Here is a 71,039-nt window from a genome sequence, read left to right on the forward strand (position 1 = left end):
TAAAATACGAAAGCCTCAGTCTTATTTTTCTTTTTAACGCTAAACTTGTCAAATGCAAGGTTGAGGGACGAGGCGTATAATATCTTTACTGTTTTCTTAACCTTAAAACGTCAATGAAAACGTTCCTGTTTTATTCTTGAAGGATTCTAAAATCACCTTGGATCAGTTTAGAGCTCTTGGCTTTCCCGGAGCAGTGGAACTTGGAAATATGTTCGAGTATTATAAGCGAGGAAACCCGGACTGCGATATCGAGTTGACAAAGAAGCTGAATCCAGATCTTCAAGGGTTTGAGGCGTGGGTGAAGGCCAACAAGGAAATGCTTGAAAACAACTTTAACTCGTTGAACATAGAGTCTTAAATTTAAAGCATTTTGGAGGAGGTCGACAGTTCTATCATTTTTGAGTAGTGTATGATAGCAAACTGCTTAATTTCTAGTCAAGTGCTGTTATTGATACCCCTAAAAAGTTACAGTCAAACCTCGATAAATACGGGCACTAAGGGGGCCATAGAAAGTGTCCGTAATAAACGGGTTGAATTTAGAGGGAATGTAAGGGCCTCCTTTCCCCAGGGACAAAGCAAACTGTCCGAAATAAGGAGTGTCCCTATTAAGCGGGGTTTGACTGTACCACCAAGCGTTATGCGGTTCCGTGTGTAGGATTTTAGTTTTCAGTTACCATCAGATCTATGGTTTTTGTGATCTAAAAAATTTTTTGCTGGAAGAATTTTTTGTTGTTGTAATTCTACTAAAACTCTTCAAAGCAATTTCAACGGCGCATTATGACATTTTTTTTTTGTACAGGTTATATTAAGTTTAATTCCAAAAGTGCCCTTGACTTATCAATAGAAGAACCTGTCTCGTGAAATAATACAACCGAACTAAATGCTGGTATGCATGGTTTATATCAAGAGACTATAAAGGGGACAGAGAGGCCATCCCCCATATACACCCTATTCTATAGGTAATTCGTCTCGAGTTATTTTTAGAATTGGGATAAAGTTACCTCGCGCGAGGCGTGGATGTTTCGTGGAGGTTTCGCATGGTGCAAAACATGTCGGGCGAGGGGCAATGAAAGCGTAAAAAGATCGAGAGCATTCCTGAATATTGAAGCGAAATGAGTCGGCGCTCAGCTGGGAAAAAAGAATCGCTGGACTCTTTGACAACCCGTGAAATCAGTTTAACTCGAAGTTGTCGTAACCTCAGTGCTTTAATAGAATGAGAAATTTCGCCGGTCTATTGAAACCGGTGTTTGTACAATTTAGGGAGTTTAAGATCCAACGACGCGGACGACAAATAGAACGTCAAAAAAACAATAGGTTTAATTAGCAAAACAACAACTTCGCACGTGCAACACACTTTTTTGTTCATTTCTTTCCCGTTTTTGCACGACTACGACGTGAAAATGCCTAATTTCGCGTTTTATGGAGGACGTAAATAAGCAACGACGAGGGTTCGCCTACAGTTGACAAAGTAGGTAGGTAGGAATAATCGCTATAAAGACTGAAAAAAAATAAACATCAAACCAGAAATTGCTGTCTTCAAACTGTAAATTATAAATGATCCTGAGAGAATATTCAGTGTGTTAAGGATTTCCCTGCTCTACTGTTAGCTCTATACAAGAGAGGAAGGGCGATTCTTTTTTAATTTCGGTTTCCCTGACACAGCTTTCGCAGAAATCTCGCTGTAGTCGTTTTCGTCGACAAAAGGAATAGCAAAATCGCTCTCCGCGTCTTCCACCATTTCGTTCTGCGTCATTTCGTGAAGGACGCGTGGCTCTCACCGTGGGTCATCCACGCGGAACACATTCGCGCTATGTGATTGGCTGTTGTCTAATCCCCCTTGAGATCTGTGGTGTTAAAAATAACTCGAGACGAATTACCTATGGAATAGGGTGTATATGGGGGATGCCCTCCCTGTCCCCTTTATAGTCTCTTGTTTATATCTATTGTCATCACAGTCGTGCCTGTTAAAATGCCTTTACTAAAGCATCCTGATTCTTACAATTTGGCGGGCGACAAGAGGAGCCCACACTCATAATCCTCAGGTTGCTATTACGCATGCTTGGCACGTGTGTGACCTGCATTCCATTCTCGTCCCCAGAGCCACTCGTTTCAAGACCACGTGACCAAGGCAAAACATAGCGTTGGAGCAAGAGCATTTTGATTTTCGATCAGAAGCCTGAATCTCCTCTGCACTCCCAAATCTTTTGTTATTAGAAGTATCAGACATAATCAGTCTCTTCTTATTAAAACGTCTTCCAGCGAGACAATAACAATCAAAGTTTTGGAAAAAAAGGTTAATTTCATGCACTTGTCCGAAAACAGTAGAGAGAATAGATCATTTCTCTTGGAAAAACTTGCAATTGTTTGTATTGGGATGCCTCAGTGGTGAAATACGTTGCGTGTTAACTGTCACTATACATCAATGAGAAACATTTTGTCACGTCTTTTGGTACTAAAATTCACTGTAAATTGTTTTTTCTTTGTATTAAATTTCTTCGTAAATAAGCTTTACTCTTCTTAAAACAAATGATTAAAAAAAGGAATCAGTGCTGCCAAATGTTTCCTTAGCGACCACATTGGCAGGGAATTCATAAAATGGATCGCGACTAAAGGTGGTCGTTCTTTGCTAAAAGGCTCTTTGGCTCTTGTAAGCAACTTTGAAGTAAACATTAAGGGCAGTCGCTTACGAGAGCTTTTACCAAGACATTTTTGACATTGATAATCAGGGGTATCAAATGGATCTTTTCCTCAAAATGTCCGTTCTTCAGGCAAATTTTTTTCTGGCTGGGAGATTGCGAAAAAGTAATCTGTCCTTAGGAGGAAAATGTTGCTGGGAAATGGGCAAATAAGGATGTTTGAGGGGATTTTGAGCCGCGCACGTCAACTGGAAGTGGGATTTTTTCCTTTTTACATGTAACATCTCTAAACGCTGCCAAATTTGTATTGCTAGGTGTTTTTGCTCCAATAGAAACGATTTGCCAGAAATTTTTGTGAAACCACTGCCTAAAGGCCTGTTTACGTGGTGGAGGGAGACCCCAGACAGGTGAGGTAACATGTGGCGGTTAACCCCCCCCCCCGATCATGTAAACGTGATCAAATTAAAATGACAGATTTTATGGACAGGCGGATTACCCCCCCCCCCCCCCCCCCTGCCCCCACCTCCATGTAAACAGGCCCTAAGTATGCAAAACGTCCACTTGCTGTTGATACAGTCCTCTTGGGCTTTGTCACGTACGTGTCGTAAATCACGTGACCAATCTTGGGACGACAAGGTATTGAAATAACCCCACGAATTTTAAGCTGATTTTACTTGCAAATAAGTCCAATACACCACCAGCGTGTATCAATACAGGCATTGAGCTTCCATATCATTTATCAAAGTTTATAGCTACGTAAATTTTGCATTAACATGCCAAAGGTCATAACAGTATTTGGAGCGACTGGCGGACAGGGTGGTGGAGTTGTCTCAGCTCTCCTCAAAGCCATCAACGACGATGGAAAAGAGTACGCTGTTCGTGCAATTACGAGAAAACCAGAAGGAGCTAAGGGGCAGGAACTGAAGAGCAAGGGATGTGAAGTCGTCAAGTGTGATATGGATGACAAAGAGTCCGTGGAACAAGCAATCCGTGGCTCCTACGGAGTTTTCTTGGTCACGAATTACTGGGAGCATTTTAGCAAGGAGAAAGAAATTGAACAGGGCAAGCGAGTGATTGACGTGTGCGAGGCGCTGGGAGTGAATCACTTGATTTACAGCGGGTTGGAAAATGTAAAGAAGGCGATTGGAATTGAATGTGGTAAGTTTTAATTTTCGTGACCTAATTGCATTTAAGTGGAACGCGAACGCTGGTGCGATGGGTGCGATGATGACTCTGCAAATTCCATCTTCAGTGCGACATTGTCTAATATTATGAGACCAAAATTCTACTAAAGTTACCAAAGGAACCCCCCGCATACGTACAGGACAGTTTTTCTTATAGGTACCATTGCAACTTTTCAAGTCAATCGAGTGGCTTAAAAAATCGAATTCATCGAATTTAGTTGCATCCAATCAAACCTTTTGACCCTGAACAACCGTGACTGACTCATCAATAAATATTGTAGATTTTGAATTTTAATTAAATGAACAGGGCACGGAAGAAGGTCTGAAAATGGTGCAATTTACTGTGCTTTCGCACGGCAGTAATTCATTAAAATCATACGCGCTATTTTCATTATTTATTTTGTAAGTGGACATGAAATCTGCCAAAGTTTTCCTATGTAAACAGATTTGGGGCCAACATCAATCATCTGACATGTATACCTGCATAATGTACCGCCCTTTATCGTTTATGTGCGAGATTGACTGCATAAATTATGTGTTTGACTCAATTAACAAAAGCAGATTAAAAATATGCACGTTCGGTCCTCCTGTTCGTGACAGAAAAACTCGCACAGTTAACTTATCTACAGTACAGTCCAAGAGTTGAAAGCCAAATCTATTGTACAACTGTATTCTCGTTTTCTCAGCTAAAAAGAATACTTGAAGATGATAAAAATCACCTTGCGTCCGTTCAATTGTCTTTTCCATTCCTAAACCTCCTATTTTATTGTTTTACGCAAGCCAACGATGGGCTGTTTTCAAAAGAAGTAATCTCTTTAGCTCTGTGCTTATTGTTATTTTTTCGAGTAGGGTTTAGAATTTTTATTGTGAATTCTAGACGTGTTTTTACTACACAAATGACATGTGAAGTCCTTACAACATTAAACAAAGGATATAAGTCATTTTACAAACTCTTCGATTCTTTGTTAGCTTTTGTTCTTGCTATCAAACCACAGAAAAAACTGACGTCTACTTCTGGGTGCTGCCAAGAGCCACAAAGTTTGATTTGATTAAGGCTACGTTCCATTCCGATTAGAGGCCTTCCGTTCACGCACAAAAAAAGTGATTTCGGCGTGATTTCTGTACAGCTTTCCGTGTCGCCACGAAAGGTTTTCAGGGAGCTTGAGCAACAACGACAGCAACGGCTACAAAAACATCACTTAAGAAGTGAATTCGCTCTGTTTCAAACTCGATCGCGTTTCTCGTTCAATTTGACAAATGTTAGCGAATTTTTCTGTAGATGAGTTCCCAAGGACTGTATGGAAGCTCAGGGAAAGAAAACGATAGCCATTCTCTTAAGTTCATGCCCTCCACAAAACGTGAAGTTAGGCGGTTTCACGTCGTATTCCTGCAGTGACGACAAAGAAATGTACAAAAGACGGTGATCCACGCGCAAAGTTGTTGTTTTGCTAATCCAAACTTGTTGCTATTTTGTCTGTTGTCCTCACCGTCGGCGTTGCTTAAGCTCCCTGAGGATTGGCTGAGCGTCACAGGCGAGCTTTTTTGGCTCAGTCAATTCAAAGCGCGCCATTCTGTTTTCTGGGCATTTGTCTTCTTTTTCGTTAGAAACCTGCAAATTCCCAACGGTGGTGCCAGCAGATTTCTACAAAAAACCCCACCCCAGAGCCAAAGAAATTTTGTATAATTGCAACACCTCAAGGACAAAGCAAAGCTTGAGAAAAGCTAAATATCTCAAATCCGTGTAGCTTTTGGAACATTTATGGTGTGCAGCCTATGTTTTAAGTCTAACAACATTCCTTTTTTCCTCAGCACATTTTGACAGCAAGGGTATAGTAGAGGAATACCTTCACACGAAGAAACTCAAAGAGAAGCTGAATTTCACCATAGTTCGTTTCTCTTATTATTTCAATAACTTCACCTCGTTTTCCACGCCCCGAAGGTTAAACGAAAACGAGTTTGTCTTCGACATTCCCATGGAGGGGGCACCCATGGATGGGATTGATGTCACACAGGGCGGAGAATGTGTATATGGTATGTATTGCAGGTGAACCGCGCTACAATAAACGTCCAAGGCTTTGGGACCGAAGTAAATGTCCCAAGGAGGATCAAGGAGAGGGGATAAAACTAGAGTGATATATGTTTGTAGCCTGCGTGCCACCGTCCCCCTCCCATCAGAGAAAACATCAGATGCTTATTTACCGCAGCAGGACTAGCTCAGTAGCTAGAGCGCTCGACTGCAGAGTGGAAGATTATGGGTTCGATCCCCTGGACCGGGCCAACTCAGCGTCTTAAAAAAACTGAGAAATGAAGAAACTGCTCTTGTACTGGATGATCACGAAAAATAGCCGTCTCGTTTTCAGTAAGAGTCGTAAAAATAATGTCCTCAATTAGTATTTTTGTGCCAAGTACATTGACACTTAAATAGAGTGCGTTAATCTTTTTTCTTGAGAGGAGTGGAGGGCTTTGCGGCACACTGGTTATTTCTTTTCGCAACTGCAAAAGTTGCGTCTATAACTGAGATGATCTTCTTTCATATCATTCTTCACTCCGCAGATCACATATATGATTTTCATATATTCATAACTTCACACTGGCCATTATTACAGCTGACAGGACAAAGGAGGGTAGCAGTGTGTGGAGAAAGAATTTTTCTTTAGTTTCGAATAAGAATACCAAAGCTTCCTATCAACTCCTCCTCTAACCAAACGTTTTGGAAAGTTAAAGTACACGAGCCTTTTTGCAACAAAAAGAAATAAACTTCAGGACGCTTTCAACCCAATCAGACCTCAAAATGCATATATTGAAGTCAAACTCCAGAAACAGATTTAATATACTCCCAGAAGTACGTAGAAAAGGAAAAGGTTCGGCGAGTTTTTTTCAACGTTCGCCAAAACCATATTAACTCTTTAAAATATTTTTCAATTTTTCTGTTAATTTTTCAGGAATATCACAGAAATCGTGGAAACAATTAAGTGTTTATATGGTTTTGGGGGACTTTCTCACAAAATTACAGACGTTTCTACGGGTCTTTAACCGTGTCAGTTTTAAGAGTCATAACTTGATCCCTGTTCAACTTTAGAGCACCAAACTTGGTCAAATAACCAATCTCAACATGGCCTTTTATATGAGTTATATGGTGGTGTCAGTTTATCGATTAGTTTAAATTTGAAACTCGCCCCAGTTCCCTACGCAACTCCAAAAGTCGGAAAATTTGCTTCGACTAATCGGAAGCACTACCTAGATCTGTGTAGTGTTGCGTCATTAGCATGAAATTTCTGCGCTCGTTCCTCATACAAACCATTGTCAGATGTCATTGTCGGGGTGGGGGGGGGGGGGGGGGGGGAAATCCAGTGGTGGCTTCGCGAACTGCGGTTGTTTTCCCAGGCTAGTTTTTTACCCGGTTAAAAATAGATCTGTGCTTTCTTGACTTTATGATTAATTATTGAAGTCATCCACTTCTTCCTCTTTGATTCTGTAGGGATTTTAGAGTCACCTGATTGCTACCGCTACAAAACAGTTGGTTTGAGCGCCTCCAAGTTCACAATTCAGCAATACTGCGAAAAATTGTCCAAGCATCTTAGTCCATTGACGTTCAAGGTTCGTTGATGTAAATATAGTATAAAGTGCATAGTATTTAACAAATACAGGGTGTTTCAAAAGTTCGTTCCGATTTTAAATCGTATTTTGCGCAAAGCATTTAATGCTTCTTTAGGCAAATGTAAACTGATTCAGGTAAGAAATTTATCTAAATAACCGTTGAAAGCAATTTCAAACTAAAATTTGAAGAAATTATAATTATTTTTTAATTTTTGCCTCAACTGTACACGTCCGCGAGGTTTTTCCCGCCATACTTTTCCTGCCCATTTTGTAGGTTTTCTATTTTGTCTGTTTATCTTTGTCTTTCATTTTCTCTACTCGTTCATGAAAATGAAGGCCTACACTGTTTGGGCTAGAGCTCAGGCATCTATTTTTATGGTCTTCTGGCCATTCAGTCCAAAAAAATCGTCAAATTGTTGAAGAAGTCTGAACGATGACCGAACAAGTGGTCAAAAGTAAAGACCTTAGAAGACAAACCAAGGAGTGCATGGCCGTTTTTTCACAAACTGTGTGAGAAATATTATCGAAAAAGCTGTAAGTATACGCTTAATAATTCCACAAAACGGAGAGGTAAAAAAATTTCAACTTCACATTATCGATCAAAGTTTCGAGCACAACGGTAAGGGGATAAGTTACCAAAAATAGTTGGAGAGCCTTGAAGAGGGAAAGGCGGTGCACACTTCATGCAAGCATGGTGTCAGAAGGATTTGCCAACTTTATACCAAGGGAGGACCAGCCGGCAAACTCATGTAATGTGAACCCCCTAGAGACCATCTGGATTACCGTAGACGAGACAAAATACAAAGATCCAGCCCCCAAAACACTGGACGAGCTAAGACAGTGACTACGCTTCGCCTGGAAGAATGTGACTTTCGACACGCCTTGGGAACTCGTACATTCTATACCTCACCGCTTAGAAAATGTCAGAAAACATACAGGAAGACATCCTCGTTACTAATATTTTAGTTATTCAATGTTAAATAAATATTGAATAACATACTAAGTTTTACAAAAGGTTTTTTTTAAAATAATTAGTGAAATTTAAGGGAATAAAAAATCGGAACGAACTTTTGAAACACCCTGTAGATTCAATATTTCCATGCTCCTGTTCAATAGAGACATTACGATAGGACAACGGCGACGGCAACTGCGAAGTTAAGGGACTGGGTCAAGGTCGTCTGTTGCCGTCCGCGTTCCCGCCAAAAGTCATAGATCAAAAATAGGGACTTTAAGATCCAACGACGCGGACGACAACGAGAACGTCAAAAAAACAATTGGTTTATTTAGCAAAACAACAACTTCGCACGTGCATCACACTCTTTTTGTACATTTCTTTCCCGTTTTTGCCCGACTACGACGTGAAAATGCCTAATTTCGCGTTTTATGGAGGACGTAAACAAGCAACGACGAAATTTTATTTCTCTTTCTAAGCTTGAATTTGGTCCCTTGAAATTCAGCTTCAGGAGGGTTCGCCTACAATTGACAAAGTAAGTGGGTAGGAATAATCGCTATAAAGACTGAAAAAACTCAAATTCACTTTTTAAGCGACGTTCTTGTAGCCGTCGCGACGTTGCATCTTAAAGTCCCTAATGACGTCAAATTGTGGTAGGAACTAAAAGGAGGGGGGCCGGGGGAGGTAGTGTGTTACTGATGTCATGTAAAGCCAAGAGAGAATGATCATTCTCTCTTGGTAAAGCTTATATAAAGGGGGTAATCTTGTGGGCCAAATTTGTGGAAAACGCGTAAAAAAGACATTTTGCAATCTTCGGAAAGAGGCAAAGTGGCGCGATTTACATTTTTATCCAATGACGTACTTCTTAACTTTACGATAGAGATGTCTAATGCCTTATGAAAACTTTATGGTCGCTAAGAGGTCTGTCAATGCTTTTTGGTGGCGCTTATGTTAGCCAAGCCGCCCCGACGAACTCTTCTTGTTTGTTTGTTTTTTCTTCCTAAAGGACTCTCAGATCACCTTTGATCAGTACAGGGCTCTGGGATTTGACGGTGCAGTAGAAATTGGAAATATGTTCGAGTTTTACAAGCGTGGTAACCCAGACCGCAATATTGAATTGACAAGGAAGCTAAATCCAGGGCTTCAACGGTTTGATGTGTGGGTACAAGAGAACAAGGAAAAGCTTGTACAAAGCTTCAAATCCATTGAAATACAGTCTTCATGAGTTTTCACAAATTGTCGTTAGGCTTTCTTACGCCCGCAATGCGAAACGCTGGCCTTACGCATGTTTCTATCGTTTAAGATTTGTTTACATACTCCAAACAGACCTTGGACACATTATGATGTCCACACAAAGCAAATCCTTATAGAGGAGGGACCGCTTGTTTTCCGCTGCTTTCTCGAGTCCGTGGCTCGTTTCTCGAAAGGCCCGGTACTTTTCGGGACCAAAGGCAAATTCTAATATCAAAGCCTTTCGAATAGTAGCACAGTTCCTAGCTCACAAACCGGTCAATTTTGCTTGTTAACGGATGGTTTTATTGTATCATTTTTTCAATTATCGAAACTTTGATCTTGAATTCGAACACGGTAAACATAAGACAACGTTCCGGGCCCGAAAAGCTATCGGGCTTTCGAGAAACGGGCTCCTGGTCCGAGTTCCTGAGAAGGCGGGCTCATTTCCCAAAAAGCGGCTTGTAATCGAGGCTTAAAGCGTTGAAAAAAGTGATCACGGTTAAGCAATGAGAACAGTGATTGGGGTTAACCACTGACAAAACTTATTAGTGTTAAGCACTGTGAATAGTGATTAGGGTTAAGCACTGGCTCGAAATGTTTAGTTTTCATTTACTGTTAAGGATGTCACTATAAATCTGTAAATCAATGTTGAACTAGCCAGCAAACCCATCATGGTGTAGCACTATGGTCACTGGAATGGACTACAGTTTCTGCGCCTTTGGATCGATACTTTCTCTTTTGTTTTTCTTCTGAAGAGACGTAGAAAATTCTGATAAGTGTAAGTGAGATGAAGGTCAGTTTGGAGTCTGGAAACTTTGAACCGTTTTCATCTTATGTATTCTCTGTAAAGGTGTAGATGGTTAGTAAAGAAAACCAGTTAATGCAATAAAAAGCTCTTCTTGCAGGTACTGTGTATTTTTAGTTGTTACTTTTAATTTTGTGACTTGGAAAACAAGATTTAAAGCTACATTTAGTTTTACTAATTGTCATAGGGCGGTTTTCATTTGAGTGTCGAAAAGTAATTGGTTTTGCACTTTCTACACGATGCGATTGGCTTAAAAGATTCGCGCCACTTTTTCATCCAATCAGAAGTAAAACCAAAGCCAACTGTGACGCGCTCGCATGCATTTTCCCGCGCTTTGCGTCAGCCACATGTAATTACTTCGAGTTATGATTGGTTCAATGTATTGTCTGTGTCCTATGTGATTGGCCAGAGTAATTACTTTGGTTTTGGTTTTACGACACTCAAACGAAAACCACTCTATGCAGCAAAACTATGTTAATTCAAAACTATGTTAATTCGAAGCATTCGTATTCATAATTTTAGAGCACTTTTTCCCGCGAAAATAGACTCCCCACCATGTTTATGAGCGCATTTTAAGTATAAGATATCAGAAAGGAAAACTAAACGTTATTGAAAGGCAAAAAAATCACAATTTTAAGTCTGTAGGTTTTGCTGACTGGTTTTTGGAATTTAAAGATAATCAAAACTCGCGCCAAAACTGTTCTAAAAATAAACTGGTCCGTGAAAACGCCGTGAGACGAGCGCATGGAAGTTGCTCGCTTCGGGTTATGGGCTCCTGCATTACATTGTAAAAAAGAAAAAAAGAAATTGTCAAAAAAAGTAACACATATAAATTGTTAAATGCTATGATTTCATGCCCAAGTTATATGTGGGCGATCAGAATCAAAGCTCCTTATCTTATTCTTATATAAATAACATTGTCTTTTTTTCCACTAAACACGAACCATAGTAGTAAACTAGAACAAATTGGTAAGAACAAGGTTAGGTTGAATTAAATGGTTCGGGCACATGGCGAGAATGGCACCAACCTTCTGGCACTGCAAGCATACAGAACTATAATTTCAGGTTATAAAGCAAGAGGACGTCTCCGAACTCTTGGATTAAGGGCGTCAAAGGGATGCCTAAATTTACACAAAGTTCTCCTCGTCAAAGCCTCAAGGCTCGAGGCTGATCGAAAGCTTCAGCTCCCTGGTACACCTATGGTTTTAGCGGATGGACAAAATGTTTGGTAGGTAAGGTACCAGTCGACTGTCATCCCTGTTTAACGGTACAAGTCAGGGTACGATTGGTACTTATGGACCAAAACTGAGGCCAATGGTGCACTCATTATACCCCCCTCTCGCCATCAGTGCTCCGCTTTAAAAGTATTTTAAGGTAGTTAAATCTTAAAGGAAAGGAAAGAACTCGAAACAGGGGTGCGTTCGATCGGGAAATCTGGAGTTAGATTTTAAAATCTGCATTTCGGATTTGCAATCCAACGCGAAATCCGAAAACGGATTTCAACGCTGAGATATCTGTTCTTGGATTTCCTTTCTTTCCCTTTTTTTTGGGTAATCCGAAAAAGGATTTGAAAAACAGTTCTTAAGAAAAGCGATCTTGCACGCGCAAGCAAAATCAACAAAAAGAAGACCACTGTTCAAAAGAATAGTTTTGCAAATCCTTTTTCGGATTTCCCAATCGAACGGTAAAGATGGAAATCCATGAAATCGGATTTGAGTTTCTTAATTGAAATCCACACTGAAGACGGATTTCTCGAAAGTGAAATCCGTTTTCGGATTTCGCGTTCGATTGCAAAATCCAAAATCCGGATTTCAAAAATCAAAATCCGGATATCCCAATCGAATGCAGCCAGGGGTTTCTTGGGTTCACACCTTGGAATCAAAACCTTCCGCACAGAAGGCCGCGCACTAACTGACTGTGCTTATCCTTGCTTGTTTTTCATTTGTATCGATCAATCGTACCATTGGTACCAATGTACTTCCAGAATCCCCCTGTACCCATTTGTACTATTGGTAACTATCGTAAGAATTTTGACTCCCACTTCACTGCTTCGATACTCGGAAGTATATAAAAGAATACGGAAATCTGTGGTTTCGGTCTGTAAAAAGACCTTAAAGGGCTAGAAAACGCATTTTATGGCTGTGAAAAAAAAAACAAGAAAAATTCCCAGTTTAGTGATTGATTCCTATTTAAAAGACGGTGCATTTACAGCAGTTAAAAGGGATGCAACGTTCTATACTAGGTATGTGAAAGGGGTACCATTTGTCAATAGAAGGTATACGAGCGGAGTACCTTTTCCGTCAAAATAAAGGGTAAGGGGTTGAACCTCAGGGCGGAGCCTCCCCGTATAAAAGCCCCCCCCCGGGGCCCTTTGCTCTCCCCAACAACACAAATTATATAAGTATGTTTTAGAATTTTATTTTTGCACAGGATGACAACATACGTAAAGGTACTGTTTTGTGTCTATGACAGACAAAAGACATTGTCGACACTTCCTGTTTGGCCACTCACTTAGACTGTATTTCTATGGAATCGAAGCTTTTGGAAAGCATTTCTTTGTTCTCTTGCACCCACTCCTTAAACTCTTGAAGTCCTGGATTCAACTTCTTCGTCAGTGCAATATCGCGGTCTGGGTTTCCACGCTTGTAAAACTCGAACATATTTCCAAGTTCTACTGCACCGGGGAATCCTAGAGCCCTGTATTGATCCAAAGTGATCTGAGAATCCTTTAGGAATGAAACAAGAAGAGTTTTACGTATTGGCTTAAGATAGGTCAAGGAAAAAGTATTTTCGGAGCTCTTGGCTACCAAAGAGGCATCAGACATATCAGTTGCCTAGTTAAGCCTCAAAGCCACAATATCCATAGACAAATACTCCACATATACATTTCCTCACACAGTCATTTAAAGGAATTTCATTAAGGATCAAAGCGTTTTCCCTATGGAGATCTTGCTATTCATTCTCATAACCTTGACTTTTTTCTTGATTATGTATTGATATTATTAGGAGAAATTGATGTTGGTCAGGCTTGGGACTTAATGTTAAGCGCCACATTGCCACTTTGAAAAGGTGACGACGTCTTTTTATACGTGATTTCCGAAAATGTAAGGCTGCACGATATCCGGGGAGGTAATTCCTTACAAGAGCTGTATAAATATGTGCAGCCCAAAAGGGTGTAATTATTGATAACCTTTTTGGTAAAAAATAGGGTAAGGTTTTGTTTTATGTGGAACTGGAACTGGGATATGATTATCTTTTGGAAACAGCGGTAGCTGGTGATTCAGGTCCGAAACAGTAAAACAAATATCAGAGTTGTGATTGGAAATAGGTCACAGAACGCATGCGGCACATCCCAATCCCTATCCGAATTTTCAAGGAGAATCTCGCGAGAAATTTTCCCTTCCTCCTCGGCCTCCTCATATAAATTCTTTAAAAGGGCGTCCTTGATTTTCATGGCGACGTCCGATTCACTTCTATAGCAACGGCAATGACCTGCTGGTTCTGTGGAAAGGTGCATTCAATCGCGTAAGGCCTTCTCTCCTGGGCCAAAAAAATAATGAACTCGTACTACGCGCTAGGTCATTACTTTTGAGAAGGCCGAGGGGAGAAACGTTAGGAAGCTCAAGTAAAGACGTTTTTGAGCAACGCACGTCAACAAGAAGTGGACTTCTTGCATTCTCCGGCAGTGGTTTTGCTGTAATTTTTGGGCAAATTGTCTCTATAAGAGTAAAGACACTCATCAATACAAATTTGGTCGCGTCAAGGCGTATTAAAGGGGAATATTAAAAAGGCTCACTTTCGATTGACGAGCGTCTTTTTCAAATGCGTTTGCTTAAGTTGTCTTTTGTCCTATATCTAACCTTTCTCTTTTAAGAGAGGGAAAATTCCCATACTCTTGTAATGCGGACTGCTCAGCTGAATTCATTTGGCTTTCGTATTAACATATTTATGTCAAATAACCTTGAACGTCATTGGACTCAGCTGCTTGGTCAATTCTTCACAGTACTGTTCCATTGTAAACTTGTCGGCGCTCAGTCCAATTGTTTTATAGCGGTAGCTATCAGGTTCCTCCAGTATGCCTACAGAATCAAAGAAGAAAGACAAAAAAAGTAAAAAAAAAACGTCTAAAAAGATACATTCATTGTGGAAATTACCCAATGGAAAGAGATTTCATCATTAGATTTAAACTGAATGCAAGGGCGAATATTTTTTTTGCGAAAATTCTAGTCTTCTTGAATGCGGTTTCAATACTGTCTACGCATTCTTCAAAACATTTCCAAAATATCTAGGAAATCTAGAAAATGGTAGAAAATTTTAGTTTGCCAGAGATGTCGAAAGCCGAATATTCGAAATTCTTGCTGATCTAAACAGAAATTTACCGAAATCACTGTCCCCTCCCTGAATAGTCGCCCACTTTGGTCGCGAGCAAAGGCGAGCGCGAAACACGACAGACTGGTCGCGAAATGCAAGGGACCACGGGATTTGCGCGAGAATTTACATAGAGAGAGAGAGGTCTGGGAACGAGGCAGTATCGGCAGCGTTTTTCAAAAATCACCGGAACCTTTCATTACAGCCAATCTACAAACGAACACAAAAGGTGCATTCATCCTTGTTTTAACCCATTTATATATAGCCTCTAAGCCCAAGGTAGCCTTCGTCAAGTACGGCTCAATTGCAATACATACCATATACACATTCACCTCCCTGTTTGACTTCAACCCCATCCATTGGTGCCCCCTCCATTGGAATGTCAAAGATAAAAGTGTTCTTGTCCATCCTTCGAGGCTTAAAAAACCCGGCAAAATTATTGAAATAAGCAGAGAAGCGAACTATAGTGAAATTCAATTTCTCTTCCGGTTTCTTCGTGTGAAGGTATTCCTCTACTATACCCTTGCTGTCAAAATGTTCTAAAAAAGAAAAGGCGTGTGAGTATGTATAATGAAATGGTGACGAGTGAAATTGGGGAATAATTTAACGCGCTTTTTGTCCAAATCCTAATAATTGACGCAAGTGAAATTATTTCACGAGTATACCATTTGATGACCTATTAATTAGCCTCCCACGGAGACGTTCTTAGGGGTTCGTCACGCATGACGAACCCCTAAGAAGTATGCTACCTATTAATATATTATGGGTGACGAATTACTTTTGCAATCATGGATTTTTGACTTGTTCATCCTGGTTTCAACGTATCGATCGAGAACTCCACGCTCTCGAATATTTTGCACTTAAATTTTCAGAATTTTTTCGACTTGAATACAACAAAGGTCTGTCAGAATCCTTCTTGATGTGCTCTTTCGTGTGTTTAGTTTTTTAAAGCGTCTTTGAATGCCCTGACATCAATAAAATTTTAAAACTTCGTCGCCATCTTGGCACTAAGACGTACGGAAGGTTGCCATGGAAATTTCGTAATTTCACACGTGAAGTATTTATAAACTAACACTGAAATGTCGCGCCAACTTAAGTAATAAGTCGTCACCCATGATCAGTTATAAGTGTTTTTACTGTATTAGCGTGTTATCTGTTATACGGTTATTGTTCAAATTAACAACCAGTGCAGTTGTGCCCCAAAGCACTATGCGTGCCGTACTGTTTTCTTAGCTATCAAAGTAGCGTTATTTTCTTGGAGAAAGTTCACTTTTGCGTTGTTTTTTTCATGGCAAAATCTCCCTCAGGTTTCGTTCGAAATATCGGGAAAACTTCTCCGGTTTGCCGAGATTACACATTGTGGTTGACTACCATCAAGCACTCTGTTGCTGTTGAACATTTGTGAAGTTGATACTGTTCCGTCTTTTCGCTCGGAAATTGGGAGGGGCAGAAAAAAGTCCAGGGGGGAGGGGGTACTCCGGATTTCAAGTTACAGGGATGATCGAATGGGGGCAAAAATGAAAACCCCAAAAAATACCTTGGGTTTTAAACAAAACCCAAAAAAATCCCTCGACCAAAATTTAATCCCCCAAAAATCCCATGCCGAATTTCCGAGCCATAAAAATTTCCAGAGGAACTACGCAGCCGGGGTATGCGGGAACTATCACGAATCTTCAGATTGTTTTGAATACCCAAATAAATCCCTACTTAAATCAAGTTACCTAAACAATAATACAATACTATACTTGCCAAAGTTTTCCTACCACTTGAAATCCGGAGTGACCCCCCCCCCCCGGAGGGGAAAGGCCCCCTTCTTCTTTTGTCAGTTGCGTCAAACACATAACTTATGGTTTTGACTTCACAAAAAACGGAAAGGACAGTATAAATATAAGTACCTTTTAAATGTAAGATGCATCAATAATCATGGACAAGCTGTTGTTATGGCATATTAAAAGTTTCGTAGATTTTCAGGGCGCATGCGAAGTTCAAATAAAAATAACTCGTCTTATCGTAAAGATTTGTTAAGGAATACAGCTCTGTGGATTTTAAAATTTTAACCTTCTCGTGTGCTCTGTTCATTGATATCAATTTAAATGATGAGTCATGGTTTTTAGATGATCGGGCCAATATTGGTCCAGTTGTTTGCAACGTTGAATCCAAAACCATTGGGTTGACTTGAAAAGTTGCTGACCGAATATGACCTTTCCTTTTAGTTTTTAGTGTTTCCTTCTAAGACTTCAGCCGATCAGCCAATGTGGAATGTGGAATTAGCTAAGTCATCGCACCAGTGTTCGTGTTGCAGTTACGTAATTGCAATTACATAATCAGGTCACAAAAATAATTACTGGGGAATTATCGAGAAATAAAAACTTACCACATTCGATTCCAATCACCTTCTTTACATGTTCCAACCCGCTGTAAATCAAATGCTTCACTCCCAGTGCCTCGCACACGTCAATCACTCGTTTGCCCTGTTCGATTTCTTTCTCCTTGCTGAAATGCTCCCAGTAATTCGTGACCAAGAAAACTCCGTAGGAGCCACGGATTGCTTTCTCCACAGATTCTTTATCATCCAGATCACACTTGACAACTTCACATCCCTTGCTCTTCAGTTCTTGCCCCTTAGCTCCATCTGGGTTTCTAGTAATTGCACGAACAGCATAATCTTTTCTCTCGCTGTTGATGGCTTTAAGGAGAGCTGAGACTACTCCACCACCCTGTCCGCCAGTCGCTCCAAACACTGTTATGACCTTTGGCATTTTAATGAGAAATTTACGCAGTTTAAACCCCTTCGGTGCCGGTGAATGTTCTGGACGCACAACGCCTCTTCGCTGTGGAAATACAGTCAAGTATTGGTTAAATGTGGATGTTTTCAATTATGCAAATAAAACGTAGGGATTATCATATCTTACCTTCCCAAGCACGTGCCCGCTTCGTCACGCGATGCTTACGACACGACCCCTCCCCTTGGCCTCTCCTCCCCGCTCCTTCCCTATGGCCTTTCGACGTATGCATCGCAGGCTACCATGAACCCCATCAAATCCAGCGAAGATTGTCGAAAACTACGACAAACCAACCAGGCATCGAACAAATACCGATTCCAACTTCGCAAACCTCATTCCCAGAAGGCGAAGGGAAAGGCGCTTTAGTTTCATCAAGGCATCGCACTTGCTTATCGATGAAAGATCGTTGTAACCACGAATGTTTCCTGGCCTTTACAAATCTTTCGATAAATGAACTTACTCGTTCATTTACTCACACAACATGACGATACAGTTCGCATCAAAGCCTACCAAGCTGATGTCACAAAAAAGAAAATAGTACCTGGATTACAAAATGTCAAACCTCGCGTAGGGGCTCCACCGGCCTCGAGTGCTCCCTCTAGGGGCCCCTCAGGGGGAGCTCTATCTCCCATATAAGCCCTTGGAGTCAACCCGTTTCGAGTAGATTTTTAAAATAGGGCGGTTCCCGGGGAAGGCTTCGCACGCCCTCCTGACCCCTCCCATTTGGGTGTTTTCTTGAGGAGTACTATTTTCTTAGGTAACGTCAATTTATGGGGCAAGAAAACTTCATGAATATATTTCTGTTCAGTTGTTCGAGACTGGTACGTAGAAACCAACAGAACGTTAGAGCCGACTTGGTTGATATCTTGGGACAACCTTTTCAACGGTACTCGGACGTGGAAAATTCAATTTTCAAACGTTTGAAGACTGACAGTCACCGAAAGAAAAAAGACTGCTAGATCTGAGAATTTTCACGGTTAAAAAAAACTATTAGCAGTAATGATCATTGTATGTTTCTATCGTTAAACCCACATAAAGAGAAGAGACTCAAGAGACTCGGTCATTTGGGCGAATAGGAGAATTCCCAGCTTATTCCCCGACCTCCTGGCTTCCATAGACTGGATGATTTTGAAACTCCACTGTTCACAGGAGCACTTACTTTGTACAGAAGTTTATATTCATAGTGACATTTGCTCTGAGACTTTGCTAGAAACAGGACACGACGCCTCATGCAACTTAATGTGGCCTGAGTATGCAGCAGGTCTCCAGCAGGCGCTTGAAAGTAACATGAGCGGGACGCACGAGGGAGACACGAATCCCATATTCAACCTCGTTCCCAGGCCTTTTCCCAAATAAGCTTTGGGAACGAGGCTGTCCCATATTGCTTCCAAGCGTCAGGGCCCACTTGTTCGAAGGCCGATTAGTGCTAACCCGGAGTTAAATTTTCATCTTGTTTCCTTTTTCTTTTGTTTAAATGCATTTTCTGAGATAATTTTCTCTGTTCTTTCTAGAAAATCCAATTACCAATTATATTCAAAAGGAATGATACTGAATTTGCATTTTTAGCCTTCATGTCTGAAATCAAAATTCGCGCTAACCCTGGGTTATCTTAATCCTGTTTGAACAACCATCCCCTGAAGTCTAGTTAAGGCGTGTTCGATTGAGTGTAAGCTAGTGTATACCGGAATAGGAAAAAGTAGTATAAACTTTACAAATCACGTGTTTGTCATTCATTGCTTTGCAATATCTAAAAGCAGCTTGAAAATAAGATATCATGTTGGATGTATGTATCATTAAGTGGTCCAAACATTACGGTAGAAGAGATCTGTAACAAAACCGTTAGAATACAGTGTTCGTCTTCCGGAATACGATCAATGGAACGCACCCTTAAAGTGAACACTGGCTCACAAGTCACAGAAAAGCTAACATAATGCCAGTAAAGGATCTCAAGAGAATTGAAGGGAGCGACCTGCCCATGGAAACTATGGATTTATAATGTGCAACCAGAAACTGGTCAGCCGCTACTTAGATTGAAGATCATCAGTTTCATATTAAAATAACCATAAAATCATTGTGTAAAATAACCTATCGTAAAATTCCGAAAATAAGCCCAGGGGTTTATATTTTTCAAAGGCCCTTTTTGAGGGGCTTATATTCGGGGGGCTTATATATGGAGGGAAATTTGCGTTTTAAAATCGATTGGGCTAGCCTTATAGTTGGTAGTAAATTTACCCTTTTTTGTATTTGAGGGCAATTTCCAAGTACAAGCCCCTGGGGGGCTTATATTTGGAGGGGCTATACATGGAGGGGGTTATTTTCGGAATTTTGCGGTATTAGATCTAAGTCAGTTGTTGATCAGGAGTAAACACTCCATGTAGCGATCAGCAGCGTGAATCGACACCCACGGCTCATTGGAGAATGCAAGTACGCAAAGAAAGAAAGAAAAGGAAAAAATGAAGAAAGAAGTGGGTAAGAAGTGAAATTCACTACAAAACGTTCAGAAAGTTTTTAAGTACTGAAGAAACTATGATTTCTTTAAATGCTTAAAAGTATTTCTTTCAATGCATTTGATATGAATTTTCAAGCCAAGTAATTGATACGAAAAGAGCATCTTTTGAAGTCAAAAGTTGTATATAAAAGTGTAAGGGGTACAAAACGCTGTTTTAATAGTAGCCACCCATCCCCATACCAGCCTACCAGGTGTAAGCGTATCGTCAGATGAAGCTGTGCGGTGTTAAAACAAAGAAACTGATTGAGCTGAAACTTAGCTCTTACATTCTATGTTAACTTTTATGCAACCATCTCTATCTTCTCAATGAAGGAATGCTTGGCGGTTTTTCTTTCACTTATAAATTTCTTAACTACTAGACCACAGGATTCCCAGTCCTCCTCAATCCTCTTTCTGGTGTACGCTGTTTTTTTTTTCGCGAAAAAAAATAAAAAACTAAGAGTTACTAAGTATTTATCTGAACTGACTCTTTAATATCATTTTATTGGTTTTCAATGTTTTATTGCAAGAAATAAATGGTGTGTTTGTGCATTAAACATTGCTCTAACTGCTTTAATAAAGAAGTCATTCTTTTGATTCTGTTGGCTTCCGTTTTCAGCTTTGTTTAGCTAACTAGACTCAAATAGCACGGCGGAAACTTGAAGCGTCTGTATTCGGTCATTTCTGAGAATGAAACGTGCGTAAAGATTTCCAAAGATTGATAGATTCCACTTGAATGTCAATAGTTCATTGACGTTTGTTCTCGCACAATCATTTTTCAATCATCACTTTGCTAAAGGAGATGAATAATCCACCTTACTGTACACGTACACTGTGAATCTGATATTTTATCGGCAAAATGTTATGGTGATTGGCTCACTGTAGTAGGCTTTTGCCGTGAGCAAGAAAATTGTTTGACTTGTTTGACAAATATCGAATTTTTCCTTAAATTTTTCAGTACAAAACACTGTTGTCCAGGGTAGAGTGGAGGTTATTTTGTCAGGTTTAAAGCGAGGCTGGCGTCTCAAGTTTCGCCAGTGACCTCGGCTGTCACACAAAAATAAAATATGGCGGATATAAACAACGATCAAGAAAAGAAGACAACAGTCGCCTCTCCCACAAAGGAGCGAAAGCTCTCTTTAACAGCCATGGAAGCTATGGCAGAGGTTGACAAGCTTAAAGAGCGGGTCCGTTCGTTGTCTTTTAGCAGCACCGTTTCAGGAGAAAGTTCTTGCAGTGATAGTGGAAGTTCTGGCACACGACCGCTCGTGAAAAAACAAGACGATTTGATAAACTGCTTAAGTGTTATGCGGCGATTAATGGAACAGGCGGAAAGCGAGAGTAAAAGAATGAGAGAGGAAAAAGTCGTCATTGCTTCCAAAATTAATAGTTCTCTTAATGCTGTTAATCGGGAGGTGGAGTATCTAAAAGCCGAACTTCGCGATCAAGACAAGAGACTGTCAGATTTGGCCAACAGCAAACTTTCGGAACGTGAAACAAAATTGAACGAAGCTGGAGCGTCGAAGGGTAAGGTAGAAATTTACAAAGAAGATAATGAAAGATTGCGTTGCGAAAACGAATTTTTGACCAGAGAACTTAACGAATGGAGACATGGAAACACAGATTTGGATCAGCTTCGAGAGCGGCTTCATTCCTGTGAGCACGAAATCTCGAGAGCTAAAGAAACGATTTCTTGCATGAAAATAGAAAGAAAACGCTTAAAAACAGAGAAGATGAATTTACTTCATCAAATGAAGGAAGTTTATGGCATTTTGGAAGTCAAGGAAGCGGAATTAAGGGAATTTATTCAAAATTATGAACAACGGATGTTGGAAGGCGAAGAAAAGGTAAAACGCCTGGAGACCGAAAAGCGAGTTTGGGAACAAGAACGAAGTGGCTTGTCGAAGGAATCAGAAAGCTTAAAATCACAATTAGAAATAAAAGACGTACGGTTGAAAGAGCTGGAAAATGAGCTTTTCGACATTAAACAACGTTTCTCTTCGCTTGAATCTTCGTTTCGTGAAAACAACTCGCAACTGCTTTTCAAATCAAACAATTTAAATGTGGACTCGACAGGAGGGAAGCATATATCGAACGCGTGCAACAACAGGAGAACAAATTCTCTTCAAAATCTAGAAAATTCACCGAGATTGCCTCTTGAAAACGCTGGTAAGTTTGCGTGATTTCGCTCACATGTGTTGTAATGTGCATTTCACTGTTTGTTGACCCAGATAGGTTTCTATTTTGAGCGAGGAAAGCGGAAAAAAAATTTAATGTGTTTAATTTTTCATGAACCCGAACAACTGCTTATTCAGGAAATAACTCTTTGAGAATTAGAGCATAATCCGCCAACTATCTCATTTAGAATCAAAGGTAAATCCGATTGCGTTACAATTCTAGACAGACTATTGATTTCACCTCCGATCTTTTTCACAAGTGTTTTGACAAACACGCCTACTAGCTAAAGTTATTGCTTTCGCTGTCAAAACCTCGTTTATTTTACTACCAACTGTTCAGGTGTACGTTCCTTATTTAATTTAAGGGAAAATATTCTGTCTTTTTACGGATCGCAAATCATGAGAGGAGGATGTTTGTTTCTCCACACTCCCACGTTTACTTTAAGATATTGATCGACCGGAAACTGTACATCAAGGCGGCTTACAGCTGCTTTTTTCAGTTGAGTGACTCTAACTGACTTGAGTATACTTTCCGTTGATCGTATCTCCATTCACCTTTAGCGCACATCATCATTTGTCAATTCTTTTGTACTAATAATTATATCACTTGCACTTGTAGATTCTATAAATGTCTCTTGTCTTCTGTGCATTTCCATTGGGTCATTATTCTGCTCTCTTATGTCCGTTAAAACCGTTTGAAATGTCCTTAGTACACGATTTCACACACTGAGATCTTTGACTTTCATAGTGGGTTTGTAATCAGACAAACGGTTTGCAGACGTCTTTGTTATAACCAAACAAAGATCTTAATGTGACAAACTAACTAGTTCTCCCAAGGGGTGCACAAGTTAAACAATTGCTTTTTTGTTTCTGAGCATCTAGGTGAAACTAAACAGTTCCAAAGAAAATTGGTCCTTTTATCAGTTGTTAACTCCAATGAGCATCATTTGTCCTGCATGCGAGGGCCAGCTACATGTGTATATAGCTTTAGGGCAAAAAATCAAACCAAAGGAGGCCTTAAATTAATTTTGCAGTGAGCTTATTGCCTAGGGGTTGGGTGGGGGCATTTGTCTCCCTTATAGAAATTGTATTGTACTTGTACATTTTTTTTATAAGAATTATTTTATTAGCCTGTATGCAGAGGCCCCCTTCCCTTGAGGGGGCATGTGTACACACACAGGTTATATTTTGTAAGGATATTGAGGTTGAAATGTGTAAGAGTGTATTTGCTATTCTGGAGTTATTAAATAGGGGTATGTTATCCTAGGGTTTCAATATTAAGGTATATTGTGGAAACTCAGTACAACAAAACTCTTTGTAACAAAGTCCTTCTGTGTAATGGATATCACCTCAGCTTTACAAAAAATAATGTATGAAATAGGACCTCATTATGTTATGCTTGTTTCTTCTGTCCCTTGGCAAAATAGATTAGATTCCTTACTTACTCAGGACAGGATATCTGATTAAAAGTTTAAAGCAAATGAAAAACAGATACATAGTATACATGTCCTCAAATATCCTGGTTGACCCTAACCATACATGTATGTAACAGAGAAGTTTATAAGTATCTCCTCAATACATTTTATTCAATGCCTCACAGAGTGGGTAAAATCTTCCTTATTTGACAGTATGGCATGTGAGTTACTGACATTATTTATTTATTTATTTTTACACCCAGCTCTGTTATTAATTGGACTTAACATTTTACACCCCCATAATTGGGTGATCCCTATTTTCACTAAAAATACATAACCTGAGTCGTCTGATTGATAGCTTTGTAAGCTAATGCAATTTTGATAAGATAAGGAATCAGTCTGTGATATGTTATTTCCATGTGAATGGCTTGTTTCCAGCTCTGTTACTTGAACTCCTGAGTTTGGATCACACATGACCTTCAATGTCTAAACCATTTTAGATATTAAAAAACGTGATCAGATAACATGACTTCTCCATTTTCCGTTGGTAATAAAGGAAGTGTTTGTCATATTTGTTGTCACCTGATAAAAGTGCAGTCACACTTCATAGGTGCCATCTGTTAAGAAAGCACCCACCCACCTTAATAAGGTCACAGGTTGTACCTGGGGTTTATCAGTACGTGCATAAAATTTCAAGAAAAATTGGACAAAATACTCTTTTTATGTAACTTTGAGGAATCTTTAAACATTGATGTTGTTTACTTTGCGATTTGTCCATAAATTTATTAATAGCTTTTTCATTTTTTTTATTAGATAAGAATTGTGACCGTCTTCCTACCTTGCTAATCTCACCAGTTGGATCAGCTTCCTCTGGTTCCCAGTCAGATGTGAGTCAAGCTTGTTCACCCCCTGATGTAGAAGTGTTTGACTTTAGCGTTCATAACAACCTAGAAACACTTGACTCAGGAAAAAAGAAAAAGGAACGCCCCTCCTCGCTATCACGGTTCTTCACAAGAGGGAAACAAAGAAAAAGTCTTGTATTTTCACCAGTTGTTAGAGGTAAGTACATGTGAAAAAGAAAATCTTTTTGCCTAATGCACATGTCTGATATTTGCAATTGGTTGCCAAATAAGGAAGTGCCTCTTCCCAGGCTTTCTGTGCCACCCTTTCATGGGTAGGGAGGGGGAGGAAAGGTATGTACTGTATGTCTCTGGTCTGACATTTTAAAATGCTTAATTGTTTCACCTATCATCCTGTCAGTATTTTGCTATTGTATTTTGTATAATTTGTCATTGTAACAGTTTCTTTGCTCATTTAATTTGTTACCATTTCATCTGTCACAAGTCTCTTATTCTCCCATGAGGCTTGACAGAATTTACAAATTAATATCACTGCTGGCAATAGAGTACCAGTGTGATGTCACAAATGATATTGAATTTTTTAACTCATGGGATCATTTGTATGGATTTTTAGAAAGAGGAAGACTGATGAAGTTTTTGAATCTTTTTTATAACTGTCTAGAGTTACAGTTTCAGGTGGAAATCAGGCTGGAGTCGATTTTGTTTTGATACAACCCTTCCTGCTTTATTATGTTAATCCAAGTTGTTCTAATGCTAACTAGTGTTTGTAGAATAATTTTCATAAGAAAAGAAAAGAGTTTTGTATAAAAACAAGGTCAACCTCAGCATCACATTCACTCAGAGGCTAGCGTACTAAGCTCATAACTGTAAAATGGTCTATTGCAGAGTTACAGTTTCCCTTCCATTTTTAATATTGTTTTTTTTTTTCATTTTTTCAACATTCCAACACAACTATGTCAACCAGGCCAACAGTTCCTACAATGGCTGGTTGTTTTTGACCTTTTTGATTGTTTTCTAACTTGGAATTAATTTGAAATATTCTTTTAATTTGATCATTTTTTCTTAGTTTTTATTTTGTCCCTTGAAAGTGTCATGGTGACATTGAATCAGTGTTTTTTTAACTATTTTGGCTAATATTTATTCTTAAATGTTTTAATTCAATTTTATTGAAAAACCTTTAAGAATGTGACAGTGCGATTTGTTGCTAATGTAGCAAGAGACAAGCAGATTCAGAAACAAGCAACATATAGCCCATACTGAGCTTTAGGATCAATTGTCAAAAGCTCGCTGAAGTCCCTTATATAAAATATATTGTTTCTTAAAATGAAATTAAATTCTGTTATGTAAATAAAAGCAATCATCTATTTTATGAATGGCAATATAAGAAATGATTCTTGTGTCAGCCATTTCATATTTTGTCGATTCATCTCATTTCCATCATCGGGTACATACATTACAAACTCTCTATGGCCTGCTCTCCAGTTGGCTTGATTAGCTTTATGGATAGAGCTTTGAGTCTAGTCATGGCAAAGGTCAAAGTTCAATTCCCGGTCAAGCCTGAATTGTTTTCAGGTTCTTTTTCAACACTTGAATTGTTTATTTGACTGCAAGGATCATTTCCATGTTGACATCTATTTTATATCATTTTTGGTTTATAATGGAATATCCAGATGTTGATAATACAAGCACTAGCTTTGCTGAAAAGAAGCGAGTATGGGAATTGCACAAAGACATTCCTATGGTGTGTTGGAAAGCCAACATGGTTCTAGCATGGCTTGAGGTAGAATGTCAGATGTCTGTTTACTCACAAATGTGCTATGAGAACATCAAAAGTGGGAAAGTGCTTTTGGAACTCAGTGATTCTGAGCTTGAAGCTGGACTTGGGATCATGAATACAATGCACAGACGTAAACTTAGACTGGCCATTGAGGAATACAGGGATCCAGCTGCAAGGTACATTACTAGCTATACCCTTGAACCTCCCCTAAAGCAACCACCCAAAATGCATAGATTTAGCGGTCGCCTCCAGGAGCAGGTCGCTTATGAGAATCATCAGCGCATCTACCTTTTGGTGAAAGGTTTATTGCATGCAATAGTCCTTTTTACTGATACTGCGGCCATATTGAATTTATTAGATTTAAGGAGTATTATGGAATGCCCAGGGGGCATGAGCACCATCCGATATACTCGCTCAGGATATCTATGCGCGCTTTTCGGGCCAATTTTTCTTTAAGTTTTCCTACGAAAAAATTTTAATGGGTATTGGGAAGAAAGATCATTGTGCCATGTTTGGATGTAATAATGATAGCGTTTTTCCTGAGAAATATACAGTGAAGTTCTCTTTTCGCCAGAAAAGCAAGGGTAAACACTGGGCGAGTGCCCCCTGGACATCCTATAATACTCCTTAAATCTAATAAATTCAATATGGCCGCGGTATCAATAAAAAGGTCTATTTAAGTTATTTGTAAGTGTAGTTCCATGTTGTCATTATTGGTTCATCGTATACTCTGAGTGGTGCACTACATACAGTAAACACAAACCACATCAAGCTTGAATTGTGGAAAAACTAAGGAAAATAATACATTATTGGTATTTAATTTTGCGGGTCTTTAATTTCATGTTTTTTGCGATTGTGAAAAAAATTTCGAAATTAAAGACCTGCAAAAAGTGAAATTTAAGCACATGAAATTTAATACCCAAATAGAAAATTCACAACAGAATAAACTTGTATTATAGAAACAACATATTCAGGATGTATGGACAAACACCATATTGCTAACCGGTTTTACTGATAATAATGATAATAATTAATAATTTATGAACTAATTGTGAGTAACTTAACATAAGAATGATCAGCTGAATATTACAACTGCATTACTTTACAAGAAACAGATAAAAGATTATATGGTAATCTACATTTTAACATTAGTTTGGAAAGATTTTACACGTTTCTTGTTCCAGTTTATCTAAAATTTTTTAAAGGTTCATACTTTGAAAAAAAAAATAAAGTGAAGTTGAGATCGCTTAAAATCACAAAAATAAAACCCTGTGAAATACTGTCTCATCAAAATTGCAAAATTAAGTATCCACAAAATTAATAAGGTACAACCATTGTGTCCAAAAGTAGTCACTGTCGCTTATGAGAGGTTCTGATTGTGAGGATTTGAATGGGAAGATTTTAGTGTTTTGCTGGGATAGGTTGTCACTTATGTGAGGTGGCCGCTGACAAGAGGTGGTTGCATATGCAGGTTGGACTGTATAAAAAAACCTAACTATTTAGTATTATACCGAAAAACTATAATTAGCACCTATTTTCAGTTTTCAGTTTCATAAGGTTTATGACCATCATTGCAGCAAGAAAAAGTAATAATCTATTTTTCTTATTATTTCACAGGAAGTACCCAGAAATCTCCTCAGTAGATCATCTGTGGGTGGCCCGTGTCTGGATAAAGGACCTGGGACTGAACCAGTACTCCTCCACCTTTGAAGCACAGATGATTGACGGCAGGTTATTAAATGTCCTTACGAAGAAAGACATGGAGAAATATCTTAATGTCAATAAGAAATTTCATCAGGTGAGGAAACAAGAAAACACATGGTCAAATATCCGCATTGTCAAGAAGAGAATTTAAAGGCTTCCTACATTTTTGGCTACAGAAATGAAAATCAAAGCTTAAGTATGTGTATACGTCGCGATTTAAACGAACATTTTCAAGCTATCCCAAGCCTCTGTTTCAAAGCGAGGCTAAGTGAGAAGCCATTGATATGATTTTATTCTCATGCCAGTAAAACTCATTTTGACAAGAAAGGTTTTACACTTAGCCATGTTTGGAAAGTATGAGGTTGTGGAAATCGGAAATGGCCTATTTTATCTTTGATGTTAATTTTATTCCTGGCTTTTGTTTTTGGGTATGGCAACGTATGATAATGTGTTTAAAGCAGATGAAATTAAAATTTAAACCAAGAATAACAACATCCAACGACAACTTATTTATGGATTATGTATTACTTGTTTGCTATAAAAATCACTTTTAATATTTGGTTTCTCTTTATTTAGACAAGTGTCCTTCACGGTATAAAGTTACTTCGTATGATGGACTTCAGCAAGGAGGTACATCTCACACATTCCTCCATTTAACTTTGGAAAAAACTACATACCACTTATTAACTGAGAGGGAGGTTATTACAGGGAAATATCAGACCGAGGCCGTGGTGTCACGAAGCTAAGGCTGAGGCCTGAGATTTTCCTGTAGTGACCGAACGAATGAGTTTAATAAGTTTCAACTGATTTTCTCTCGAACTTTTAAAGTTATTGTCTCCCCGTATTAACAGTTAACGCTCAGTTGTTCGTCTGTCCCGCCTATATTAGCAGTTGCTCCCTGCGGGCCAGTGTAATTCTTTACTTAATTTAAATTCTTGGAATACAATTTTGTTGTTCTTCCTGCTTATTTTGTGACGAACACTGCAAACTGCAGTAGTCATGAGTAGTACTTTCTTAACTGCGCCTTTGGTAGATGCTCCATCTTTTAACGAGACGTTGTATCATTTTAAATTTAGCTGCTGATAGAACGAAGAACACAAAGTGAAGACAATGACTTGGATCCTGTTGTCTGGACTAATGACAGAGTGGCCAAATGGTGTCGATCCATTGACTTGGGAGTAAGTTGTTTGGCTCTACAAATTCTTTTAAGCTACCATAAAATTCCGAAAATAAGCCCTGGGGCTTATATTTTCAAAGGCCCTTTTGGAGGGGCTTATTTTTGGAGGGGCCTATATTTGGAGGGGTTTATCTACGGAGGGAAAGTTGCGTTTCAAAATCGATTGGGCTAGTCTTATAGTTGGAAGTAAATTTACCAGTTTTGCTTTGTTTTCTTTGTATTTGAGGGCAATTTTACAAGTATCCCCCGGGGGGCTTATATTTGGAGGAGCAATTTAACGGAGAGTTTTTTTGCATTACCGGTTTGAGGGGCTTATATTTGGAGGGGCTTATTTTCGGAATTTTACGGTATAAGTTTTTGGATCATTATAAGTTTCTGGGAAACTACTCACCTACCCCTCCCCTAAGACAACATTAACACTTACTTCTCACTGAGGCCAAAATGTTGGCTTAGCGGAGGGGTAGGTGAGGACATGTTTCCGGATTTATTTATGGTATTCAGATTTGCAGTAGTTAATCTACTTGAGACACTCACTCAGATACACAGGCTAACTATTCACTAGAGGAGACTGTTCTGGATTCATAACTGTTTCTGGATTTATAACTTTTATTGTATTTGGATTCGCAGGCATTTACACGCATCAGTAAATCTGACAACATTCTTTCAGAAACAAAGTCTCCACTTAGGGCCTGTTTACATGGAGGTGGGGGACCCCAGGTAGATGAGGTAAACTATGGCAGGTCACCCCACCTATCATGTAAACGTGATTAAATTAAAATGAGAGATTATAGGGACAAACGGGTTACCTCACCTAAGCGGGTTACCTCACCTACCTGGGATCCCCCACCTCCATGTAAACAGGCCCTTAGAATCCGGATTCAAAATGTCCGGACACGCGACTAAATTGACAAGTTCTATTTCAGATTCACTAAGCCGGTACCCAAATATTTGGATTCGGATTTCGTCACAAATTCGGAAATTCCGCCCCCAGTTTAAACCTTCAAGAACATCACGTTCACATTAATATCTTTATCCCTCGTTCGAAATATGATTCATTTTATTTACAGTATACACGCACTAATAAGAACCTACTGTTTTTGAAGGCTGGCAAAATAGGTTCTTGTATTTTAGGGTATATATTGGCAATTTGGGCTAAGTAAGTTCTTAATTAGGTTCTTAATTTTTTATGACGGAGCTAATGGATTGTAGCCTGCGAACAGCAGACGCATTTCCGGTCGTCGGTTCTCTCCCTCCGAAAAATAGTGGATTGACCATTACCAGAAAAATTTATAAACTTTTTATTTATCCACAATGTATTATTATAACCCTAACAAAACTGATTACCAAATTCATATACATGTACAGTTTAATACAGTACGTTCTTATTATACTTAAATTTACAACTCAAAGTTACACTCCTTTGTTAAATTGTCTATCATAATTTACCTGTAACCCACACATAAGAACCTCCTTGATCCTGACTGGCTTAACAGGTTCTTGCATTTTAGGGTGTTAAAGCGGCAAATTTCTGCCAGGAAGTTCTTAATCCACAGTTTCTTATTAGCGGGTGTTTACTGTATTTCAATTCATGTCATTTCCACCATCGAGTATATTACGAACTCACAATGGCCTGCTCTCCAGTTGGCGTGAAAGGTCGGGGTTTGACTCCCGGACAAGCGTGAATTTTTTTCAGGTTCTTTCGTTTTTCAATCGCTTAGGTTCATTCTTTTGCGAAGATCATTATATTCACATTCTTAAATTGAGAGCACCACTCCCCCCCCCCCTCCTCAAATCAAGGATGAATAGTATCGAGTTTTGGCTTTCGCTATGCTTCACCCTTGATTTGGGGGGATGGGGATTTGATATTCCATTTTATTTTGTCCAAGATTGTGGCTTTAATTGGTAAGAATCCTGCTTTTAAATGACAAGGGGCTTTATATTTTTTCTGTGGTCCTTTGAAATATAGAGCAGCTGTTTGAATATTTAAAAGCAATAACCTGGAAATTTTGTCTTCATTTTCCTTTGAAGATTACATGTTCTGTGCGAATCACGCATTGTTGACTTGAATTTGTTCGCATTTGTATATTATTTAGTGATGTTCAGGGGCGGATCCAGGAATTTTTTTGATTGGGGCAGGAGGCGGGGGGGGGGGGGGGGGGCGGTGTCTAAACTTTGGTTCAGAAAGGACTGTTGAACTTTTTTGTGGCAAATTACTTCTCACAGAGACGACCACGTGTTTCTCAATCTGTGAACGCCGGTCGCCGTTGGCGCGGGAAATACTGCTTTGTCAGCAGAGGCGAACAGATCATAGGAGGGTACCCAAAAACAATCACATTTTTGAATATCCCTGGAATTCAGTTTAGTGGAAAAATGCAACGCGCGTTTCATGAAGAAAAATCAGCCAGTTAAAAAGTGATATGCGATCCTGTCGATTTAAGGATTTCTGTCTCAAACAAGCGTCAGGTCTGATGGGGGTCCGGGCCCTCCGGACCCTCCCCCTGGATCTGCCACTGATGTCTCCTTTCTTATTCTTCTTCAATTTGGTTTCAAAGATGACCGTTTCTGATTTTTTTCCAATTCAATAAATTTGCTCGGAGACCCTGTTTACATTGGTCCGGACAAATTTTTAATCTGTGTGACCCGTTTACGCGAAAGCGTACAAGTTCTGCTACAGACAGCAGTACTGTTTAAAGGAGTGTTTAAAGGCGTGCTTTTGTAATGGTCGTGAGTTTTCAAACCTTTATACACTGTATTTCTGTTGACAGGAGTATGCTGATAACTTGAAAGACAGCGGTGTACATGGTGCTGTGTTAGTCTTGGATCCCATATTTGGTGCTGATGAACTGGCTCAAGCTCTTGGTATTCACGTATCCAAGAACATTATCAGGAGACACTTAACTTCTGAGTTGTTATCTGTGTTAGTTCCTGCGAGGTAATGAAAATACAGTCCACTTTTACATGTGTAGGCGTCATAGTGGCAGCTGGTTTATCGGTTATACGTCTCATTCTTTCCCTCCAAAGATAAAATTCACTCCCCAAATCATTTTTTTGTAAAAAACTTAGAAATGAAGAGTGTTGCGCGAACCTTCTGCAAACGAGGTTCATTTGATTGGTGTTCACTCACAGATATAAAACTACAGACTAAGTAACTAGTACCATGTGAGAGTACTGCTGAAGAGGTCTTATTTGAATGGTAACACCGTAGGATTTTGTCCACAGACTTCAAAGTAAGAACTACACACTAAATAGATAGTACCATGTGAATACTTCTGAAGAGGTTTCATTTGAATTGAATGGTCACAGCATAGGATTTTTTCAATAGACTCAAAAGTTGGATTGACGAATAATCTTACTACAGCGTGGTCTAGCTTTGTTAATAATCCCTTTTCTTTTCTTGACTGTTGATAGGGAACACATTGACTTTGATGACACGGACGTAAAAGGCAAACAAAAACAAAAGCGACATCGTTCTCTTAGTTTTAACTCTGGCAGCAGAACCAGCGTGCGCTCGGAAATCAAGAGACACAGCTTCAGGGTAAGTCAGTATATCCAACTAGCATTAATTATAACTATGATATGTTTTGCATGCCATTTATTGTACATCATCTTGTAGTGTGGTCCAATAGGCCATTTTAGAATTGTTTGCTTAGTGTCCTGGCTTTGAATAGAGGCGAGGCTGGAGGTGACATTGTTTTGTTACAGACCTTCAACATGTAGATGATCATGTTCAGGCGCAGGTTAGCTTGAGAATAACACGAGGAACTGGTTTGTTACATAACGAGGTCACCTCCAGCCGCGTTTCTATTCAAAGACATGGCACTGAGCAGCGCGTGGTGGCCTCCCAGAGCTGTAGATAGAACAATACAGAATGCTCAACGTATTTATTCGAAAAAGCACCTCCCTCGGATAAGTGACACACTAAACAGCCTGAAATACTAAACGCCCCGTAACTCTGGAACGCAGCTCAACAAGGCGCTGAGCCAAAACAGTCTGGAAATCAAAGAAGCGCTGCGCGATTATTCGAGTAAATACGTGAAAGAGCCGTTTTCAATTGAGTGTCGAATTCAACTTTATTATTTCTTTGGTTTTGAATGGCTGCGGTTTGTGATTGGCTAAAAACTTGCGCAATTTTCTTAGCCAATCAGAAGTGAAGTCAAAACCAATCCCGACCTGACTTGCGTTTTCCCGCGCTTGAAGCGGCTGCATGTAATTGCTTTGGAATCTATTTGGTTCATGTGATCGTCTGTCCATAGTGTGACTGGCCAGAGGTGTTAGTCGTGGTTACACACCCCGTGTTGCAAGAATTTCCTGTGGTGTGGTATTTATCCTTCCATACCAAGACAAAAGCGGTCACACTCAAGTTTTTTCCCGCGGTACCTGCCGCCTGCAGCCCGTCATTTTATGCGCGGGAAAGGAGCCGGCCCTCGACTAAACTCTTGATTGCTGGCATGGTCTCTTCTTTTGAACATTTTTCAGGGTTCGCACAGTCTTAAAAGGTCCTTCAAGGCAATAAATCATTGAAAAGTCCTTGAATTTGAGACGTTGATTCCTGTTTTTCAAAACATGTCTGTTTTCCTTCCGCAAAAGGTAGCACAAATATGCTCGCGTGCCATTCCACAAGTAGAGTGACCAGAAGCTGTAGGTAGATGATGATACGTTTACATATATACACTGTTTACAGATAGCCATTACGGCACCTGAAGGAGGATCATGAGGTTATCCCTCTGTTAAGATCTCTCCTTAATGATAACCCATCCAGCCCAGGAAAGGTTGGCCACACCACCAGTGTCTACGTCCCCTACACTTTTCCAACCGGGGTGGTGTGGGTTCTTTTACGTCCCACAAGAACCAGACAAGTGAAAGTGCTGTGAGACGGGACCTACGGTTTTTCGTCCTTATCCGAGAAAACTAGAAAGTCTATCCGTTTGCAGATATCATTACAAAGGCAGCACTTTCTTCTCAGTTATTTAAAGGCCCTGAGAATTGGTCCGGCCGGGGTTTGAACCCGCGAACTCCCTCCGAACAATCTCTTCTCGGGGAGGACCGAGAGAACGGCGGAAATCCAGCCTAAACCAAGGTTACCGTCAGTAATACGAGTTGGGATTGCACCGCGTCTTTTTCTGCGGAACAATACTCTGTTACAAAACTACGCGTGTGACCATAATTTGACGTAGGACGTAACCATGGAGACATAAAAAACAGGGTTCGCACGGAAAGTTAAGATCCAAGAACGTTCAAGGACTTTTCAAGGACTCTTACATGGACAACCGTTTGAAATTAAAGGCGCACTTTCCAGGCATGACCATAGCAAAAAGGGCTTTCCAAGACACCAGACACAATGCCATGAAATGTCAGCTCTGAGCGACAAAAATCCACGTGACATTCGCAAAGGCCTGGTTAGCTCAGTTGGGAGAGCGCCGGTCTGCTGAGCGGAAAAGTGAGGGGTGGATTCCCGAACAGCGGTTGGTAATCAAGCCAGCCTAACCTTGGTTTGGCATTTTCGACATTCAATTGAAAACCGTGTTTATTATTTTAGTAGGTGTCTTGTGATTGTTTTTGATGTTTGATGTGTGTAAAGTTTACTTTACGTTACTTCATGCCGACAAAACGTAACGTTATAAGAGTGTCCGTCATTTATAAGTTAAAATTAAAACTTTATGTTACCTTAAAAGCACCCACTCTGGTCTGTCGTTAATACCACATCATTTGTATTAAAAATACCTTTAAATTTATACTTATGTTAAGCTGAACGTCATCTGAGATAAAATCATGTAATAAGTTATATTAAAGGTAAGGTAAGAAGTTACTAAAGAAAATATTCACAAATTGATAAACCTTCAATTGTTACATGTAATTTAAGCTACCTTAAGGCATTCTTAATTTTATTTAGCGATAAATTACGTGACAATTAAATTTTAAAATTAGTCTCGTAATTAACAGCCATCTTTTCTTTCCTCATAATCCTTCTTTTCTTTTTAACTATATTTTATTGTTAGGCTTGATACTAATTCCACTTGTTTTTAACGTTTTCTTTTAATAGCTGTTTGTATGCGTTACTTCAAACTCTACTCAACAGTGCTATTCTGTTTTCAAACTCTTTTTTCTATAGAAGGTCAAACTCTGCGCTAAGTCGACAATGGAAACTCATCTTTGATGCTGGCTGTTCAGTGACTACATTTCAATGTAAATACTTGAAATTCCTCACAGCCTCATAAATGCTCTTGATTAAATGATCCTCAAAGCCTTGCCAACTTAAATTCAAGGACAATGTAGCTAGTAAACATGAACTTTAAATTGAAGTATAAACGTAGCGGACTCTATAGATTATATACAGAATGAGGAACAGTAACTTCTACTTTGTTTCCGGAGACAACAAATTTTAATTTTTTTGTAAAAAATAAGAACAAAACGGGTTCACAATCGGAAAATGCTCAATGTAACAGAATGCTAAATGTAACAGAACTTTCCACAAAGACTAAGAAACGTAATTAATTGCATTTAAAATAGTTTCTGAGATGCGATTGTTGACAGAGGAAGCCTTGATGTAAGAAAAAAAACAAACCTAAAACTGAATTTACTGAATGAATTTTTTTCTTCAATACGTACGGTTAAATTTAGGCTATCCGGATAAATTGTTAAACAGAAGCGTAAAATAAAAACGCGTTGCCTTGAAGAAAATTGAACCAGACACTAAAAATTCACGATTGCCTGCATGGCAAGCGTTTGAAAGGGAAGGAAAGGGAATTTCAGTGCTGAAATTGGTATTGAAAGGGAAGGTGAAGGAGATTAGGTGCGCGCGAGAAGGTTGAAAGGTGCGCGAGGGTCTTTCGCTCGGTCTCGCGTTCAAATTCCCTTGCCCTTCCCTTTCGAATGCCTGCCACGTGAGCTAAATCCACGGCCGCGTGCAGATGTCTCCTAGATAATGCCTTAAAACCAATGCCCTCCATCAGTAAGAAACATTTAACAGATCTCCTCAATGGGTAATATAAGTTGGTTTTACCATCTTCCACATAAACTTTTTCAAGTGCTTTAAGGAGAGATAGCATTTATTTGTCTGTGAGGAGGATGACACGGCTGTGCTTATTTTAGTGCATGCATGTTTAAAAAACTAGAGTTAACATAAAGCCAGAAACTCATAAGGGGTTGATTCAACCCCTTATGAGTTTCTGATTAAACTTAACACGCAGTCGTCCAATAACCATTTAAGACACTCCTTTTTTCCCATCACTTTTCAGTTTCTTGCTATTCAAATAGATCTATACCAATTGGTACTCAGCGCTGTCATTAAGGGACGTAACCCGTAACACCTGTTATGGCTGAGCACACTTGATGTTACGGGTGATCAATGTGGAAAGCTAAATTAAATTTTTGTGAGATGTTATGGGTGAATATTCAGTTGCTGCGCCTGCTTAAAAAAATAATGACAGCCCTGCGGTTGTACGCTTATCACGTTCTTCTGCGGCATGAGATCTTCCGATATGCATGCATTCTGCAAAGCCTACACATATACCTACTTTCCTTTTGAGATGGATCTTACGATCTGTTGACATTCATGTATTCTTTTGGTAGCAGCCTGCGCTCTTCGCAAATCTCTTACCACCTGCATTGTGTCTTGCATTCACCCTTTGTGGCCACCAATACTTCCTTCATACCCAAGTACAATTACATGTCTACCAGAGTTCAGTTGCAGTTGTTCAAAAGGTCAAAGGTCAATGGCACCAACCAGCTTCTTCTTCCCCCTTGGGCGATAGTCGTGACGCAATAGGTCGTGGGAAGGGGTCAGCAGGAAGAATCATGGGAAAGCTTCAAAAACACAAAGGCACATGGGTAGCGCTCAACTTGCAGAGCTAACCAATTGCGCCGCGACTACAGCCGAAACTCCAAAAAAAAAAAAAAAAACTCTTTGGTTAAAAGCGGAGCTTCTGCTCTGTGAATGATTCAAACTCAGGGGAAATGTCACAAGCAGATTGTGAAAAGGATCGTCTGTTGGGATGAATGCAGCCCCGGAAGAAACAGTATGTGTCAGTGACTTCCCTATGCGCGTTCAAATTAGAAGGAATGAAAGATTGTTTGGCGATGCAATTTGCAGTGGGCCGATAAGATTACATATTAGTCCCCTTTCTACCTTTTGAACGACTGAACTGATGGAACTACCTACCCTGATAACACTTGCGTTCACACTTGATTCCTACGTACTTGGCCTGCAAACCCAGAACAGTTTGCCTTGTTTCCATGACTACCCGTACGAAGTCTCTCTCATCTTGACTTGTTTTTTTTTCCTTGTGTCCTCAACGAAAAGTCAGTAGTTATTCTTACCAGATATCACACGTGTTAGTTTCGCAGATTACTTATTCGATCGTGTCCGCGATGAAGTAGAACGATACTCTTTGACCTTGAAGTGATTACGCATGAACAAAACTTAATCAACGAACGAGCAAAAATATAAGAATTTAATTGGTCTGGAGAAGACGCAACGCATTCCCAGCTGGAAAATGGTTTCTCTATAGAAATTTTCCGTAACTTAGGGAAACAAAAAGTGAGTTCCTAACGATGCTTTTTCCACCGTGGGGTTTTCTTGGACGGCGGAACGACGAGTTTATGTTGTAGTCGTTTCCATTATTAGAGTCATTTAGATTCTAAGAAAAGAACGAGACTGACCAGATTTTCTCAATACTAAGAAGTGGACGCGTGCGAACCAGCGTCATTTTGGCGAGAAAATGTGATTGGTTTTAGAGAAAAAGTCGGAGTGACGAAAACAAGTTATCAAATCTTACAAGTTTTATCATTTTGCAATCGGAAGAGGGCTATTTCAATAAAAATAACTGTGTTAACTTTTCTGGTGAAGAAAGTAAATTGAAGCTTTCCGTGGTCTATAATTTTTTTAGGAATACGCGACAAAACTTTAATGAAATCTCGTCCTCGAATCTAATAAAGGTCTCTATCGAATGAGAAAACAAATAGCGAACACTTATAGAAGACGCTTCTCGAGGTCAAGTGAAAATCCAACTATCACCCCAAATTTTGTCCATTTGTATGAAGTTCACGCACCGCTGTTGTTTTGCAGGCTCAGGTAAAACGTTGACCTTTTCGACCTTTTCATAAAACGAACCAAATTCCGCTTTGGTCGACCTAAATATTTGGGTTAAATTCGACCACTGTCGTGTTTGACGTCGAAGTTAACTCAATTTTGGATGGACAAACACGTTTTATCTGTCTCAGTGAAGCAGACCAAGTTTCGAAACTTATCATGAACTTAATCTTCTTAGTTTGTTTCGCCTCCTTGTTTGACTTGGGCATCAGTTTCGGTTAAAGTGACGAATAAAAATACCGCTCTAAACCTCCCCTTTGGTGAATAGTTGTTAACTACAGTAGTATTAACATGTAAGGCGATTATGATGTTGACATCAAAAAATATATATATATATACATATCCAGTAATCCATAAGAGTTTAATTGTTTAAAACCAGCTAAATTTTGCAGCATCGTGTGTACTATGAGGGTAAATACAAATACATTAAATTGATAAACTGACTTTATTTGTATCAATTCCTTTACGTTAAACCGTTATCGTGATTGATACCAAATATTTTGAAAAGATTTTCTAACCGATCTGGTTGTTTTTTTTAACTTAATGATTGTTCTATCCAATATTATAAGCCAATAGCTACAATCTGCAGTCTGCAGTTGAATTCACTTGGTTAGGCCGGTAGTGTTGCATATCTCATTTTTAGCCATTCCCATGATAATTCGCCGAAAACGGGTCTAAAAAAGTGGAGTTGGGAGAAAAATGCGGTATTTTCGCTACTCGCTGGCGATCGCCAAAGTTTCAACTTCCGATAACGTAATGCACCTGCCATCATCAAGAGTAGAAGAGTTGAGCAAGAGATGAGAAACCTTATTTTTTTCGTTGAGTACTATGACCAACAAACTTTCTTAAATCCAATACAGGGGGTGGGATTGGTGAGGGGGAGGGGGGGATAGGACCCTCCCATCGGTTCAATAAAGGCGGTCACTGAGGCAGTTCAGTTTTTAGAAACCTTCATGTCTATCAAACACCCCATCTAACAGTGCATTTATGTGTGCTCAATCTATCCACGTACTGTTTTCCTTTCTTTAGGATTCCTTTATGCTTCGATCCAGTTCCAAACGGAAACCTTACAGAGCCAGCAGCGATGATACTGATGTTTCCAATGTGCCTTATCCCGCCGTGTCACCAAGAAGTTCACTTAGAAGACCTCGCACGCGACCTAAATCATCCTTTCAGTAACTCGAATTAATACCCCTACTAGAGATGAGAACTCTTTATGTCACGTTCCCATGGTAGCAAAATTTGTGGATCCCAACAAACCGTGAACCTGCAAATACGGCAGAAAAAAACGTGTGTCCTGTGTCCTGTGTGATTCCACTCAGGAACAAAAACGGCGGTCCATACTTTTCTTCCATTGTTCGACAATAGAAATGGCCGTCTCTGTCAAGAACGATTGTTGAGATCCGGGAATCTTTCTACCATGGCAATGTGACGCTACACTTCTCCGGCTCCATATGGAGCTTAAGCAACCACAACGGTTACGGCAGCGAGAACGTTCCTGACAAATTGTCGTCGCACCGTTTCAGACTTTGCGTCGTGCAATTTGTCCAATGTTGCATCCTCAGGTACTGCATTCAAGTTCAGTGAAAAAAGTAAAATTAGTCGTCGTATGCCTTTATAAAACGTTCCATTGATATGTTTGACGTTTTAATCGTGCAGTAGCCTGCAGTACGGACGAATTTTGCAGCGCGAGTGATGAAATTAACGCTGGCTCGCCATCTTGGATGCTGAGACTGGCAGAGGGTTAGGGGGAGTCAAAAACTAATTCTTAAGGAGAGGACGACGGGTTGAAAATAGAGGAAGGGGAGGGGGAGGAGAGGTGTTCCCTTTCTCCTGCCCACCCCTCCCCTGCTGCCCGCTCCACCTTTCTTATTATTATGTTTTGTTTGCTTTCAAGATGGCGGCCTGACGCGATCAATATAATCTGCTTTTGTTGGAAAAATCGGCTGTTCCACAGGCTCACCGTGCTGAGCTTTCAGTAAGTAGTGCAAGTGGAGATATGCTGTTGAACCCATTCAGTGCTTTTCTAATGTTCGTGGTAACGTCGCCGTCGTTGTTGCTTAAGCCGCTCTTTAGTATTAAATCTGTAAAGGGGCGGTGTGCGACAAACGCAGACTGCAAACTTGCAGACTGACAGTTAAACATTGTTATAAAATGCGTCAACCCTAACCCTAACCCTAATTAACCCTAAAACAAGCCTTTTAGGGTTAGGGTTAGGGTTAGAGCATTTTAGAACAATGTTTATCTGCCAGTCTTCAAGTCTGCAGTCTGCGTTTGTCGTACACCGGTGAAGGGGTTATACTCCTCAGTTCCAAAGAGGTGCTAAACAAATAGCGATTGGCGTTCGTAAAATATTTTCACCTCAATGTATTCAGAATTCCAAAGAAAAATTACACCAAGAAACTGAAACTGTAAATACATACAAGGTTAAATTTGGTGAACATTTTTCTAGAAATTGTGTTTTAGTTGTATATTGTGTCAACGAGGTGAAGACAACATGAATTATAATTCAGGTAATACAAATTCGCCAACGAAGAAGGTTATTATTATTTACCTAGTTAGTTACCAACTAGGCCATCAAAGATTTTTTCGTTTATTGAAGCTCCTCTTGGCCCTTTAGCGTAATTAGATCGTTCTGAAACGTCCTCACAAAGTATTTTCACAATTTCTTTTTAAAACACAAAAGCCTTTTTGCTTTAACAGTGGGCGACAATTTCATATTTTTATTATTTCATGAACAAACAAAAGTTAAGTTTGTATGACGTGAGGCGTTAATGTGAGGCACTCTTCAACACACGTGACTGTTCACGTTTTGATCCCTCCCATTGTAACATATGTGACAAATTAGTAATCACCTTTAACTTTTAGATTTTAATATATGTGGTAAGTTTTTAATTTAAGACTTCCAAAGAATGATATTATTTAATGTAGCTTACTTTTAAGATTTTAATTTATTGAGTGATAATTTAATGTAGTTTTAAAGTGTACAAAATTATGGCTGCGTTGTTCAGTCTTAAAAAGATTCGTTTGACGAGTTTTAACACGTGAATTGCTTTCTAAAGAAAGCTCTTTTTTATTAGCAGGAATTACTTTTCTTACTCATTTAGAGTGCCTACCACGGCATTTATACTTTTTACGTATAGTACAAGAAAAAAATACTATACTGAAACCTTTCTTTGCTATAATTATAGCAAGAAATTGAACGAGTTTTTATAGATATTTTTTTGTTAAGCCGGATTCTGCATGGCGAAACTAAAAGACAGATGAATCGAGGTCATGTAATTGACGTCATGCCATAGCAATAAAGTGTTACCAGTAGAAATATCTTAGATGAATTACTTCTGATACTTTGCAGGTAGAATAATTTATAACAGCGTTGTTATGTAGTGTCGATATGGTTAAGTTGATAGTGCACGAAATCGACAGCAAACGTGTTTTGATCACTAGGAGGTTCGCAGCGATTGAAGCCGGGTTTCCAAATCATCTCTACGATAAGTGAAAAAAAAATCCAGCGATCAAACATCGCTGAAATATACGTCTCATCTATCTTGAGTATAGTCCGAATACGATCGCTACTATTGTTCGGATTCAGAGGTCGTGTGATCGTAGCAACGCTTAACAGGAAAACTGTAGAAATTCTGGCAAACACTAAGCAAAATTCAGAACTGGTAAATTTCGGTCCAGGATCACTTTACCGAAAAACGGCCGCTAAGCTTAAAGCTGGTATCAAAGAAGGCTTTGAAGAAATATAACACGAATTTCCGTCCGGAACACTCTAGGCGGGCCGACACAGGACTACCTTTGCAGAAATTTCGTTGCTTTCTACAGGAACGACTAGAAAAGTCTTACTCCATTTACTCTTCAAACAGAGCGTTTTGTTAATGGTTAACGAGCAAAGTGTTTAGGTATATAGAAGTTGTTACTGGCGTGCGTTTCTCTAAATAACCCTCGGACTTTCCGGGTCTGAAAAATTCCCAGAAAATAATGGTCGTTGAGAGAGACACTTTGCGCGACCCTAAAAGAGTCCAGAAAAGGCAATCGGCGGTGAAAGCGGAGCTCTTATGCGCGCGAAGAAATTTTGGTAGTCACGTGACCGTCCGTCCGTCCGTCCGCACCACAGGGTAACCAGCCAATTGACAGCTTTCAGAAAAGGGTGTCGGATAACCAGCCAGTATCAAATGACCAAATCGTGGGCTCAGGTTTTCCGATGACTAGTTATCAGCTTTTATTGATAGCAGGCTCAGGGTTTATTTTTTAAGCCTTTCTTTGTAATGGCTCCAAGTTCACTGTTTGAAGTACATTATAACTGTCACAGGAACTTCGCTTTTAGCTCTGGCTAAATCCGTATATTTTAAATATTGTGAACTTCCGCATTTTTATTTCAACTTGCGTTTCGACGGTTTGCTAGTCATCGTACATTTTAAAAAGTGATCGTTATAGATTATTACAGAAGAATTTTTACGGATATATACACTGTTTCTTTAACTTCACAGTGATACTTTCATGATTAATTTGCTGTTGCTTTATATTTATACTGTGAAGATTTTTCTCAATCTTGGTTCCAGAACCCTTATCATTTTTGTACGAAATCACGTGATCCATATAAAGTGGCTATGGGCTCCTGACGAAATAGTTTGTCATAATCTTGAAAATGTTTATTGATTAGAATACGAAACGTCAAGTCGAAATAGAAAATGTGTATGTCCACCATGTTAATCACCGCTGTTTGTGTTTTATTTATAACCCAGGAACAAATGTCTTTATGATACAGTCACGAAAAGGTTTAGGGTCTCATTGGTTTATTTTGCCGGTCAAACGCAAGCCGGCGTGGCCGGACCCTTTCGGTGGATGCGGTGTAAGTTATCGGCTGGGTAAGGAGGAATGGAAAAAGAAAACATACTATTAAAGAGGTATGGGAATACTCGAAATTTGTTTCAAGTTCCATGTTCAATCGAGCTAAAAGTTGTTCAGTTACCCAGATTCACCTCCGGAGATTTTGCTAAAGAACTTTTTGTGAAGCAGTAGAGCTGTGTACTCATTACTATCTTGCCAAAGATGAAAAAGGTACTCTCTGAAAATTCAACACATTTAAGCAACAATTGCGTGGTGCCAGAGAACGCATTTACTTCCGTGACTTTCATCGGAAACAATTAGCATCTCTTGGTATTGGTCTTCGAAAGCAGTCGTCAAATGATTACAAAAGCTGCTATTCTTTAAGCAGCCGGTGCCTAAACTTTTTAGTAAATAAGTGTGGGCTGTTTCTTTTTAATTCATATGCAACACTATAAGATGAGTTCTTTAGTCCTCTGTGATTTTCTTCAACACTTATTTTTTGGCTTACGTAGATAAAACTGACTTCCTCAAATTAGTTCCGGGAGGAATGCAATAGAATTATTCCTATTATATCAAGTAATGCTAGACGTTAAAGTCCTTTCTATTTGTCTAATAATTTCAAGTTCAGTCTTGAAATCCACAAAACCCCCATCGTCAACAGTCAAAACAAATGTCAAAAAGGTCGTGAAAGCAATGTTTTTGACCATCTACCGTGGATACTAATTCCTTGTTCAGACGTATTCAAACAAGCACTTTACATCAGATATTACTCAAGTTCATTGAGCAGCGTGCAATTTACAAGTTGTTTGTTTCGTAATTGCAGACAGGGAGGATGATAAATTATCATATTGAGGCGGCCCTTACAATTTCTTAAGTGGCAGACAAAGAAGTCAGTTTGCCTACGGTCCTCGCTATTAGCCTGCCAACACAGACCTATTTCCGGTTGGTTCGCAATCCGTTGGTCTAGAATAATTTCAATAATTCATGCCTTTCCTACCCTGTCTACTCTTACACGCAGGTTTTTTTTAATCCCTGAACACGGTAATTTGACTTCATTAACACTTCTCGGTAAAGTAGGAATTCAGTTTAAACATTCGTTTCGATTTACGAGGCCTACTACTATCGCCACCTAATTCGTCTTATCAAGGGAGGAAGGTAGTCAGGTATAGCTTCTGTCAAATTTCAGGGACACCCAACGTAAAGTTTTGGAAAATATCTGTTCGAAAGACAATTTGAGATCTAGAATTTTCGGAACAATTTTTTGTAAAATTTCTTGCTTGCCTGCCTCTCCTCGGATTTTCGAACATCTAAAAAATGGTATAATTGCCCATTTTTAACGGATTTTTACACTAAAAAGGTCTCCTAGAATTTTCGGGAGCCTTTTTTCTGGCTGAAATTTTCGAAAAGGTAAGTTTTGATCCTATAATTTTCGGATCACTAGACGTTCGGTTAGGAAATCTACCGTTTAAATACTAAAATATGTTTAACAATGCTATGTTTATGTGCTCGTTGGGCGCCCCTCCCAAGACTTTTGATATTCAAAGTGTGTCAAGTAGACGTGATCAAAATTGTATTTTAGGGACAATAAAGAAAGGTCTATGAAAAGCAGTTTAGCCTGTGGACAGTTACCGGTGTCAGGCAATAGAAAAAGCGTTCCCTTTTTCTCTCAAGATTCTCTCCGCACCAATTAGCCAACGTAGCAGGCGCCAACGGTTATAAGTTTTACAGGCCGCGCGAGGGGAACACGCGAAGTGGAGAGGAAACCTCCTCTCCATTTCTCCCCTCGCGCGTCTTCGAGATTTCTTCCTTCGCCAAAAAACACTCCGGCGCCTGTTACGCAAGCTACGCACCAATGGAGACGTATATAACCGACTAAAATAATAGAAATTTAGTTGTTATGCATGGAGGTGCATAACAAAGAAAAAAGATGTCAATAAAAATATACAAGAGTTCGAAAGAAACTTGCTAAAAAAGAGCGCGAATGGTCCAGTGAGTCCATATGGCAGACTCTTGATGGCAGTTTGTACATCATTGGCTTTTAGCAGTTGGCATGCATTTTATAAATTAAGGATAAATTCAAGAACTGAGATATTTATTCGCAGAAGTTCTCAATGAAAATCGTATTTTTTTTTATTAAGGTGGTGTGTTCTTGCTTTTTGTGCGGTTGATCCGATGCGATTTTAGTGATGTTTTTACTCCCGTTTTCCTCTTTTTTTTACATGTGATTATGCAATATTGTACCACACCAATCCCGTACCCAGAGTCTTCTGGCTTTTTGGTGAGCGGGGCCCCGCTTACCAAAAAGCCAGAAGACTCTGGGTACAAGATTGGTACCACATTGTACTCTCATACTGAGCTTGGGCTGCCTGTGACGATGAGAGAACAGATTTCCAATAAGCGCCCCTACCCCCTCGAATGTGTTTATGTGAGCGGTTTCAGCAAAGAAAACTGTCTGTCTGTCAGCGTCAATCAAATGGGGTCTGATGAATGTTATCATTTTCAGGGGCAGATCCAGGATTTTAAATTAATTTACCGTGTTTAACATAAATTCTTCAACCTCGTCTCATATTTTACTTCAACACCAATAAACCACAAAGTTTTTTTTTTTTCTTTTGCGGAATACCAGTTGTATTAGAAAGCCGCAAGTCATCTCAGGGTGTGGGGAGGAGGGGGTGCGCAGCCCCTGCACCCTCCCCCTAGATCCGTCCCTGAAATTTGATGTCCTTCTCAAATGTTGTTGCAAATAGCAGCATTTCTTTAGCAGCTGGGAACATGTGTAAGAGTAGGCGAGCTGCTAAGAAAGAGTAGTGGAAATCGCATATTTTGGACAAGGCTGTCAGAAGCACGCTCCACTACCCCATCCCAAAGTTCTGGGAACAAACGGCCCTGGAATCCCGATCAGTTTTTCTCGAACCTCCCTAAACTGTCCTCCTTCGGTTTTGATTTGCTCAACCAACTGAATCCGTTTCCGTTGGAAAAGGCCAGCCGTTAATAACAAAGGAGTAAAAAGGAAAAAAACACAGCGACTTGTTTATCGTCAAAACTTTGACTTTGACCCGCGTATGTATAATCTTTCATGCATGACTTGTAAACAACCGTAAAAGAGCGTTCCCGCCGCGAGGATTCCGAAATAACCAATCAACATTACCGTTTCATTGTTCGACCAATCAGCATGTTTGTTAGGTTACGCCGTGTGAAAGAGCAAGATACCGGAGAATGAAATTTTCAAATTTGTTGAGCGAGTTCTTTGCTTTGGTATTTTTGTTGTGGACGCTGGTAAGTTGTGGTTTTTATTCTAGGATACATTCCCCTCATTTAATCACGTTTTATTAGATTTTATTATTGAGAAGTAGACGTTTAAACGAAGTCAAATTCTACAAAATTTTAATTTTACGCGCAAACTGTGGATCAAGAAGTCACAATTCTGATCTTGCTGTTTTTAATTTTAAGCTTAATATTTCTGGGGCTCATCCCTGTCTTTAAAATGGAATTGTAGCTAATTCCCGGTGTTGCTTTGTACACAAAATTAGCTCCTTAAACTAATAATTAACAAAAGCGTAATTATCATTAAGAAATGTTTTTCAAACAAACATATTTCTTTGCATCTTTTTAAACTGCCTAGTAAGTAAAGCGCTTGTTTACACCGTGGAAATCAGACAAAGTCTACGCACGTTTATTTATTTTTCTTTTAAAGACCAGCTGCAAACATTTATAAGGCCTTACGTCTTCACTGAATACGTTTTGAATGTATGAAACGGTGGCATGTTTAACTGCAGTTGTAGATATATTTTTTAACGCAAATCTACATAGTAAATATTGGACTAGTAACAAATATATGTAGTGTTAAAGGCAACCTGCCACAGATCATTTAAATTCCCTAATTCTCGCTCTTTTTGTTTCTTGCTTCCTAAATGTGTGCGATTTCAAAGAGAAAAAGTTATTTCTTTAGCAGTAATTGGCTGGTTGTCCTTGTAAAATTGACAAATCTTTTAAGTTTCCTTTCACTTATGGATCACAAAAGTAATGGTAAAGTGTTCAGAACTCAGGTGAAAACTCATGAAAATGGTTTGACAGAAAAAAAATGTTACCACCAAGACTCTGTATAAAGGAACTGCACCAATTACAGACACAGTGACTTTGAAACGTCCACCAGAATCAAGACATTAAAATAGATAACACCAGACAGTATTATTGCTGTTTTTTTTAACAGCACGGCAATGTGGCCATGCTGGTGGGCCATTTTTACACAATTTGCATGAAAAAAAGAGTTCAGATCACAGCAGAGGGAAACCCTTTTGCTCTTGATAGAAATGTGACAGTGAATTTTAAGCATAGTAAACACATGAGACAGGCAGCTTGGAAGAAAAAACTGCACCCATGGCTTAGCTTCCATGGGTCTCCTATACCTTAGTGGTAGAGCATCTGGCTCCAGTTATTCAAACATTGGATAGCGCTCTCCACCGGATATATGGCTATCTAGAGGTTGTGTTATCCACTGGATAGAGATTTATCCAGTGGATAGCATTATCAACCTTTCGAACAACTGGGCCCTGGACTACACTGTAGTAACCAGAAGGTCATAGGTTTGACTCCTGTTGGGAGTACTCAATTTTTTCTTCCAAGCTCCCTGTACCAGTCTGACTGAATAAACATCTATCTTGCATTTGCCCTTATCCACCAGGAAGGATGCTATGACATCAGCTGAAAAACCCAGCAATAGAATGAGATTTTAAACAGATTTTTCAAAACAAAACTCATTTATTTACAGATATTTTTACATGTTTGTATATACAACTTGATCTGTTCTTGTCTCTATATCTAAGAGCCCTTCTACTTTCCCATTTTAATATATTCCTTCATTTAATTATGATACTATCTCTACAAGAGGTGAAAACCAGTTATACCAATATCTACCTTTAATAACCAATAATTTTCTATATGAAGACCACACTAGCCTGTGTTGCAGCTGGCTCACGCACTCATCTAAACCATTTGTATAGTCCTGACTACGAATTAATGCACAAAAACTCAGTCTAATATCTTGCTGAGTCGCAAGGACGTATATGAGCGTTTCTGATAGGCGGGTTTCTTATTCGCCTCACAATAATTGGCCTAATTCTTATGTGTGCATGACAGTTGGGTGCAGTGATGTGTCAAAATTCACAGAAGGGAGTTGGCAAGTATCCTTTACAGTAAACAATGAAAGAGCAGTTCGAACTTTAAAGCATTTGTCTGAACAAAAAAAAGGGCTTGACAGAATTCCTTTAAGACCAGAATTTGCTTGTAAATTTGCTGACTGGTTTTCCAGCGTTTTCCAATCGCTGCAGATGCACTGCCGCGTATTCTGCAACATAGCTGACAGTTCTAGCATCAAAACAAATCAGGAAATTGTGATATTCGCAGCCAAAACAAAAATACAGACATGTAGCTATTCAGGTCCAGGCATTTTGGAGAAAACCAAAGAAACTATTGTTATTTAGCCGCAATTAAAAAACTTAAGGCTTAAACATGTAAAAGAAAATCATTTAATGGTAAACTGCATCTGTAATCAAATCCAAAAAGAAAACATCTGCAGAAATATAAACCATAGGAACCAATTACTCAATATGCATGGAACAGACCAGCTTCATAACCTCTAAATGTGAGACTCAAAGTGGCAAAACAAAAGTTGCTCGGTGAAAGTGTAGAATACTCCATGCACTGCATAAACTACCCAAAAGAGAGCAAGAAAAACCTCCACTGTTCAAGCTGGCTCTAAGCTCACGTTTGACACTATCACGAGCTCAGTCTCTCTTGTCACAAGCTATTAGTCGTGTTTGGCCCATCAAATCAGACTAATACCAAACTACATAAGAAACTAGACAATCAAAAACGTCAACATGTGTCCTTGGGACTCTGCGGGATTCGAACACGATATTGTGCACTAATTTGCAGATGCTCTATACAGAAGGTTTGGAGCAAACAAAGACCACACTTGCATCAACAGACAGAAAAAAATTGCAAAGTGTAAGCATAATTTTTAATGGAAGTGGACTAATAAACTCAGACAAATTGAATGATGTAACATTCCCTCTTAAGAAGCTATATCATTTAAAAGTACTGGTAGCTACAATAATATGATTCTGGTAGCTGAGTTTAAAAATACCAACACAGACAAACTGAGAGCATTGTTTAAAATTTTTTTCCAACAAACCAAAGGAAAGTACATTTTCCAGAAAAATATTGTGGAAATCATTTTATAATGAATCATATTTGGTTTTTTTAATTGAAAATAAATCTATTACATACAAGACAAAATTTCCATTGTCTTCTATCTTATAATCATTAACATACTGTATCCTTGGGATATAATATCTATCATGACAATGAATTGGGTTGAACATTATTTTGTTTAATTCTAGCGGAACTCAAATTGTGGATGGATATATACATGTGAATGTTTTAATGGACATATCTGACCCTTTCACTCACAGAATTAAAATTTAGCCTAGACTAGCACACTATGGTTTGTAAGAAAATTTTTATTGGTTATAACCCTGGCCCCAGTTGTTCAAATGTTGAATAGTGCAGTGCTATCTAGGATAAATCACTATCCAGCTGATAAGTACTATGGAAACCAATAATATTGCATTATCCACTGGATAGGGATGTCCACCTTTTCAGAAAAAGAGGCCTCTGCTAACAGGAAAAACTGGGGCCTGATGAAAATTTAAAATATAATGAAATGTTTGCCATTATCCCAGGATTACTGCAAGACCAGGCTTCTAACAAGTTGACCCTGGCCTTGATGTTTAATTCCCATATACCCCCGGTATATACAAAATATAGAAACTTCAAGAGTTCAACATTGGAGTTGTAGTTTTTGGATTTAAATTAGTGGAAGTGAGGTGAAAGGGTTATGATAGCCATATAAACAGTCCAATTTTTTTTTTTCATTTTTTGTGAATGGTTATTTTGTCCTCTATAAACATAATTGTTCACTGCAAAGAATACATACTATATTACACACAATAATTGATAATCATTGCATCAGAATTTCTGATCTCAAAGTTTGGCAATTTTAAAAATACTAATACTAATTTTATATAAATGTATATTCTATTTTAGATTACACTGTAGATGGGCCCCAAAACAGGCAATTGCATGTAAGTATTGTCCACAGAATGTCTTGACATTGACTATAGCACAGTTAATGTAAACCTGTTTACTCACTATTTTCATATTAATTCTAGTCAGTTTCTTTGAAAGAACTGAGCAATGTCTTAACCAATGTTATATTCAACACGGTAACAATACACCTGGTGCAGGGATGTTTAAATAAAATTTTGTTGTCCTAATGTCAAATCATGTACATGCAGTTACACAAACAAGAGCTCTAGCTTGGTAAGCAGTAGTCTGCTATTACCCTGACATATGTATGTCCTCCCTTGTTTCATTAAATACTGTCTGATCCATTTTGTTTAAAGTGGCCATCCATGAACTCGTTGGATATTTGTAACTCATACGTACATTTATCTGACAAACAACTCGCACCAGGTTACCAATGACATAACACGTATCTTACCCGTGAATGGGTTTAAGAATGAACTGCACATCTGTCTGTTACAGTTGAAAGATAATGCCTTGCACTTGTACTCTCCCTGCTCTTTGCTTATCCTCAAAAGTGAGCAACAATCTCAGATAACATCTGAGAGTAATTCTGCTCTACGTTAAGGGATGGTAGTTGCACTGACTTGTCCCCATCGTGCACTGAAACACAGGACAATTGTGTGTTAGCACCTGGGGTTTGCTTGTGCTCTAGAGAAAGCTGAGGAAACATTTTCTCTGCAAGGCTATCCAACATGCATGGGTCTTCCTCAAGTTTTGGCAAGGACAGTGCAGTTAAATCTGACTGAGCTCTTCTTGGCCTAAAAATACAAAAGAAACAGAACGGTTTTGTTAAAATTGCACTTTACATATACAGTACATATACACTTCAGTATTTAGCTGCAAGTGCATCTTAAAAACTGAACAAAGCCTATGTACAGCTTCACAGCAGGTGAACACTACAAAGCATTTAGTTTTCAGATGTAATATAATAATTTAGTGTCCTCTGCTTTCAACTTGAATTAATGAACACTACATCTCTCTCATAAGTTACCTTCCCTCTTCTTCATAGCTGTTTTCAGTGATACAGTGTACACATATGCAATATTGACATGCAGTGTAATGTGTAACCAACCATAACATTCAAATGAGCAACTAAGATTTTAAACCTTCAATTAATTTGTAACATTGTAAATAAATTATACCACCACCACCACTTATATTAGTATTAATCTTACAAATTTACAGGGAGTATAATGAGATCAGTAATAGAATAACACTTTCTTAGCCTCGTCAGTTAATTCATGAGCTTAATTGATTCTCTTACATGTTCCATGCCTTTTAAGGACATGGAGTGCTGGAATAATATATTTATTGCATCCAATATCCTGACCTCTCTAAAAGCTGTAATATCAAAGCATACTTTATAAATTCTACAGTTGTACGTCTATAAATAAACACTGTTTTGAACATCTGAGTGGTATTAATTAAGGTAAGTGTTACAACTCTTCATAACAGCCACATCGAGTGACCAATTACAAAGCCCTTATGGCAGTGGTATCGAACACCTATCATAAAGATTCTCTAAGCAATTGTGTGGAATTAAAATGGATCTTAAGTGTTTACTTCAGCTCAGAAAACCACATGTAGGTTTTGTTGTCATGTACACATAACTACACATCCATGTATGATATTGAATCCGGGGCCTATACCACTGGACACGTGTCACTGTGTTTCCTGACTGTAACCTATTTTGGTAATCAGTAGTGTTACTTCTCTTATCGTAGCTGTATACCTAAATTGATCTCGAGTCAACAATAATTATTGATATCTCTGTGTTTTTTTTGTTCTAGAAGCCACTGACAAGCTGCATGACATACATATCTGCACTAAATTTGTAGCTTTCATTAAAGGTACTAATCATTTATTTAGAAATATATATTTCATACAATAATTATTGTAAGGTATTGTCATTGTTTATGCCAATTGATACCATTATGTGTATTTCCTATGCAGTAAGCCCTGTGTACTACCGGTGCTCATGGCAACATACTTTTTGGAAAATTTAGATAGGTAAATGAACTAACCTTAGAAATTAATCTTATATTAGTAGCCAGTTCACTGATGGAATTGTTGCTGTAATATGCTTGCAAAGTTATTCAAGAAATTGTGTCATTAACTAAACTCGTGATGAATATTACACTGATTTCCCTATCCACTATGGAACACTACCAAACAATGGTTGATGGACTTTTGACATGTGTTGGTAAAATGAATTTTGTAATATTGTTGTCAATAAATTCATGGGATTACTGCCGCACTCTTTAGCTTAGAATCCATTTTTTAACAAAAAAATTAGCATCAACTTAACTTCAGTACACAACAACGGCAATGATAAAAGAAAGTACAACTGTTAAGAGTCTAAAAGAATTTTACAGAAACAAAAGATATTTGATGGCAAACTGAATTTCTTTAAGACTATTTTTGGCATAGTTATACAGCTCAGAGACCACTAGATGTAATTATTTTGTAAAATTTTTCATAGGACAGTTTGAAATGAAAGGGACATATCAGTTTATAACAGAATATATTTCTCCATGTAATAGCTATAGACTTTCAATTTAAATAAGCAGGGTATTACTAGTACATGTTCAACTGCAGTCTTACCTTCCTCTTCGAATCACAAACTTCTTTGTCTTGTCCTCTTCCACTGTCTCAAATAGTTTTAAAAGTTGTTCTTGTGGAGAAGTATAAACTAGTTTGGGTTCCTTGGGTGGTCGTGGCAGCAATTTCTCCTCTGGAGGAGTGACCGGCCTAACTTTACTCACATCATAACTTGTGTTGTTGGCGTTATGGAATAATGGTGGTAAAGTTTGTAATGTTCCCTCAGTGCTCAGTGAGCTATTCTGGATGTCCTTGGGCTCCTGCCAGAACGACTGAGGAAGGGCTCTCATTCTCATAGGAAGGGGACCTGCAACATGTAAAATGAATGAAAGAATGAAGATTTTACTGTTGGGACATGACATTCAAGGCTGTGCTCTGAGATAAACTGAAGGGAGCCAGGTGCACTGAACCTATGAAATCCAGGGTGCCCAGCATGAGATTGCTATGAAAAAGCCAAGGTTTCCTAGTTCCCCAACGGCAAAAGTTGGACACCAGGGTTAGAGCACAGCTTTGTATACAGTTGAACCTCTCTACAACAACCACCTTGGGGACAGAAGAAAGTGGCCTTTGTTGAGAGGTCGAAGCAAGAGTGAATGTATGGACTGCCCACCAAAAAAATGGCCATTGTAGAGAGGTGGTCATTAGTGTAGGTTGGACTTTACACTTCATCACCAAAGATTTCTTGAATGTTGTACAGAGTTACACATGTGAAGGGATCCAGATGTTTAGTGAAAGTTCTCATAACTTTCAAGAAATTGTTCTCTGGTGAAAAATAGTTTCCTGTAATGTAAAATGAATATCAACTCTGACATTTGCAAAACTCAGCACAGTTTCAGTTTCTTTTTGTGACATACTGAAAAACAAAATGGGTCCATGATGTAAAAAGTACTGCTAAACACTATGCATTTTACCAACAAAGTTATAAGTAATAACATGTTTATATGGCGTAATGAATTAATACGGCAATACAATGAGAAAGTACTGCTGTAGAGATTTTGAAAATTAATGGACATAGCGCAAGATTTTTCCCACAGACTTAAAGACATTACGTGCCGTCTCTTCCAAATTAAATCTGGCATAAAAAGGCTGAACTAACATCCACTAATACATGTACAGTTTAGCTTCTCCAAAGAGCAAAAAGTTGTGTTTCATTTAAGGCCTCAGATTAGATGAACAAGTGAAATAGTCTAACTTTGTTTTTGCTTTAAATGATGTGTAGAATTGTAAAAATTAATAACGATTTTCATATTTTGGCCAAGATCAAGTTGCAGTTTTTGTAGATAGATCAATTTAGCTGGTACATTCAACCAAAAACTAAATATAAAACTGTGGTCATCATCCATGTATTATTATGATGTGCAAAGTAGATAAAAGGTATCTGAGATTTTATCATTCAAGGATTCACTGGTCAATTCATTAGTCCAAAGTTGTTCAATGTACATGTACCTTCCTTCCTATGGAAGTACAATTTCTTGTTTGGCTTGGGGCGAAACCTCATGCAGGCAATGAGATTTTTTCATGAGTTTACAGAGAGAGAGAGAGAGTACACAGTTGTCTAGTAGTTGAAGTAATATCCCAATCAGTGCTTCTGCATTGTTGTTTTGGTTAATGAAAGGAGCTATACTAGCAATTGTCACTTCCTTGCAGCCTTCCGAGAGTGATTTCCAACAGCTTCTTAGAAGCACTTGCGAAACTTAAGATGTATCGTACGTGAGGGCTCCCATATATACACTAGCTTCGATGCTGGGCAATATTGTTGTAAGTGGTTCTATTTTTGTTTTGCACACGAGTTTCCTAATTTGGATGAAAGATGTAGTATATTTGTTGTACATGTACTTTTCAAGTAACATTGCATAAAAGGGCTAAACTGAAACCTTGTTTATTTGTCATTTAATAACATGCAAATATATTTTTCATGTTGGAGAGAATGAATTTTTTTGGAGACTGAAAGTGAAGTTATAAGTGATAAGCACTTTGACAACTGTTTAACTGCAGTTGTTAGTTGCATTTACATGGATTCCTGTGGACAGATAATATCCTAACCATGATATAACATAATATTATAATTAAAACAAGTCCAGCCAGACAGTCTGGCTGATTTATCTATTGATCAGGTTGCCACACCTCATCGGCAGGCCATTATGACCATTTGGGTCCCTATTATATCAAACTATCTAAAGCTGATATTATGCCCAGTAACCTAACCACTAAGTATTCACAATGTGAAATGGCGTGGCAGAAGTCCTTACATCTTTTGACTGCTAAGTTGTTGGAATTTTTAGGAGTTTATGCATATTCTGATCTCAAAGTGTAGGCTTTGCAAACCAGCTGTAATTATCTTCAGATCATACACTGATCCACTCTTTATTAGCATATACCGGTAATCTTAACTTACAATTTCAAGAGGTGCTAGGTCTTTCTCTCAGCTAATATCAAGCAAACAGTGCTCAAAATATTAAGGATAGTTAACTTTTCACAGCGTTAACATAACTTTCCTTAAGTACCATGGCAACTTAATAGAAAAGGTTCATATAGAAAATGTTTTCAACTGGTGTAAAATATTCATGTTATAAGTGCACTAGTGTAAACACTGGAAGAATGGATTTTTAAGCTTCTTTCCTTTCTACCTGTAAAACAGAATGTATATTTCTATGAAAATACATTGAATAACTTTGGCAAGAATGCAATTCCTAACTGAAATGTGGTAAACTGATACGAACGTTGATTTATGAACAAAATTATCTAATCAGCATTCCAAGTTTAGTGAAATCTTCAAAAACAACATTATTAAGGTTTGGAAGCGTTAAGGATCATAATCCAGAGATTATATTATAAAGCTATACAAATTTGGTTTGGTCATATAAATTTGTTTTAACTTTTTTCTTCAACGCTCAGCTCCTGATCAGTCTATTTGTATGTTTGGGAAATATTGACTAAACTAACAATTCGTAGGAATTAAACATTTGGTTACGCCAGAGCAAGGAAACTTAGTTTTAATTTTTGAAGTAACGAGAGCTATTTACCTTAATATTTGGGCTCAAAATACCTTTGATTTAGAAGATTAAATACATTGCAACTCTGTTTGTTACATAACTCAACTATCAATAAATCATCATTTTGTGATCTTTTTTTTGTGTCTGCATGGCAAGCAAATAGTAAAACTGCAAGCGACTGAACTTTGAAGTATGGATATAGAGTGGCCTATAGCTATCACAAATCGCCTTTTCATACTTGTAAACCTTTGTCAGTCTGCACCGGAAGATTACGGATACCTAAAACAAATCACGTCTGGCCGAAGGTGTTATGGTATAGTAGCTCCTCAAACATTCAATAACGGCCACTCAGACCTGCCGGTCTATAAATGCTCACTGAAAAGGTTTAAGTTATTTAGATAACCTTCTTGACAATTGACATTAAATTCTCTAAGCTAAAATTCATGATGGAACACACGAATTTTTTACGCGGCAAAGCTGGGGAGTGAAACTAGGCTGTCATTATATGCTAATTGCAATATTATTGAAACTGTAAAAAACTTTTGTAGAAGCCGCCTAGCCTAGCAAGATACATGTATGTTATATGGGTTGTTTGTGCTGTGCTTTTTCAGCTCCGACGTCGAAGTTTAATAAAAACATCGACGAGATCTTTGAAGTCTGCTGTTGATATTATAGCGAAATTAAGTGGTTTCATGAACTAGCTCGATGCAGGATCTATACAGCTATATTCATTACCCTACCCCTCATTAACTTCAATAAGGAGCTGCTCAAAAGCCTGAACTTGTGCAAGACGATGCAACATTTCTCGCTTCACTGGTTGTTTACAACTCTTGTACTGTACCTTTCACCAAAATGTACTTGTTTCTTGATGAGGTGAGCCTCTCTTCATCTCAAAAGTAACCGTGCAAACAAATTATATTTGTGCAAAATCTTTTACTTTACAACTCACTAACGTTTTAAGGTCTTGAAACCTATGTTAAAACCTGGGGGGGCAAAAAGCAATTTGTTTGTGATTGCTTTGCGATTTGCATGACAGGCAAATTGTCTGCTTTGGTCGCTGTTAAGTCACGAGATAGATTTTCACGCGTCTTCAACGCGCTGAAAACTGATTAAGCGAGTCATGAAGAAAAGGAAGGATCATTGAATTGTCAAGGATATTGCTTTGAGTGCAAACGGTGCTTACGGAAGGAGAGCGTTGTAGTATTCGTATTACTACTTAATTGTATAGGTTGGTTACACATCTACAATGGTAGGTGGATTAGGACACCTACATGTACATTACCGCTTAAAACGGCGGCCTTTTGGGAGAAATAATAGAGAGACACCGCTCATTTGTCCATGCCGCATTAATAAATACTGTGGCTATACACTCAGTTAGCCGGTATGTTAGTGGCTTGACCGGTGCGTCGACAATGTGAACGTCAAGTCATGCGATCGGTGGAAGTGAAATGTTTATATAAAACAAAGCGACACAAGTAAATACAGCAACAATATTTAAAGCGATTTTCACGAAAAATATGTTTGTTCGGTAAACGGAGAGTGAAACGCAATTCGTGTTTGAATTCGCATTCTTGTGTTTCAAAACTTAGGAGCGAGCGAGCCGCGATCGAGAACACTGAATAGAGAACCGTAATAGACTTGTTTCACCGCAAGGGTGAATTACTCGCGCACCGTAAAAACAATTCCCAAAGCGAGAGCACGCAATGTCTAAAGTCACGTATATACAGGGACCTCTTTGATTGCGCGGTTAACTGGCTCAAGCCAACATCTTATTTTCTGCTAAAATTATTTAATGCAGACTAGCTCCGTGGAGATAGGCTACTCCGCGCTTGAAATGAGGTGTAATGAAGAAGCTTGGCCGAAGCATAATTTACTGTCGTGATGGTGAATTGAGCACCGTCAAATTGGTTTACAGCCTAGTTAGTGCAAGCACACAACATTTTAACCACAAGATTTTACCACGAATCGATTAGTATAAAATAAATGATGATTTAAATGAAACCCTGGTCGAAAGACCGCAATCCGCCAAACAAAGCTATGATTACGTATGAAATCAAGCAATAGAGAGCCAGTTGAGCGTACTCGACACTCTGTAACAATTACAGAAAGGCTTCGTTCCTACATAAACTTACCTCGTTTGGGTTTTAGCCGGGCTTCAAGTCTATTAAAATCCGGTGAGGTTTCTCTTCGCTTAAGCGTTAAATTTCCAGCCTGAGAAAGCAATAGTCTTTGTTTGCGGCCTCTTTTCGATAGCTCCTTGGGCCCGCTTTCTCTGATCGGCGCTAACAATGGCGGCGGATTGACCTTGTTTAGAGACAGGCTTTTGCCTCTGACGACTAACGGAGGGGGTGATGCAGGCGATGATGGCCCGCATGGACTTGGAGGAGACCTCCAGTCCATACTATCCTTATTCTGTATTCTCTTACGCTGAGGTTCCATCTTAGACAGAACTGCCAAGTCACTTCACAACAACAATCGCGTTTGCTCGATCGCAGCTTTCCGGTTAGAACACTGCAGGTCGATAAGTGGCGGTGTTGGGTTTCGAGTTCAATTTGCTATCGAATACTTTTCCTCCTTCGCGAAATGCCTTTCCGTAAGACGATCGGCCATAAGCTAGTTTATTCCTATTTCATGCCCATTACTGAAATTTCCTCGCGAATCGTACGCTCCAAAGACGATTCCCGCTCCAACTTACTCATTGCTGGTAACCATGTGTGTTTTCGCGCGTTACTAATAAACTGTGTGGGTTTGACGGCCGTTGTTGATTTGTGGATATTTACGTCACTAATCCGGCCTGCTATTGGTTAGTTTCACGTGTTATTGACTTTGTTTCCATTGTTGTCTATTGTTCTCCGGGATTCGGCTGGAAATTTCCGACACATTCCGCAAGGAATTTGCATTTTGCTTCTTTGAGATCACGTCTAAGATTAGAAAATTTGTCAACCCTTTTCTGACCATCATCGCGCTCTCGGACAACAAAAACTTTCATTGTTTGCAAAGCGAAAAAAGAACAGAAGGAGCTCGCTAAGATACTCAATGCTAAGTAAGCGGCGATTCGTTAAGTATTTTTCAATAAATTCATCTTGTCTAGTGAGTTACCGTGAACAATATTAATAAACTGAATATTCCTTGTAACATGTACAAAATACTTAATAACTCTTCTCCTTTATTTCCGCTTAGCTTTCGCAAGAATTGTAGAAAAAGTCCCATAAAAAGAAACACTTGTTTGTCAAGGTGGAAACGCGGTAATATTTACGCAGTTGCTTTTTAAATTTAAATGCACTCCTCTTTTCTTATCATTAAGTAAAACAACAAAAACATGATCGAAAGATACCAATTACGGTAAAGTACGAGAAAATGTCACCGCGCCCGCTCTCTGCTGCTTGGAGACCGTAGTAAACAAATTCAGACAGGAAGAGGCACCCGGAACAGGCAGCAATATCTCGTGCGAGCAATAGGTGCACCGTTTATCTTCAATACACGTTCGAACAAGACGAGACTTCATACGTCAAACGAGCGGGAAGGACGCACCTTATAGCTCGTTTTTGCGCTTGGATGAACTTTCCACGTACAACTCGACTTTTGACTGAAAAACCTTCAAGACACGTAAACGGTAAATTAAAACTGATTATCTCGCATGCAGTGTAGCACTATACTGAAAATAGCCCCGGTTTACATTCTTGTCGTTCTTTAAGCTTATTCCGGATGGTGGGCGTACGAGCTTGTTTACTTTACTTTCAGGGGGATGCAAACCACTGCAGAAATAGTGTTTGTTCTAATTGTAAAATTGCTAGAAGTTGTGCATAATTTAAAACACCTTTTTATAATAAAGAAGGCATAATAGTTCTTGCTTTTGAGCCTCTGCGATGGAAAATCCAAAGTATTACAATTTGAATGTCGCAGTACTTTTACGTGGTAGTACGGTACATTTATCATCCAGTTCTAAATTTTGAAGCTTGAGAATGAATTTTTTGTTTACGAAGTGGAATATAGGATTTTATTGAAAATGTTAGCTACGGCTGGGGTTGAAAAGATAAAAATCTCTCTCCCTCTGTACCCTCTAGTGTTCAATGTTCGTATTCAAGTCAGTTCAGGGTTTTTGAGGCCTTATACCTCATCTCGATCAAGTCACTTTGTACCTCTACCAAGATTCAAATGGAAAAAATCAATTTCGTTCAACATTATTGTTTCTGCCTCTAAATTTTCAAAGTTCAAAAGAGGGTCTGGTATTTGTAATTGCTGTGGAAATTTCACTAACCGAGAAAAAACTGGTTACTGTTGAGACATCACGATGTTATAAACTTTGGATCTTGTTGTTATTTGTAAACTTTTAGAGTGCAAGGTCAAGGCGTTTCCACCTGTCAGTCAGAGGAAGAGGGCAAAGTGCTGCCGCAATGTAGAGATTTCCGAATGATAAACTTAAGGGTTGTAGTAGAGTTTGGCCTCTGAGACAGTGAACGGCCTCTAGTTTAGACGAGGGGCGGCAAAAATCAACGACGTTTCGCTGTCGTCTTGACTCAATTTTCAAATTGAAAACATTCAGAATAAACAGTTAATTCGTTTACATGTTCAGCCAACGATTCGGGACTAAGTTAATCAGTTAACATTTTCAACTTGATTGAGCCATGACGGGACCGTAAAACCGTTCGATTTTGTCTTTGATTTTTTTGTTTACTTACTTATGTACGAGTCAAAGCCTGCTTTACGTCGAGACACCGGCTAAGATCGGACACCTCTTTTTTACGGACAGTTTACTTTGTCCCTGCAGAAAGAAAGCCTTTACATTTTCTGTAATTTCAACCCTCTCCCCGTTTATATACGGACACTTTCTAAGGCGCCCTCACTGTCCGCATTAATCCTCGCTTGTATACAATAAACAGAAAACAGCCAGTATTTTAAGATTTTAATTCACGAGGATATATTCGACTATGCTTCCGAGAGATTTATTATTTGGCAGTTTAGAGACACTTCTTCCCCCCCGGACACACCCCAAGGCAACGAGTAGGGACGGAAACCCTTCTTTTACCATTCAGCAGGAGTATCCCGCTGAGTTCATATCCTGTGAAGCGCACGACACTGGGCAGGATGGAAATAGCTGCAAATATTCACGTTTATCAACAGACTTCAGACAACTAAATGCGATTTGTTTAGATAAGGAGTCATAACTTTGGAGAGAAGAGTGTTTGAATAGTTTTTATTTCAAGGTAGCGTTAGCCTGCGTAGCATGACGGTTTTGGTTGGGTGCGCTAAATAATAAAGGCGGGCGAAGGCAGAGAAACCGCGAGGAGTGCGCGCGTTTTTGAGGCTTTGCCGCTCAGTCGTGCTCCCGACAAAACCGCCATGCTACGCAGGCTAAGGTAGCGTGTGCCATGATTGCAAGCCTAAATTATTTACTCGGAATGTCACGGACCACTGATATTCCGCGAAAAGTTTACGTATTCACGCGCGCCTTCTTTTACTTTCAAATGGTCAAAAACATAAAAAACAGAGTTGTTGAACTGAAAGTTGTGAGCGTAGTTGTGAAACGTTGGATCGACAACTGTCCCCGGCCCGTACTGCAAAACGCAAACCTCTCCTTTTTTCATCTTTCATTATGCGGTTCTGAGAACAAGAAGTATATCTGATCATTACTGGCCACAATTCATTACGAACGAAGACGCTTTAGAAGCAAATACTGACTCTTAAAACAGTCAGATTCATTGGTTTTGGAAAAAAACAATCGCTATAGTTATTTTCGTTGTCTTTGGCTTGGTACAGTTTTTCACCCGCTCTGAAATAGAAGCAAAGGAACAGATGTTTTTTCGTTTTTTGTAAAACAGTCTTTATCAGTTACCGTATAGTATTCAGCGTAAAAAGCATATTAAAACCACGAAACCATTGTTTTTATTAATGTAAATGAGATTTTTGTGGCATGTATTGTTCCGCCTTTTTTCTTGGCGCCTTGGCTCTTCCGCTCTAGTCGATAAAAGGACGCCTTTTCTGTGGGAAAATCCTTTGCACATACAGCTCTTCGTTGTTCTCTTTTTGTTACAACGTTCTATTCGGATCCCACATTTACGAATATTATAATTAACTGAACTGTGCAGAACAAATGCGCTCTACTTTCGGTCAATATTAATGTTACAGAGTTTTCTCAGTGTGGAAAACCCTTTAACAATCAACTACTCGTTGTTCTCTCTATACACCACATTTATGAATATTATAATTAACTGAACTGTGCAGAACTATGTTTTGCTTTTCGTCAAAATTGATCCTACAGTTTTTTATAATGATAAGGAAGCAAGCCGGAATTAAAGTTTCTAGTACTAGTAACAGTATTGTGTATATTTCCTTGAGAAAGGCGTTTTAAACCGATCAGCTTTGAACTTAACCACGCTGAGAGACAGTTCTTTGTAAATGTTACTTAGAGTATGTAACTTTGACTAATTGAAGAAAGTCAAAAGAAATACTTTGTACCCTTAATTGACTTCTTGAGATAAGATGCCGGGGTCATGGCTGTGAGATCACTAGTTTCTGATCCAGCCCTCAGCATGAACTGCTGGGCGGAATTTGATCTAGAGGTTGCTTGAAATTCCATTAAACTCACTTTTTTCGAGTTTCAAAGCGTCAATTAGTTTTTTTTCCATTTTCTCCAGTAAAATCTTATAGTACCTGTATTTTTTTTTTTTTTACACCTTTTGTGACAGTTTTGATAATTCGTTTTTGTTAGGAGTCTTGTCCGGCCTTTTTCATACCCCGCATTTTCCTATAGCCTGTGAATACACCCGTCTCTCTTCGTTCCTCTCCGCAAGAGACGATCCGCTGGAGAGAAACGTCCTTAGCGGTGAGGAGCGAAAAGAGAAAGCTGCATTCGCAGGCTAACATTTTTCTTATTTATTAAAAAGCGATTTGAGCTAAACGAAGTGCTAACCAGCTGGGAAATGAGCCCAATCATAATTACTTGTACATTTGTAATTAATTACGTAAGTCTAGACAGTATTATAATGCGCCATAATTATCCACCTGCATGTATTCTTTTTTAGAAGACAAGGAAAAAAGTAGTAGATGTAACCTAGCGCACGACACGACCGGAAAAGCTAAGATATAAACCAGGGAAATTAGTGAGAAATTTTCAGTCTACTTGCGTGGTATGGCAGGCGCTGTAACTGTAGAAAAGTAAGAAGATTATCCAGTCAATTCTCTCTTTACGTACACCTCTATAAAATGGTCCCTGCCCCTCTTTACTCCTTTTAGTTGATTTCAATAAGACGGACACATCATGCCGGTCCCAAAGGACCGGCATGATGTGACCGACCGTTGCTTCGTCGAAGGCTACAACTAATCTTGAACAGAACTGATAAAAGGGCAAGGCAAGATCCTCTTCCCCCTTAAATATAGGATCAAGCCACGCAAAGGCCAAAACGTGCATTTTCCTATACTCGATTTGCGTGAAGGGGTCCTAATTTCCGTCTGTTTTGTGCAAGATTCTAGGTTTCTAACTGGCTTAAACTGATGATTAAACTGATTTTACTGTTCCACCCCGTTTCTGCCCTATGCCCCTAATTCGGACTTATCCCTGGCTATGTGCATGCTGGTGGCCAGGTGTTTTGGCTTTCAGCAACCGTGATTTGACCGTGTGGTGTCAGAACGTGACAATCCGGCTGTGTTTTTGTTTTTACTATTTTCAAGTTCGCAAACCGCTTTTTTTAGAAGGAAACCACGAATCGTAAAAGTGCTGATCGGCCTTAAAGATTTCCTCGAGGACATACCATTAACCTGAAACTAAGTGTGTGAATGTCAGATTGGGTCTTGGCACGTGAGCGTGTGGTATGAATGCAAACTGAGTCTTATACCAGCTTTACAATCCCAAAAACGTTCTCGTAACAAAGGAAAGTTCTAATTCAGGAATGTCTAAACAAGCGAGGCTCTAAAATCCGATTTTAAATAAATATTATTTAATTATAATCGTTAAACAACGCTGCGTGCCTCGCAGACGACACGCAGCAAGCAAAATGTGTACAATACACGGCACGATTTCCTTGATCCCTTAGGTCAAGTTGGAAGGTTATTTAACCAGCATCTCAGTTTACTCTGTTTAAAATAGCTCCCTTTATCAAGTGTTCAACTGTGAAATAACGCCAACAATTTGATGTTAGCTTAAAACCTTTAATATTTGATTTACTTGTACTGTGCTATTGTTCTTGTGGAAGTGAAAACACCGCGCAAACTTCCGTTCCCTTCAACTTCCCCTCTGCGAAAAAAGTGAATTATATATCTAAACTCCTTCTGCAAGAAACTCGCAGATACGTTATTTGACAGCTGTAATGCTTTTTCTTCATAACTAGTGGCAGTTCAACTGGGCTAAGACATTTTAACCTAAAATATTCCGGACCTCAGAATTTCCTCAAGAAATATTTCTAGACTGTAACTTATCCGTCCTGAAATGCTATATCCCCATTGAGTGCGCTTTAAGTAAAACGCCTTTCATTCCAAAGATAACCTACAGATTAATAAATTCCTGGGGTTTTTAGTCTTGTTTTGTCGTTGCTGGAGGTAGTCAGTGTGCGTGACACTCTTGTGATGACATGCTCTGGAAGACTAGAGAATTTTTTTTTTCCTTTTCATATCGGGCAAGTCGTGCTCGGTTTTGATGAAGAGTGTCAAAAAATTAAGATACCGTTTTGCTCATCGGAAAAAAAACATACCGGAATTATCGGTTTTCAATCAAGACTCACAGAAGAATACAATCCATTTCTTATATGGCCTATAAAGAAAAATAAACAGCGCTCTTAACTTTTTTGCCAAGGCATTCTGGAATGAAACACTTTAAATACTCAAAGTGATATGTCTAAAGCCGTCTTATGTTGACCTGTGAAAACCACAGAGTTCGAGTATTAAGTTGATAAACACCAAATTATCACTTCAATTGTGTCAAGGAGTCAAGATCTTTTAGTACACTCTACTTGTCCAGGGGCAAAAAGCAGACTGAGCCAGTCGTAACAACTAATAACGACCCGAAACTTGATTTAGTGATTTATCTTTTCTCTTATCTTTCCTCCTAATGAAGCCAGAATCGACATTTAACTCTTGGCTTCGTAGATTCTTAGAAACGCAGGAAATGTCTCACTTGAGATAACGGAAATTCATATTAAAAGACCAAGAAGATTATTTTGCCTGCTGACTAACGTATGTATTTTCTCTTATGGTTCCTTCAGTCGTTGGCACTGAATCAGTCCAGTCACCATCTTTATTTTCCCAAGTTCAAGCCTTAAGTCTGTTACCAAGTAGTACTCTAGTTCTTAAAGCTCTCATTTGTCTTTTGCCGTCCATATGGTGATATAGCAGCTGACCCGACCGTTGGTCTGTGGATAATACCCTTAAGTGTGAGAATTCAAAATAACTTGGCATTTCGTTCGTGTTGGTCTGTTTGTTTTACAGTATTATCCACTTTGCTGGAGCGAGCCATTGAAGATTTAACTGTTTTCAGAAAAATGATGTCTGCTGGGACAGTCGAAATCCCAGCTTATCTTTCCGAAGCGTGCTCTTTGTTTGTAGAGCTAATATAGGACTCGTGCCACATGATGAAATATTTCTGTTGTAAATCGTATCTAGCGCTGGAATCGTACAAAAAAGCCGGAAAACAGACGAAATTGGCGAGTTAGACACTGACTTGCATTTTGCAAGATGTTTCTCGTCAGTACTGGTGGTCAAACAGAAATGCTTTCAACCAATCTGATTTAAAATGAAGAAAATATTCTGCGCGAGGCCCGTACCCCACCTTTTTCTTTTATCTCACCATTTTCACATAGACCATAATGCACCTTGTTTACCCCCCAAAATTTTACATAACCATTGTTTTCAATTTCTCCTGGTTATGCAAAATTTGGGGGGTAACAAGGCTCATTATGGTCCATGTACTTTGAAGGTTTAGTTCCATTTGATTGAACATGCTTCTGTGTCGTGAAATGACTAAAATCTACCGCTACGAGATGTAAAAACAAAACTATCGTGTTCCGAAAGTAGCACGTGCAGAAAAACTTTAAAATTAAATCGGCTGATTTCTCATTATGTCCATTTCCATTTATATGGAATATATACTGTGTATTTTACTTTTGCATTTGCGGTAGTAATAAAGCTGACGGTAGACTTTCTTCTTCACTCTTTCCAAAGTTGCCGAATCAGAATATAGTCCAGTTTGCAAAATGGGATTTCCAGTTTGTTGCTTTTATTACCACCCTGTTGCGCCCTTTAGTGCAACCTGCGTGTTCGTGGAGAAAGTGATAAAAACGGCAACTATTTCACGCAAACCGGTAGCCACGAGTGAGTCAGGCAAGTTTACATGCACAAAAATGTTGCCCCAGTTTTCTTGAACTTTGTGATTCGGCGCTTATTTGAGGGCGGTGCTTATTTAACCTATCATTAGCTAATAAAGAGGATCTCTAGATCATAGCCGTAAGCCCAGAAGCCGTTAATATCTAGGCATGCCAAATAATTCCTGCTCTATTGCAACTTTTGAGCAACTAATAAATAACACGCAAATTGCAGTGATTATAAACATGAGGAAAAGCGCATTGCTAAAAAGATATGTCTTTAAGTTTAACGTTTCTTATATGCTACAACATACATCTTCAGATTTAACGGTAAATGCACTCAATTTAGTAACTAATTGATGCGAAATTAAAGCGACAGACATGATTAGTTACTAATCTTGCACTTAACTGTAGCTACTACTCGTTCAAAATATTTCTTTGTTTGTGATTGGCTCAAATCCTCCGTCTTCTTCATAACCAGGTATCGTTGCCCATATTAGGAAGACGTGTGCAATATCCAGTATAATGACGCCAATAGTACGGGCTATCGTCGTGTTTAGTTGGTTTGGTAGGGCTGGAATGAAAGACGGAAAATTCAGTCGCAGGTTTTGCGAAGAAGAAGTAGCCGAACTTCTGCCTAAAATCTTAACAAAGAACAGGAATAATTTCAACTGCACTGATGACAACTGCTGTTTAGGAAGAATATCTGCTAGACTAATTATCCCTTTTTATTAAAAACTGAATCATTGGATAATGCAATTCTAGAGCTCTGATTGGCTTAGCCATCATGGTGTATGAGCCATTATACGATGCTCTCCAAATATCAGTGGTAAACTGTACGCGTCTGCTTAAAATTAAAAGCAAGCTGAAAATCGGTTGTTTTTACAAATAAAGTCGGGAAGTATTCTCGATATTTTGTGGGCGTTTTTCATAAAACAATTATTCCACTCGCGCTTGTTGGATATGAGACGATTATAGCCAACTCATATCCAACGTGCACTTGTTAAATACCCTGAATTTGCTGAACAGACGAATGAAGATCGAGCGAGGGTAACAGGTTTTAAGCTGAAGTATGTCTTATTTTGAATGAATAATATAACAATTATTGGATTCGGCTTTAGTATGATATGAAGAATTATGCAGAACTCTGACGAGGGTGTTATCCACCTGATAGCACCCTGCGGCTGATGTATAAATCTTCGGATCAAATGAAAGCTGAATCCAATGACTGCTAACTATGAATCGGCTGTCTCTGAGGGTGTATACAAGTTGAAAGATATATTATTCCCAAGAATGTGCTATTTTCTTATGTTTCTCACCTAAGTTTGCGAGTTGTTACCTTTTTTAGCTAAGATGGCCAAAAAAAGCAAATGTGTTAATAAAACAATGTACTCCTCATTGCAGGTTATTTGAAAGGCGCTAATTCGAGTATGAAAGATACTGTCCACAGGGGCAAAACTATAGTGACTTCCGTCCTAAATACCCTAAGTTAGACAAAAATTTGCAATTTTCATCCCTAAAGGTCATGTTACACGGGACGATTCGCAACGACGATTTTCACCGCAACACAAGCGTTGGAATGTTGGAACAATGTTGTACCTATTCGAAACAAGGTTGCAACAGTGTGTTGCGCTAAAAATCGTCGTTGCGAATCGTCTCGTGTAACATCACCTTAAGCAAGACGACGAGCATCCCCTTCACGTCTATATGGGAGTCCCCCCTGCGGGCTAAGATGACCAAACCTCCCACCTGGCATTTCTCCTGTGCCTTGAAATTTTTGTTCAAGATGGTTACCCTTGAACAGGAATCTCTCGCCTTGAAGCTTTTCTTGAATCCGTAAAGCAATAAAATCATGATGGACGCTATGGAATGGAATGCGTCAACATTTCACAAAATACACACGGAGCATGTGTGCGGTGTGGGACCTAAGGTCCTGCCTAGTCTGTTCCTTTTTATGAAATCCAATAGAGAGGTTTACATTTGAGGACGAGGAAGACTACGAGTACGAGATTTTCTCAATATTGAGTATTACTCGTGAACCAACGTCATTTTGGCGGAAAAACGTGATAGCCGTCGTCATTCTACTACTAGTTTTACAGAGAATGTCGTAATGGCGGGAACAAGTTGTCAAATGTAAGAAGTTTTCTCATTTTGTAATCAGGAGAGGGCTAAACTTCCTTCAGTATAAATAACCGTACTATTTTTTCTGTTGAAAAAAGTAAAATAAAGCTTTCCGGGGTGTCTTTGTTTTTAGAACACACGCAAAAACGTTTTCGTACTCGTACTCCTTCTAAAGCTCTCTAATGGACGAACACTTTACCGGGTATTAAAACATGGTTAATTAGCAATCTTTTGCGTTAAGTATCCTGCAATTGTCTTTGTCTAATTGTCTAGCACAGCAATCTGTTAAGGATTCATTAATGAGGCTCTATCCGTTTTATTTTCTTTGAAAGCGCTGTTTTGACGTTTTGATTTTGATCTCTGAGTAGCTTTTTTTAAGTTGATTTAGAAAGATATCCGTGTACCGTGTTTCTTCAAAGCCTCTTCTAGACTCGTCCTCGCGGTCACGGAAAATATATAGCTGACATTTTTTAGTCCATATTTCCTGACTTTCGTTTTCTGCCATAAAGCACCATTAAAGCGTCTTGTCACTTCCTCAAATTATGAGACAAAAACCGGGCGTAGGTGGAGAAGAGCTATTTTAACTCTAATTAGAGAGGAGGCTGAAGTTCGAAACAGCTGCTCTTGTTTTGTCCCCAGAGTTTGGCCATAATCATTTTCACTCATCAGATCGATATCTCTATAACATCATTATTCGGGATCATAATATCCCGCCCCGCGCTTATAAGCCAATCAATATACATCTTGTTATGTTCCGGTTAAGGTTAGAGTTTTAATGTTGCTTCTCATGCAGAATGAATTAAGAATATTCCTCTCATAAGCGGAGTTATTCGAAACTTACGGTGCGTTCTATTACTCGTATTCCGGAATAAGATTACGCAAAAGTTTTGTTGCAAATCTCTTGTACCATGCTTTTTGGGCCTCTTAAAGGGTACAATTATCGGGATATCTTATTTCAAGCAGATTTTTAGTTATTGCAAAGCAATGAACGCCAAAACGAGAGATTTCAAGAGTTAATCCCACTAATTGTTCTTCCGGAATACGGTCAAACACGCCCTTCGAAATTTCTGGAGCGTTGATATCAAGTTAATTGGAGTCTTTTAATACTGAACTGGTAGCAGCTCAGTACAACACAGGTTTGATAAGAAAAATTAAAAAAAAAATGTTTAAATGATTTTCTCAAGTGGTTATATTTAATGGATTATCGAGGATCATTATTCAGTTGGCCCTGTGCCGGCTTAGTTCAGTCAAATCACTGTTGATTGGGTTGAAATGCAGAAGCGTCCTTATGATAAGAAGTTTCCTGTATGTAAAGGTCAATTTGCGCAAAAATAACTTTGTTTGTCGTTGTTGTTACCAGCAAAAGAGGATGATAACCTCATTCCTTTTCAATCCTGGCTTGCATCTCTCAAACTCCCGAAGAGTTCCCAGGTTTGGAAAGTGTTTTTCTCCCATCCATTTTTTAAACGATCCTTGTTAGTTTTTGTGCAAAGTAAGCCATTTTGAAAGGGTCAAATTTTCTATCTGAAATTCCGGTAGCTGAAAATAACCTTTCTGCTAATAAGCTTTGTGCCCTTAAAATAGTTCTTTGGGACATGACAGAGGAAATCATTTTTTTTTTTAGTTTTGAGAAACGCACGCCACAGTTTGATGAACATCGGTCGGGTATACATGTTGTAGCCCCTCTATCACAATGGCGTTCTCACAGAGATATGGGCATTCTCCCGTTTTGGGCATCCCCATTCCCAAAACCCTAGTGATATGGGCATCCCCTTGTAATATTACCGTAGCGATTTGGATTAGGGTTACAGGGGATGCCCATATCACTAGGGTTTTTGAAATGGGGATGCCCATATCACTGTAATAGGGTCACACTCGCCAGTTTAGAAAGGAGAGGGAAACTGGGCCGAATTAACTGTCGCCAAGATTTCTGGGACCTTCTGACGTTAACGTCCTCAGTAACGATCCCAGAAGTCTTTGCGAAAGTTAACTCAACCAATCCATTCTTTCTCGTTTCCAAAATGGGAAATGGAATGATTACACTTCCTTGATTACAAGACATTAGTGCAGTACCAGACCATGTGCAGCTGCAATTTGCAACCCTGATTGTATAAGGACTCTCATGAAATGCATTGCAAATTCGTTAGGGTAATAATACCCTTAAATCAGCTCAATAGAAACTGAAAGACAACCGCGACTATAAACTGTTGAGTTTGGTGGACCTAGCCTGTTCCAGGCTCCGAGATAGTCGGATCCGCTGAATTGAGAAAGCGCAAACGAACACGAAAATAAAACGGGAGGAAACTGGGAGGAGGAGGAAACTTCCTTTTTCCGCCACGCCAACTTTTCTCGTGCCTTTTTCTTTCGCGTCTTCCCCACTCTCTGAGAGTCTGGAACAGGCTAGGTGGACCAATCTCTAAAGATCTGGATTAGCGTTAAAAAAGAGCAGTAGCCCCAAAAAGAGACACCATATTAACGAAACGTAATGAGGACCACTTTGATGTTATGTTCCTTCAATTGATAATGCCCTCACTAGGTTTTGGTTACCAGAGTCAGAGGCAATGTCTTCACATCAATTTTCTGAAAATCATGCTCTAGTTTTGCTATTCAAGACTTTCTGATTTCGACATTGAAACTATTTCCTGTCGTCTGTTCCTATAGATGGCAGCCGATTGACACTTGAAAAAATGGGCCAAATTTTTCAAGTTTTAATGCTTTGGCTGCTCAGCTCACCTAAGCATTATTATATTTGCTGCTGCTGCTTGACGAAATTTGTTTGATATCTTTTTCTTTTGTGTTTGGGGTAGAG

The 71,039-nt window shown here is 39.0% G+C and overlaps 5 protein-coding genes across 6 annotated transcripts in view; 3 read left to right on the plus strand and 2 right to left on the minus strand.

Annotated features, from left to right (window-relative positions):
• LOC140936074 (nmrA-like family domain-containing protein 1) overlaps positions 1-358 on the plus strand; it is a 4,531-nt gene extending 4,173 nt beyond the window's left edge. Inside the window, exon 4 of the mRNA XM_073385647.1 lies at positions 143-358. Within this exon, the coding sequence (XP_073241748.1) occupies positions 143-358 (216 nt within the window). The remainder of the gene's footprint in view (positions 1-142) is intronic.
• Positions 359-3,250: 2,892 nt separating this feature from the next.
• LOC140946520 (nmrA-like family domain-containing protein 1) lies at positions 3,251-10,506 on the plus strand. Its single transcript, XM_073395654.1, has 4 exons — positions 3,251-3,794; positions 5,630-5,851; positions 7,299-7,417; positions 9,376-10,506. Exons 1-4 carry the CDS (start codon positions 3,410-3,412, stop codon positions 9,592-9,594), a joined length of 945 nt encoding a protein of 314 aa, XP_073251755.1. The 5' UTR covers positions 3,251-3,409; the 3' UTR covers positions 9,595-10,506.
• Positions 10,507-12,809: 2,303 nt separating this feature from the next.
• Positions 12,810-17,566, minus strand: LOC140936090 (nmrA-like family domain-containing protein 1). Its single transcript, XM_073385648.1, has 4 exons — positions 17,150-17,566; positions 15,093-15,314; positions 14,368-14,486; positions 12,810-13,133 (listed from the first exon to the last, which is right to left on the minus strand). The coding sequence occupies exons 1-4, from the start codon at positions 17,532-17,534 to the stop codon at positions 12,915-12,917; spliced, it is 945 nt and encodes a 314-aa protein (XP_073241749.1). The 5' UTR covers positions 17,535-17,566; the 3' UTR covers positions 12,810-12,914.
• A 3,438-nt stretch (positions 17,567-21,004) lies between these two features.
• Positions 21,005-41,561, plus strand: LOC140946529 (kazrin-like). 2 transcript variants are annotated; one of them, XM_073395669.1, is made up of 10 exons: positions 21,005-22,215; positions 24,452-24,697; positions 26,169-26,451; positions 27,893-28,073; positions 28,556-28,609; positions 29,056-29,157; positions 31,922-32,088; positions 32,565-32,691; positions 35,266-35,339; positions 39,274-39,414. In XM_073395669.1, the coding sequence occupies exons 1-9, from the start codon at positions 21,114-21,116 to the stop codon at positions 35,308-35,310; spliced, it is 2,307 nt and encodes a 768-aa protein (XP_073251770.1). In that variant the 5' UTR covers positions 21,005-21,113; the 3' UTR covers positions 35,311-35,339; positions 39,274-39,414. The 2 variants fall into 2 exon arrangements, with proteins under 2 accessions (XP_073251770.1, XP_073251764.1); XM_073395663.1 differs by lacking the exon at positions 35,266-35,339 and having other exon boundaries at positions 21,011-22,215; positions 39,274-41,561.
• A 6,254-nt stretch (positions 41,562-47,815) lies between these two features.
• Positions 47,816-58,546, minus strand: LOC140946546 (uncharacterized). Its single transcript, XM_073395678.1, has 3 exons — positions 57,953-58,546; positions 52,831-53,134; positions 47,816-50,984 (listed from the first exon to the last, which is right to left on the minus strand). The coding sequence occupies exons 1-3, from the start codon at positions 58,257-58,259 to the stop codon at positions 50,735-50,737; spliced, it is 861 nt and encodes a 286-aa protein (XP_073251779.1). The 5' UTR covers positions 58,260-58,546; the 3' UTR covers positions 47,816-50,734.
• Between the last annotated feature and the right edge of the window lie 12,493 nt (positions 58,547-71,039).

This window comes from Porites lutea, chromosome 1, assembly GCF_958299795.1.
Source record: "Porites lutea chromosome 1, jaPorLute2.1, whole genome shotgun sequence".
Classification (NCBI taxonomy): Eukaryota; Metazoa; Cnidaria; class Anthozoa; order Scleractinia; family Poritidae; genus Porites; species Porites lutea.

Excerpts from the sequence above, each read along its gene's own strand:
- LOC140946520 (XM_073395654.1), top strand. The coding sequence starts at position 3,410 with ATGCCAAAGGTCATAACAGTATTTGGAGCGACTGGCGGACAGGGTGGT. Across the intron at positions 3,795-5,629 it reads GGCGATTGGAATTGAATGTG|CACATTTTGACAGCAAGGGT; the intron begins GTAAGTTTTAAT and ends TTTTTTCCTCAG. Across the intron at positions 7,418-9,375 it reads TTAGTCCATTGACGTTCAAG|GACTCTCAGATCACCTTTGA; the intron begins GTTCGTTGATGT and ends TTCTTCCTAAAG.
- LOC140936090 (XM_073385648.1), bottom strand. The coding sequence starts at position 17,534 with ATGCCAAAGGTCATAACAGTGTTTGGAGCGACTGGCGGACAGGGTGGT. Across the intron at positions 15,315-17,149 it reads GGTGATTGGAATCGAATGTG|AACATTTTGACAGCAAGGGT; the intron begins GTAAGTTTTTAT and ends TTTCTTTTTTAG. Across the intron at positions 14,487-15,092 it reads GGGAGGTGAATGTGTATATG|GCATACTGGAGGAACCTGAT; the intron begins GTATGTATTGCA and ends TTGATTCTGTAG.
- LOC140946529 (XM_073395663.1), top strand. The coding sequence starts at position 21,114 with ATGGCGGATATAAACAACGATCAAGAAAAGAAGACAACAGTCGCCTCT. Across the intron at positions 28,610-29,055 it reads TGATGGACTTCAGCAAGGAG|CTGCTGATAGAACGAAGAAC; the intron begins GTACATCTCACA and ends TTTTAAATTTAG. Across the intron at positions 32,089-32,564 it reads TCTGTGTTAGTTCCTGCGAG|GGAACACATTGACTTTGATG; the intron begins GTAATGAAAATA and ends GACTGTTGATAG.
- LOC140946546 (XM_073395678.1), bottom strand. The coding sequence starts at position 58,259 with ATGGAACCTCAGCGTAAGAGAATACAGAATAAGGATAGTATGGACTGG. Across the intron at positions 53,135-57,952 it reads CCGGCTAAAACCCAAACGAG|GTCCCCTTCCTATGAGAATG; the intron begins GTAAGTTTATGT and ends TACATGTTGCAG. Across the intron at positions 50,985-52,830 it reads TTTGTGATTCGAAGAGGAAG|GCCAAGAAGAGCTCAGTCAG; the intron begins GTAAGACTGCAG and ends TTGTATTTTTAG.